General features: G+C 30.7%; 2 protein-coding genes across 2 annotated transcripts; both read right to left on the bottom strand.

Annotated features, from left to right (window-relative positions):
• Positions 1-18,618: 18,618 nt before the first annotated feature.
• Positions 18,619-42,511, bottom strand: LOC142330757 (uncharacterized). The gene is made up of 11 exons (XM_075376202.1): positions 42,461-42,511; positions 42,159-42,320; positions 40,276-40,393; positions 37,193-37,438; positions 35,377-35,576; positions 34,295-34,394; positions 33,698-33,792; positions 31,238-31,379; positions 28,893-29,067; positions 22,144-22,274; positions 18,619-18,950 (listed from the first exon to the last, which is right to left on the bottom strand). Exons 1-11 carry the CDS (start codon positions 42,509-42,511, stop codon positions 18,829-18,831), a joined length of 1,542 nt encoding a protein of 513 aa, XP_075232317.1. The 3' UTR covers positions 18,619-18,828.
• On the bottom strand, positions 42,164-57,140 carry LOC142330160 (RNA-binding protein lark-like). The gene is made up of 4 exons (XM_075375267.1): positions 56,984-57,140; positions 49,323-49,493; positions 44,204-44,311; positions 42,164-42,320 (listed from the first exon to the last, which is right to left on the bottom strand). Exons 1-3 carry the CDS (start codon positions 57,089-57,091, stop codon positions 44,240-44,242), a joined length of 351 nt encoding a protein of 116 aa, XP_075231382.1. The 5' UTR covers positions 57,092-57,140; the 3' UTR covers positions 42,164-42,320; positions 44,204-44,239.
• Between the last annotated feature and the right edge of the window lie 14,949 nt (positions 57,141-72,089).

Genomic DNA, 72,089 nt, shown 5'->3' with positions numbered 1-72,089 from the left:
TTATGTACCGTCTAATTTGAAAGTATATTCTACAACAAGTTTTGACAATGAGGTGCGAGCACGGTTTCATTCAATTTTCAAACCGCTGCCAGGCAAGAGATTCATCGCCAAAGCAAGCAAAACAATAAAGGACTAAACAAAATTTCTATGTCAAAAAAGAAAAAAAACTTGTGAAACCACTTCTAAATTTTCACACAGTATATCTTCTATTAAAATAATATGTTAAATGAAGATATCGCTTTGTTTCATCTATCAAAACCCCGTTCTCTATCTGTAAACGTACATAAAATTCATTTTTATTATAATTAAAAGTTTGGGGGTATCCAAGTGAAAAGATGACTGTCACGACAATAGTTTGATAATTATTTCATTCATTTTACACGATGAAATCTCTCAATATCAATCGTTTTTCATGACTATTCTTTACATTAGAAACAAATAATTGTTGTCAACAAAAAGAATAATTTAGTTAAATTATATATTGCATTTCAATTTTATTAACAACGATGAAAAAATCAAGTGATTTACTGCTAACCGATAAATACTCAAAATATTATTAGGAAGGTTAAAAATATGAATAACAGTCCCTTGAAATATAAGCCAACAAATGTACAAGATAATCTTATGAAGTTTCATTGCAGTAACTAACAAAATTCATAAAAATTTGTGTATATGTATATATATATATATATATATATAAAATTTTAACATTATATGAAATATAAACCACCTAAACACAGTAATTACATTACTTATACACTTACCTTATTTATTTCCAATAACTAGTTTGTGCAGTCAGTACCTTAAACCTTCAGTTTGTATTAAATTGTAACTTATTCTTTTTAATTGATTTGTATTTTTTTTTCATTATAAATATTTCCACAGCTACATTTATGTTCATAATATAATTTAAAATTTCACAACAAGTAACATTATAATTTATGTTAAAAAAGAGAACTCATTAAAAAGAATAAGTTTTAATGCGATAAAAACAGAATTTAATACAGACTGAAGATGCAGGGGTACTGCGAAAAACAGTCAGTGCAAACTTATATGGCAAGTTTATTTTACCTAATTACTGTGTTTTGGTGGTTTATATTTCAAATAAAATATATATGAGAGACAAATTAGGATTTGACCGGATACTGGCACTTCTCTATATGTAATGCTACTAAGTTTCGTCTCTTTATTATTCTGATGTTTCCTTTATTGCATTTATATTGTAATTTGCCACACAAAATTTCTGTGTCCCAAATGACATTGAATATCAGATCTACCTAAAATTTTTTAAAAAAGTTAGAAATAAAAATAACTGCAGTATCACTAATGTCCTGACCTTCTCTTTTTCTGTTTAGCCTCTGGAACCACCGTAAGATATTACTTCAGAGGATGATATGTATGAAAATTTAAATGAAGTGCAGTCTTGTTCAGTCTCAGGTCAACCATTCCTGAAATGTATGGTTAATTGTAACCCTACCGTGAAAGAACACAGATATCCACAATCTAGTATTCAAATCCATTTAAAATCTTTACTAGGATTTGAACCTTACAACTCTCGACTTTGAAATCATTTGACTTGCAATGACGAGTTAACGACTAGACTAGACCGGTCGGGTAATGTCCTAACCCTGGCCCCTAGTACAAGTTAAGTGATAATGGCTGGTTGAAGCCACAGAGAAGCTCCATTACTTGGTCGTTCTAACTGAAGCTAAACATTACATAAACGGATGGAATCTTTTAATAAATACTAATATTATTGTGAAATATATATAATGTAGTAAAGAATTAATAGTACCTTAATATTATACCATTTGACTACACAGCTTTACATTCATCACCACGGCTAATCCAAGGATCAAATCCATCGAGCAGCTGAAAGAATCGATCGATCTGGTACTCTGAAGATGTAGGACGCAGGATGAAGTGAAATGAAGGATGAAGTGACGAAATGTTGAATATAACCCGGTAATCTGTATTATTTCAAGTCTCATTTTTATTTATAGTTTGTAAATTTTTATAGTGAGGAAGATAACGTTCACACTTTGATCTTGATCGCACTTTAATTTCACACTTTATTTACACCAATCACTTTATTTACCCCACAATTTCAGAATATGAAAAAGATAAAATAATTACATACTAAAAACCGGGGTCAGTTCACGCCTTTTTAATGTGCAAGGCAAATATATTACATATAAAAATTATTAAATTTTGAAGTAATTTGGATTACTGTTATGCTAGATGGATTTTTTCAAATAATCATTCTCCTTAGGTGTTTACCACAAAAAAATGGTAAATGTTGCAACTAAGTTAATTTTTTTAATAAAAAAATAAGCAAATAAAGTTAAATAATTTATTATGGCACCTCTAAAATCGGCTGACCCTGGTTTGAAAAAATTAAACTAACATGCAAGCATGCATCTTCTTTGAAGCAGGTGGCTGGCTGAACGCTGATTGGGAAAAGCAAAGGGGTATTCAAAATTTAAAATACTTCAAATAAGATAAAAAATTCTTAAAATTGTAATTAGATATAAATATGCTCTAACCTTCAATTTGATTAACACCTACCAAAAAAATTTAAGAAAAAGCTTATGTAATATAATAAATATAAAATATATATATATATATATAAATAAATATATATTATATCCTACGTGAACCAGATTTAAAAGCTACAGTTAATTAAGAAATTGCTTCTATATCTTTACTTATTTTTTAAATTTCTTGAACTAAATGATTAATTTTGTCAATGAAATGAATAAAATTTAAATAATTTATAAAAAGGGTAATTTTAAAAACCTACTAATTAATATTTCAAATAAAATTTTATAAAGCAATTAAAACTACAAAAGGAATTTTTACGTGATATAATACTAAAAAAAAATGTAAATTGATTTATAGGGAGGACTTCAGCCACTGGTCTGGTAGTGAAGTGATGAGCTGAAAAGACAAAGAAACATAATAAACATAGAGTAAATATAAATAAACTATATCACCCCCCAATATATAGACACATTTATATACACAGCACCCCCCAACCGAAACCCGATGAACGATATCGGGATGATGAAATACGGTAGCGACGCGGTTGACACGGTACGAATATTTTATGTACCCAGCACTCGCGAGAGCTATTCATTGCATACAACATAGATATTTAAAATGTCAATATGTAATCAAGAATAATAATTAAAAATAATTCTGTATCATATTAGGTACCTGATAAGCTAAGATGCGAATAATACACCCGGAACTGTGCAAGAGCACATCGAATCTCCTACCCGTTAAGGAAAAAGTTGAAATAATACACCCCGAACTGTGTCAGAGCATATCAGATTTGCTAGTGTTGATCAAAAATCTAAAATAATACACCCTGAACTTTGTCAGAGCATATCAGGTTTGCTGTATGTATAACACACTCTAATCTGTGTGTTTTTACAATTTCATAATTTGAAACTATTTCTAAAAATGAAACCGAATTAGAAGATTGAACTAGGGAAATATATGAGTTAACCAGAAGATTTTAGTTTTATAATTTCAACAAGAAAATATTATTGATTTGAAGAAATATAACTTAAGGGATTTTTGTATTATTTTCAATATTAAAAATAGAAGATTTTTCAAAGAAATCAATTACTCAGAGAGTTTTCAATCAATGAATTTACTTGTATTTTCCATATTTCTTTTTTCCCCTTTTGTACTTGTGTAGATGTTGCATTACTATCCAGACCTCTTAATTACCCCTTTTAAGATTCTCTTAAGAATGCATTTTCACAGCATAATATGGCCAATCCCGGTTGTAATTAAAAAAAAGTCGATTTATATTATTGAAAAAAAGGTGAAGTTGCTAATGAATAGCAAATGGAATCAAATTGTGATCGATGACAATCCAAGTGAAAAGGGGTATTAAATAATGCAAATACTAAATGTAATATTGAAGTTACCTTTATCTGTAGGATTATAGAAAAAAATTAAAACTTATTATTAAGTAATCCATAAGGAGGTCTTTTTTCATCAACGATGTAATATAAGTACAAAGGAATTCTATATGTGAACACCGGGTGGTGCAGAATGATTAATAGCAGGTGACAGGTACCGATTAAATCACAAATTCTAATCTTGTATAAGAAAAGAGAAGGTGCTCGATTTCAGTTTTACACGGTTTGGAAAAATGGTTTATAAAAAATATACATTTATAGAAATAAACGAATAATTTCAGTGGATAACCATCGGGCAAGATATGGCATATACTCTAGAAGACTAAAACCAGCGGGTTTATATATTTAGTTTGCTCATACAAAAGGTTTAATGTAGTGTATTTTTAGGTTTAATATTCCCGTAAAATTATCAAAGGTAATAATGATGGGTCTTTTAAATAGAACTAAAATGATTCCTGACCGATATACTGTAATAGTTCCTTGATGTTTCTGGGCCGAAGACTAGTATATGTTCAAATACTGTGTGACGGTGTCAAAAATAGATTTATGTAATGTTAGATGCTTTTAGAATAGTTAGGGCTTTTAGAATACTTAGAAGATGTTTTTAAATGAAAGCTAAAAAAATCTGATGTGTTGTATCCTTAAATTTATTTATATATAGATAATCAAAGGGACATTTTGGATTTAATTTTGTTGTTAAATATGATTATTTATTTAAGAAATTACTTCATATAATTATAAAAATAAAGGCGAATCCAGAAAGAAAAATAAAATGAGAGACTGTTTTACATAAACAGATCTAATACGATTGAAAAAAGCCAATACTATGAATTAACAAATCATAAATTTCTATTTATTTTTAAAAAAATGGTAAAGTTGTATAAACAGTCTTAAGTGGTTTATATATACCCTCTTACTTAAGATCAATCATATTATAATTTAACCTCTTTGAAGACACATTTCTAATTTAATACTTGAAAATCAAATTATATTACTTTTAAACTTAGATATTCGACTCAAATACAGCAGAATGAATGATATACATAAAATACCCATCATCTAAACTTAAATTAGTGTAATTAATGTTAGTAAGTTAGTCGATGTTACCAAAACAATTTTTTATGATAAAACAGTTATATTTGTAAGCTACATAAAAAGAACATGCAATTACAAGCTACATAAAGAAACATGAAATTACTAGCTACATAACAAGTACATGCAATTACAAGCTACCTAATTATTTTATGTATATTATTAAAATTACTGTATTTGGCCAACAAAACCTGTAAACATAATTTGTATATGAAATAGTAAAAACATTTATCTCTCTCCAAAGAGGTTAAAGTTAAATATTTAATTAAAAGGTTAGGAAAATAATGCTTATTGACATTTTTGAAAAATTGTACTATTTGCATTACATTAAAAAACAGAGAATTCACATAAAGAACAAAATTACAGTGTACTACTTGTTATTTTGAAAATAAATAAAACCTTTGCAGTATATGATCATTTGACTACTTGCTTAAAGGCACGAATATAAACCGGGATTGTATTTTTCTTCCTGTATGAAGTTTTTCAAACAGCTATACATAATTAAATAAATTGAGTAAAACAATTGTAACCGAAAAGAAAAAGCAGAATAAAAAATTGTAAATGATTTCAACGAAGAAATTATTTGAAATAATCGGCTAACGTTTTGATATAAATGTAGCGACAAGGGAGGTACCATCAGTATCTTAACCACCAAAGTACCTAACCTAAGAGAGTTAAGAATTACATAAAAAATATATTAAAGCGTAGACAAAAATTCATTTAGAAGAATAAGTAATTAAAAAAATTATGCCCTTATTTTTTCTTTCTACCTAGTCACCTGTATAAACAGAAAAATAAAAAATTTGCACCTGCTTGAAAATAATTAAAGAATACGATTAAACTTTTTTGATTGTATTACATACAGTATTCAGAAATTTGCGTGCCTGTTGGCAATTCACTAAACACGGTAATAAATCAAATGAAAATGGACGGGGAAAATATTGAAAATGGATTAGAGCAAGTTTTGTTTGGATTAGTGTATTCTGTTGGTATTTATTTGTGAACTGAAGGAATTAGAATAAATTTTGGCAAAAAATCTGAAACAGTATTGGTTGATTACACTGTGAAACAGCTTTACAAAAGATTTATCAGGTTACAATCAAGAGACCCAGAAATGAATGCGGTTAACTACAACTGACGTCCAGGAAAAATGTAGAAATATAGGAAACAAAAATAAATTTAAAACTATGTTTAATTAACATAAAAGATAATTTCTTATTAATATGAATTCTTGAGAAAAAATGAAGAATATATCTTCAATAGTGGAAAATATTTCTAGAAGAGATAATTGGCTTTTATTTCTAGAATTTTTTACAGAATTACAGAAAAAAGAAATTGAATTACATAGATGTGAAAATGTGTGGATGTCCAATAAGATTTGGTTCAATGATTTTGTATGAAAGAAGATCCAGATTGTTCTAGCGGGGAGATAACACAATTATTATGATCTAAAAAACTAAAAAAGAATAAGTGTATTTTAAATATGCACAATATTGTTTTTCTAATTCAAAATACAAACTGTTCCTTAATACAGTTTCTAAAAAATATTTTCCGTTTCATCAGTAATAATTAACGTGTTCGATACATCAAACAATAAAATTTGATAGTTCCTCCGAGATATTCATTGTACTAAGGTATTTGTACTTATTTTCAGTAGACATTAAAGGTAGCAAAGCGCAAGAAAAAACATGTCTATTCAACACATATAAATTACATTTACTATTTATACAAATAATGTATCCAGATGTAATATAAAAATTAGGCATTTCCTGTAAAATTATTGAAACATTTTATAGCATTTTCTTAATAAAATTCATTTTAGTTCCTACATAAAATTCATCGGTAATTAATTTTATAAAAATTTTGCCACGTTGATGTATCCATTTCAAAAAAAGGTTACATCACCCCTGTTTTTTTTTAATAAAACAAATTTTGTAAAATGGAAGATAATTATTAATCTAGAATAGATTTTAAATTAAAAAACAAAATTTCATGTAAATAAGATCATCATATAAACTGTAGCAACGTGCTTTAAAAAATCTACGTTAAATTTGAAAAAATGTTTAATTTAAAACAGATATATTAAAAAAAAATAATAAATCTATGTTGCATACAATAAAATAAATGTCCCTCACTTTAAAATAATGTCCTAAATTGTATGGTTTTTCTTTCTAGAAGATTGTTCATAATTACCATACAGACGAGATGTTCACTTTTAGACGGTAACGACGCAACTAAAATATGTCTTACTTTGTATAAGGTTACAAGATTGAAAAACAAGTTTCTGCGTCTCTGATTGGTCAATGATATCGGAGTGTTTCGTCATAGACCCGAGCGACTACCTCGTGACATCTCTTAATCCGTTCAACGTTAAAAGAATAGACCCACTCTGTGATAAGAATTGAAAAACAAGTTAATTACTTTTCTGCGTCTCTGATTGGTCAATGATATCGGAGTGTTTCGTTACAGACCCGAGCGACGTCTCTTAATCCGTTCAACGTTAAAAGAATAGACCAACTCTGTTATAAGAATTGAAAAACAAGTTAATTACTTTTCTGCGTCTCTGATTGGTGAATAGTATTAAAAATTGTTTAATCGTTCTAATGAATCCATCCTGTCGTAACTTGTAATCTTCAACACATAATAGCATTAAAATATATATTTGAATTTAAAATAAGAAGAAGGAACTAATTTCAAATTGTTTTTTTACTTTAACCTGTATTAATATATTTATTAATAAAAACAAATTACGTCATAAAAATTACCGATCTAATTGAAAATTAAACAGACATTTTTTTGAATAGTAATTTACAGAACTGAACTTTTGTTTTTTGCATCGGTATTTATTTTTTCAGTTAAGAAAAAAAAATTGGTTATGTTATATTCTCTAAGACAGTAAAAGGTATTAATTTGTTAATTAATACCGATGAAATTTGATAAATAAAAAATGAATTTGGTTATAAATTAATTTCCAGACATAATATTTTTTTATTAAAAGGGATGTATTAGGTTTGCGCCTTTCCTAACACTGAAGTTTCACATAAAATTCTCCCTATATCTAACTTCAATTAGACTATGCGCCAAATCGTTTTTGATTACGTCTTTAAACGCCAAAAATACTATGCTAAGAAAGCAAGTGTTGATTCCAACAACGACAGTTTTGTTGTACAATTCAATTTACTCAGAGTCCTCTTGGTTTACTTAAAAATCAACAAACAGATTTATAAATTTAATAAGCCTGTAATAAAAACATACCCTTCTCTCTTTGCTTTGATCCGCTTTCGGGAGCGAGGTCAACACCTCATCATAGTTACTCGAGGCCTCCTTTTACGTTTCTGAAGCACTTTGACCTCCAGCCTTTTACTAACGACAGATTCTGAAATGACTCTGTCTCTTTATCATCCGCTAAGACAACCAGACCTTTCCTACTGTGTTTTATGTTCCTAATTTTCAAATTTCCTTGAAATTTCCTTTTATTCCTTTCTAATTTCCTTAATAGTTTTGTGGAGCTTTCCTTCCTGTTTATGAATGTGACTTCTGGTTGCTTGTGGGTTAAGCTGGCCTCTCGCTTGCCTTTAAGCACCTAGGCGTAGAGTTTCCGCTTCGCCAAAGCACAGTTCCCTAAACTCATGTTTAGGAAACATTTATGTTTAGAGAACATTTCCCTAAACTCATTATGCCTAGGGATCACTCGTCTTCAAGAAATCCAACAACTGCTCACATAGTTATTCAAATTGTGTACCAGAGATACAGAACTACCAGCCTTAACTAAATCACTATTCAGACTAATTTTTGGTATCCCTAATTAGTCTCTGTCATCTACTACTTTGTCGGGCAAGCCGACATATTTGAAATACGAGCAGCCGGTGGCCTGATTCCCTCACGTCACTTTTTGCACGTCTTAACCCCGCTGCTGAATAGTTTAAGCGAGTGCAAGCAATTACGAAAATACTGATTTCGGCGCCTGCTCTGAAAAGAGCGTATACAGGAGTAATCGCCTTAATTCGCCCAGGTAGACTGTCCGCCCTACCTGGGCGAACCTTTGCTCGTTACAGGGTATTTATACCAAAACCCACCGGGTCGGTCTAGTGGTTAACGCGTCTTCCCAAATCAGCTGATTTGGAAGTCGAGAGTTACAGCGTTCAAGTCCTAGTAAAGCCGGTTATTTTTACACGGATTTGAATACTAGATCGTGGATACCGGTGTTCTTTGGCGGTTGGGTTTCAATTAACCACACATCTCAGGAACGGTCGAACTGAGAATGTACAAGACTACACTTCATTTACACTCATACCCTCCTCATTCATCCTCTGAAGAATTATCTAAACGGTAGTTACCGGAGGCTAAACAGGAAAAAGAAAGACATAAAAAGGGTATTTACACCAGCAGTCGTTGCCACAAAAAGCCGATCGCTTTACAAGGCTCTTGAGGCAGATGCATGTCTAAATCAAACACCAGATACCAAAAAGGAACTCTGTGAAAACGGTCAAATCATGAACGAATCCACCCTTTTTATGCAGATGCTGTTAAAACATTAGTCAGTAAGAATTAAAAACCCGGGGAACGTAACCGCTTGACACCGGTTTAAAAAAACACCAAAGCTAACCTAAGTCACGGTAACAACTTTGATTATACGCATCAGAAGGACCAATGTATAGGATAAGGTTGCGACAATATTTTAAAGGTGATTGCAGAACAACAATTTTTTCATTAAAAAAATTCAGGTTATGTTACCCCTTACTATTCCAGCTATTAACCATTTTTTACATTACGTAGTATTTTACAGCTGTTTAGTATTTTTTACCACTAGTTTCAAAGATTGTCACAGGACTTCTGAAGTAGTTCTGTACTGTCATATAAAATAAATGTTGTTTTTCGGTGTTTAATGATAGAAAAATTATTTAACATTCCCCGTACTTTATTAACATTTTTTCTGATGTCTTTCATTTAAAACCAAATGAAAGATATGCAGCTTAAAAATAATTTTACTGCACTTTAATTAAGAAAGTAAACTATTTTCATTGCCTACTAATTTAATTTATAATATTGCCGTGATTGGTTAGGTTGATATTGTTTTTTTTTTTTTTGTCTTCAGTCATTTGACTGGTTTGATGCAGCTCTCCAAGATTCCCTATCTAGTGCTAGTCGTTTCATTTCAGTATACCCTCTACATCCTACATCCCCAACAATTTGTTTTACATACTCCAAGCGTGGCCTGCCTACACAATTTTTCCCTTCTACCTGTCCTTCCAATATTAAAGCGACTATTCCAGGATGCCTTAGTATAAGTCTGTCTCTTCTTTTAACTATATTTTTCCAAACGCTTCTTTCTTCATCTATTTGCCGCAATACCTCTTCATTTGTCACTTTATCCACCCGTCTGATTTTTAACATTCTCCTATAGCACCGCATTTCAAAAGCTTCTAATCTTTTCTTCTCAGATACTCCGATTGTCCAAATTTCACTTCCATATAAAGCGACACTCCAGACATATACTTTCAAAAATCTTTTCCTGATATTTAAATTAATTTTTGATGTAAACAAATTATATTTCTTACTGAAGGCTCGTTTAGCTTGTGCTATTCGGCATTTTATATCGCTCCTGCTTCGTCCATCTTTAGTAATTTTACTTCCCAAATAACAAAATTCTTCTACCTCCATAATCTTTTCTCCTCCTATTTTCACATTCAGTGGTCCATCTTTGTTATTTCTACTACATTTCATTACTTTTGTTTTGTTCTTGTTTATTTTCACGCGATAGTTCTTGCGTAGGACTTCATCTATGCCGTTCATTGTTTCTTCTAAATCCTTTTTATTCTCGGCTAGAATTACTATATCATCAGCAAATCGTAGCATCTTTATCTTTTCACCTTGTACTGTTACTCCGAATCTAAATTGTTCTTTAACATCATTAACTGCTAGTTCCATGTAAATATTAAAAAGTAACGGGGACAGGGAACTTCCTTGTCGTAGTCCCTTTCTTATTACGGCTTCTTTCTTATGTTCTTCGATTATTACTGTTGCTGTTTGGTTCCTGTAAATGTCAGCAATTATTCTTCTATCTCTATTCTTGAACCGTAAACTTTTTAAAATGCTGAACATAGCAATTATACCTGGCGATAATGTTCAGTACTCTTTCGTTATATGTTACCCAAAAATTCTTGCCCAAATCACTCAAAAATAATTATCATGTTAAAAAACCAATTTTAAATCGACAAAAAATGGGAAAAATGTTTTTCAATTTTTACAAAAATTTTTTTCGATTTTTTCTATATATTTTTTTTTAAATTATCGGAACGTAAAATTATAATTTTACATTTAGACCGTATATTGTAAAAATCGGTGGGGCTCCGCCCCCCCCCAAATCCCCTTCAACAATCATTATACAGAGTGATTCAGGAGGATAGGGCAATACTTTGACAACTCATTCTAGAGGCTAAAAATAAGAAAAAAGTTCATATAAACATAGGTCCGAAAACGCTTCGTTGGCGAGTTATACAGGGTGAAAGATTTCACCCGACTTTCAGTTGCTCCGGTAAATTAAGGCTTTCTGAAAAACTGGGAAGGTCAATTAAGGGGAAAATTGTTTCTTACGGTTTTTGAGCTGGGAAATCGAAAAAAATAGGTCCCAGAACTGTATCTCTCTTAGTTTCCAAGATATCCCGTGTAAAACGCCAAAAATAGGGTCAAAAAACACATTTTTTGCGTTTGACGAACAATAACGTTTTTAAATTGGCGATAAATCATACATTTTTAAAACGTAAATTGTAGAGAATTTAATTATAAGAAGATTGAGATGTAAATAATGTCGACAGAAAATAAATAAAAATGTTAAACACGTCGACTCTTATTAACAACAAAACTGATTAATTTTTAACAGATTAAAAAACTTTTTCGTTATATACAGTAAAAAATAACTGGAGGAAGAAAGAATACTTACTGTTTTTTTTATGATAATGATAAAATGCTGCTTACAAGTAGTATTTCATGCGGTTTAATAACTTTCAAAAATGCCACCGTTGTGTTCAATGCATTTTTCAACGCGTTGTACTAGATTTTGTGTTGCCGGTCTAACGGTATCTTTGCGTTCTTTGATAATAGTTGCAGCGTTGAGAACGGGAGCGATCAGTTCATCGCGTGCGTCTGCTTTTTGCTTGTAAACTTCATTTTTCAACTGTCCCCACAAACAATAATCCAACGGACTTTACGATTTGGTACAACACGACCAGGATACCTATTTCGATATTCCGTAACCACTGCCGCAGCACTTCCATTGCAAAATCCATAGATGAAAAATCACGTCGGAATATTCGGCATTAGTGAAGATAGGCAGCATTTTTCAAAACAAAAATTAACAGAATTTCCCTTTTTTTAACAGACTGGATTTTTATGCGCTGTAAAACGAATACAATATTACACTTCTTAACAGTTTTCTGAAAATTTTACGATACGAATTAAATATTTTTTGGCGTTTTACACGGGATATCATAGAAACTAAGATAGATACAGTTCTGGGAGTTACTTTTTTCGATTTCCCAGCTCAAAAACCATAAGAAACAATTGAATTTGTCCCTTAATTGATCTTCCCAAAATTTCAGAAAGTCTTAATTTACCCGGAGGAACTGAAACTCGGGCGTAATCTTTCATCCTGTATAACTCGCTAACGAAGCATTTTCGGACCTATGTTTACGTGAACTTTTTTCTTATTTTTAGCCTTAAGAATGAGTTGTCAAAGTTTGCCCTGTATTTCCTTGATTTTGGGCATAAAAATAATTTTAAAATGAAAAAAAACATATTTTTCCTCGCTAATCAAGTATGAACATATTAGGAATTCACTCTATATAACCATTTATAGTTATTTATTTTATTAATATAATTTAATCAAACTTAACCTACGCTCGCTAACGTTCCCTAATTAACACGGTAATGGTTTGAGTATTTAAATAATAAATTAAGTAATTGTAACAATTATTTATTATTTAAATAATGAAAACATTATTGTTAATTTGTCGATGTCAACGAGCGTAGGTAAAAAAATATTTTTTTTCCTTAATTCTCGCCTAAAAATTGTTATTTGTAACAAAAAAAAAAAAACAAAAGGGTGCTTAGGACCGCACGGCCGAAGTGAAAACTTGTTGTATGGGATCGCAATCGTTTCGAATTAATATATATATTACAAGTAGCGTATAACGATTACATTCAATAGCCGCTTTAACCTTTCACCCCTAGAACCAATTTAAACGTGTTTTTTTCCACGATTATCCCGTGTTTGTAGTAAAATTTTCCCGCTGGAAGACTGGATTTGCTGCAAAATACATAATAAAACACTGGTTTTAGACGCCCAGAAAATAGTATATTACTATACTTACAGTGGATTAATATACGTTTAATTTTTCTTCTGCGCAACTTATATACAACATTTTTCACCCAACGTTTCAGGTTGCCGTTGTAGCCGATTGGTCTAACCCGTCTTTCCGCTGCGTTGCTCGTAGCACAGTTCGAGTCTTAGGGGGCTAGATTTTTTTTTTTTCACTTTAAATATTATTTATTTATTTAATTTAAACCAACTTTATAATTAATTATTATAAATAATATTTAAAACGAAAATATTAACCAAATTGACGCCCCTGCGTAATTTCAAACATCCCGCTGGGATTAAGGGAATAGGGAATTTCCCACCGGGACTTCCTATTAAATTACATATATACATTTTTAAAAGTACATAAAATTTTGTTTCATTATTAACTTGACTTATTATTTAGTATTTACAATCAGAGGTTAATAATTATTAATAAATCAATATATTTAAATTGAAAAAAAAAAGGAGATGAAGTCTGATTCGAACCGATATCCCTTCCTCTTGTAAGATCCAAATATTTCATTAATTAAAATTTTATTGAGCTATAAAATAAGCTATATTTTATTGGGCTATAAAAGCCCACCGTAATGCCGATTTTTTAACTTTCCTGAACCCCATTTCTTTCTGCGCCCGTACCCGCTTTTTTCGAATTACAATATATTTACACGTTTTTTTTTTTTTATGAAGGATTCGGCGATTATATTTCTTCTTAGCTTCCGTCGCCCTATTTAGCGCATATACTAACTGCAGAGGCGTGCCTGTAGCACGCCCTCCGCAGCTAAACCCTGTAGACCGGTAATCGCTAGCGCACAGATTTCAGCGTATTTAGCGAAAGATCAGATCTGTAGGTATTACGTCGGGTGAGTGCGATCAAAACAGAGGGCTAAATGAATTAATTTCCGGATAACCGAGATCCGGTCGATCGAGAGTGTACCAGATGAGTTAAACGATTAGCGCTCGACCTGCCGATACTTACGCCGTTTGAATAGTAAAAATCCGACGAGCGGTTGCCGAGATATCACGGCGGCACCCCCTCCCCAATTTCCGAATGGCACCCCGGGGGCGCTTGAAAACATTATCGTCTGTCGGGAAACGCTGGGAGGGGATGGGGTTGCGTCGAGGTGAGTTGAGAAAATTTTTCAGAGCGCTAGGACCGACCGTTTTCGAGATATTTGCGATTTTCTTTCAAAAATTCGGATCCTATTAAAAAGTACTACATTTTTCCCAAGCCACGATATATATATATATATATGTGTGTGTGTGTGTGTGTGTGTGTGTGCGGTATATAGATATATAATAATAATATAACAATAAATGTTTATAATAATAAAAGCAATTGTAAAAATTAAAAAAAAAGGAAAAATTAAAAATATCTTTTTAAAAGAATTAAATTTGACTGAAGAAAATAATAAATTTAAAAAAAAAGAAATCAAAGTAATTAAATGAAGGATTAAACATAGTTACGAGGGATTTAAATATTAAATCAACTTTGAGAGAGATTTAATTTTTAAATGGATTATGACGTTGTAGAAATAGCAGAGGTATTTAAAAATTAAAAGTCCTCACCTGTCTTATATCGATTTATCCTCCAACGAAAATATTTAAAATTAAAAGAGTTCTTTAATTCGATTAATCGAAAAAATCGATTTTCAGAGAGGTTTAATTTTTAAATGAATTATGTCGTTGTAGAAATCGTAGACATTTAAATATTAAAGTCCTCACTAGGTGTTACATGGATAAGAAAACGTTTAAAAGCAGTAATTTAAAATTTAAAGAGATCTTTAATACGATTAATCCAAACATTCAATTTTCATAGATATTCAATTTTTAAATAGGCACGATTACGTATGTGTATACAGAGTGTTTCTAAAGTACTGGGCTGGCAATATTTTTTCGAATTCTACTTTTAAAACTAAACGAAAAATATCCCAAACCAATAAACCATAGAGCTTTAATTTTTAAATGTATTTTTAATAGGGACGATTACGTATGTGTATACAGGGTGTTTCTAAAGTACTGGGCTGGCAATATTTTTTCGAATTCTACTTGTAAAACTAAACGAAAAATATCCCAAACCAATAAACCATAGAGCTTAATTTTTAAATGTATTTTTAATAGGGACGATTACGTATGTGTATACAGAGTGTTTCTAAAGTACTGGGCTGGCAATATTTTTTTGAATTCTACTGGTAAAACTAAACAAAAAATATCCCAAACCAATAAACCATAGAGCTTTCATTTTTAAATGGCACGATTACGTATGTGTATACAGAGTGTTTCTAAAATACTGGGCTGGCAATACTTTTTCGGATTCTACTGGTAAAACTAAACGAAAAATATCCTTAGTTACAGCAATTACTCCTTTGTTCTCCCCCTGTCCGCCATTTTCTTATTTTTATATAAAACTTTATATCTCGAGTTCGGATAGAGGAATAAGATTAATATTTGGTATAAGATTAATATTTGGTAAGCGTCTCGGTAATAAAGTTTTAAAAGTAGAAAAAAATCAGAAATTAAATACCTTCCTAAATTACAAAACGGCAGCGATGTTTATTTTTCAATCCGTTATATCTCCGTAAACGTTGGTTTTATCTTTTCTAAAATATTACGCCTTTAATTTTGAACAAATGTCATTTTATTTTTTAAATCGGGTAACAAATAGTCGAGTTACAGGAAAAAGTTGACGTTGTAATTTTATGATGTAATTACTACGCGAGTAAATTATTACTTAATTTGATACATACTACAATCGACTGTAAATAAAAACAGTTAATTGAACTGAATGTAAAGTGGAGGATATAAAAATTAGATATCCGTGTTTTAATTACATGTGCTGATGAAACACAGTCGTGCTGTCCCAGATTAAAATGACGGTGATTCTCTATGCGCTCCCTCCACACTGTCATTGATTTTGTAAAACGCTTTGATAGCAAATGCATGTTGCACACCACTCCAAGGACCCATGACAACTAAATGGCAGGTTAGGTTAGAGAGACTCACCGGGTTGGTCTAGTGGTCTTCCCAAATCAGATGATTTGGAAGCCGAGAGTTCCAGCATTGAAGTCCTAGTAAATCCAGTTATTTTTACACGGATTTGAATACTAGGTCATGGATATCGGTGTTCTTTGGTGGTTGGGTTTCAATTAACCTCACATCTCAGGAATAGTCGAACTGAGAATGTACAAGACTACACTTCATTTACACTCATACATATCATTCTCTGAAGTATTATCTATTATCTAAACGATAGTTTCCGGAGGCTAAACAGGAAAAGAGAGGTTAGGTTAGAGAGGCTGGTGCCACTTATCAAGTGGTAATCGCCCACGGCTACCAACACAACTTTCAAAATTTCCCGTTTCTTTGAATCACCTGTATATATACAAATATATATATTTGTGTTGAGAGAGAGAGAGTGAGGGGGGAGAGAGATAGAGAGATAGATAGATAGACAGACAGATAGATAGAGAGAGAGAGAGAGGGGGGGATAATACGTGAGTAAGCAAGCTCTGTAATATAAATGATTTATTATAAATAATGAACAAATCTGTTCATCTTTTATCTCACTTTTGGTTTTTTGTCTAAGCGATCTAAGTGTGCGTCCATTATGTTTCAATAAACATGCACGCAATGATATTTGGAATGATTCAAATCCCATAAGGGGGGGCAGTAAAATCCATTTTCCTTTTTATTGTTTCTGTATTGAAACTCCAATACATTCTTGTACTAATTAGATGACTCCACTACGTCACCATAGTTAAGTATTTGGGCAATTTCATGCAGGGAAGAAAGATAATAAGCCTAAATTTTCTTCTTTTTTTTTGTCAATTATCATTTTAATTTATATATTCAGAATGGATTAACCTTTTCCCATCACGATGATCCGCGGTTGATTAGCGCTCCATGAAAATATGTTGGTATTTAATTGCCTCCCTTCATAGTCTTATGCTGCTACCCTCTTGTGAAAAAAATTTCTAAAAATTAAGTATATTAAAGAGATTTAACAGATTCTGACAAAAAAAACCGTTACGATTGGATATTTTTTATGCCTGTAACAACAAAAAAATTGTAACGGTACAAAAATTACGATAATTTAATTGCAGAATTTTTTTTGCGCATTTCTACCGTGTTTTTTATTAGCAAAATTTTTTTTTGCTTTGCGTTTGTGAAACATAGTTTGCAGATTTAAAAAATAATACTTTCAAGCAAATCGGTTGAAAACTGGACAAAATATGATGAAAAACCCGTGTCGTAAATCACAGATTAGTAACATATGTTAGTATAAATAAAAGTAGATTTTGAAGTAGGTTTTATAAACCCACCACTCAAAAGGCTATTCAGATTGACAAAAACCATTTTTACTATACACTGTTATTCATTACGAATCGATATGTGTTACACGTTTACCGATATCATTTGTCAGAAAAGATATTTATAGACCTCAAGTAAAAGTGACGTATTTATGATCACAAGTCCTTCTTTTTTTTGTGTGCCGTATAACATAATTTATTATGTGTTTCAATACATCGATATATTGCTAATATAATAAGCTATTTTTGTAAATAATAAATAAATCAGTAATCCTCATAGCAATTATAATACACAAGTCACAGACACACACACAAGCACATTTCTGAGAAAAAAATGGTCATATTCTTTCTAGTCTAAATAAAACATTTTACATCGTATAAAAGTCGTTCAAATTGTGTAATAAAACAGATTCCTTTGTGAAAAAAAAAACCGACTTAGATGCCATATAAAATGATTTTGTAACAGCGTTTTAAAACTGACGCCGTGCGTAACCAGTTCCAAGGCTACATGATCGAAAAAGGTTAATAATAGATTATGAAATTTTGTAAAATTATTTCAGATTATAATTCACCGATGCTAAAAATACTGCTTATAATTCATCAAGAAGGTAGTAAGAAAACGGTCACCGTGGATGCTGTATCTGAAATTTTTACTCGAAGACTACAATAATTTTTTTAACATAATACTTTATTTGAATACTTTAAAATTCTCTTTCTAAGTAGTAGTCTGTTGAGGGCAAAGAAACCTAAAACCACAACGTAACTTTCCTGGCTTTGATGGAAAAAATTATATAAACCATTTTTTTTTCAGAAGTCAATGTGACATTTCAGAATGTTAAATTGCTCCATTGGGTTTCAAAATTTAGTAAAATAACAATTTTTTTTATCAACTGTTTTAATGGATTTTCAATAAACCACATAATACACTATCCAAAATGTAAACACAATATTCCACTTACTGAATCCAGATACATAATCAGGATCGCATCAAAACTAAAAAAAAATATTAACAAAGCAAAAAAAAAATAAATTTCACAAAAAAGAAACATATATATAAAACTCCACAATAATGATCATAATAATAAAAAATAATAACAATGTAACAAAACAGAACAATACTGTACACATTTATTTAATAATCAGTTCCACGGCTAATAACCTCTTTGCATGTAGGTCGTAACACGATTGTATGTTCAAACTGAGCAGTATAACAACCCTTTATGTCGCACAATGGCGGATACGCTTCAACAATATCTGAAAAAATAAATAAAATTTATAAACAACACAATAACACACTTACAAAGAAATATTCAACAGGGGAGAGATCAATTTAAAATCTTTCTATTTTTTAATTCCACGGTCAAACCAGGTCTCAGTTTACATCATCCTCTGAAAAGATTTTTGACACGCTTTCTTATGAAGGGTGTCTGATTACTTCCATGCACACTACATTACTGAAGTTGTTCTTTGTTCTTAGTTTACCGCATCTCCACTAGAGCATACACAGACTTTCTGGCAGGTACAGGTATAAATCTGTTGCTGGCAATCATTTGAGTCGATCGAGTATTTTAATTTGTAAAAAACGAATGAAAGAGAATTATGTGTGGTGATCAATCATTACTTTTTGAAAGTGAAAACCACAAAGAAATTAAAACCGGGGGAGATAATTATTGCGAGTTAGCTTTAAAATTCATATGATGACTGAGAATAGAAACCGATCACAAAGACTAATGACATCTTAAATGATTAAGTACATCATATTTTGGATAAATATCCAAAATAGTTTTCAAGATGGATGCCATAATTATATCACAATCTATCAAAAGTGTGAGCGAGTAAACATTTTTTAAACACAGTTTAGAGCTGTTTCAACATATTCAAGAGGAAATTTTGTGCAATTTCATATTGGGAAACACTCGTATATTGCTACTGACCTGCTGAAAACAAACAGTCAAAAACAGCAGTCAAAGTACAGGAATTCATTCCACAGAAGAGAAAAACCATTGACATCAACAGCAAAGATAATCGATGGCCACTATCTTTTGGAATGCTCACGTATCTTAATTGACTTTCTGAAAAAACTAGGCGATCGTGTCATCTTTTCTGTATAGTGTAAATGCGAAAGTAAAGGAAAAAATCTGCTGTGCACACCAGATGACTTCCTCATTGTACGCCTATTAAATTACATATACATTTTAAATAGTAAAATAATGTTTAAAGTAATGTTTCTTTCTGTCACACTTCATTTCCTTTTTTTACCCTATATATTTTCAGACATAAATTCTCTCCTAGGAAAAATTCATGACATCTAGTATTTCTTCTAATTTATCTTTGATTTTCTTTTGAAAAGATAACATCACAGGATAATTTTTACATTTTAAGTTTTTCCTTGAATAGTTGTTACTTCAATGTCAAATTTCAATGTATTACTTCTTCTGGACCAGATTTTGAATGATGGACATAGATTGCCTGTACTTTATAAATATTATCTCCTGGTACAAATATCACAGTATTATGATATATTACTGAACTGATATATCACAGAACTGTGATATATTGTCATAATATGGCTGTAGTGTAGAATGCTATTTCTATCGATAAACAAAAAGGAATGATTCATCAGAATGCTAATTAGCAGGAAAGTTATTGTCCAACCCAAATAAAAACAGATCATTTTACACGCTTCAAATTACTTCTCTGATACTTTTAATTTCAATCAAAACTTTAAAGTTATAAATATGTATACTGCATAAATAAATTTTTGAAAATTCAAATAATTCATTAACATATTGACCACTCCATAATAAAATTTAATATTATACAAAATATAAATCACCAAAACACAGTATCAGAAAAATTATACTTACCATATTAATTCCAATAATTGATTTTCACAGGATCCCGCATCTTCAGTCGGTATTGAATTCTATTCCACAAAAATTAATTCTTGGAATTAATATTCTAAGTATAACTTATCTAATTATTGTGTTTTGGTTGTTTATATTTCATATATTAAATAATATATAATAAAGGACAAACATATAACTTAGCTTTCTACCAAGAGTACAAAATCCAACGATGTTGCTTACCTTATCTTATTGCTCTTTCAATTTTTATCATAAAAGCGCTGTCGAGAGTTTTCCTCATCATCAGTTAATAAAAATGTTTTTGAAAATTACACGTTAAAATTAAAACATTAAAAATTGTTGCATATTGTAAAATATGTAGTCAAGAAATAAAGACAAACGTCAGTTCTTGTATTGTTGTTGCGGTGAGTTTAGCGAGTTACTACGTTCTCAGATAAAGACAAAGCAAAGTGTGTTTTATTGATGGCCGAATTAAAATCTGTAATTTTAGTTCAACGTGTGTTTTGACGTGATTTCGGAAGAGATCCACCACACAAAAATAACATAACGCGTCGGTTCAAACGATTTGAAGAAACCGGATCGGTTAAGAAACAGAAATCAACCGGCAGACCGAGTGTACCGGACGAAACGGGTGAATAATTAGATGATCGGCAATTAGAAGTGCTGGGAAGTCCATCCCCTGTTGAAGCGTCAAATTAGGTATTCCAAAATCAACAATTCACAAAGTTTTACGTAAAAAACCAAATTTACATGCTTATAAAATCCAGATACTGCAGGAATTGAAACCCGAAATGGTGTAAAACGTTCCAATTTCGCTGTTCAAATGTCGTACAAGAATGATTGAAAACGAACCATTTTTAGACGATATAATTTTTACAGACGAAGCTACATTCCACGTGAATGGATGTGTTAACAGACACAATCCACAAATACGAAGCTCTGAAAACCCACACGCAATTATCGAGAAACAACGCGATTTGCCTAAAGTTAATGTTTGGTGTGGTGTGATGAAAATCATGTAATAGGGCCTTGCTTCTTTGCCGAAAAAACAGTTAATGGAGTCGTGTACCTTGACATGTTAACAGATTATTGCTTTCCTCAGCCGGGTGAACTCGAAAACATTCATCGACTTCATTTCCAACAAGATGGTGCTTCCCCCGCACTTCAATGCACCGGTTATGGACACTTTGAACGAAAGAGATCGATGGATAGGCTGGCAAGGACCCGTACTTTGGCTTCCAGACCTGACACCTTGCGATTTTCTCTTGCGGGGGTACATCTTGCGTTGTTTATACACAAAAAAATTTGCGACCTAAACCGCTTAAAAAACAGGATTAATGAAGCGATGACAACCGTTAACGAAGAAATGTTAACTAATGTTTGGAGAGAAGTCGAGTATAGTTTGGACATTTGTCAAGCGACTAAGGGTGCACATATTGAAATTTATTAATTATGTAAAAAAATGTTTGAGACGACAAATTTGAAAAATAAAAAACAAACTGTAATTTAGTTTTAATTTAAACCATGTTCAAAACTGCACCATTCTTTTATGATAACTCTGTATAAAAAAAAAGAAATACCTTTTTCGCAAAGATATTTAAGTGCCATCTGATATTTAGTACATCCGACTCTGTCCAACCATCTTTTACAAAATGCTAAAGTACCAAAATGAGTATTGATGGTATTCAGTAAACTTCTTGATGATCCCAATCTAGAACAAATAAAAAAAAAGTAACGATAAATAAATTAAGTCCCTAAATACAAAAAAAGGAAAAATCAACAAAGTCAATAAACTTAAATATCTTGGGGAAATAATCTAAATCATGGTTTAGAGAAAGAAGCTGATCAAAGAAGAATGAGAAAAAAGAATTTGGCCTACCAACAAAAGATATTTACATAAAAAAGGCATCTCAATAAAAACCGATATCAGGCATTGCAATATAATAACCAAGCTGGAAGGCCTAAATGCATAAGAACATACCTTTAGTTTGAAATCAGGTGAAATAAATCCAATATTAATAAAGAAAGGAAAATCTTGGGACCAATAAAAATAGATGAAAACAAATATTTAGAAGTAATAAATATGAGTATTTACACGTATTTATGCATTTACAAATACAATCAAACTGAGAAAACATCAGATTCCATCAGAAAAAAAGAACCAAATTCTTTGGCCACTTAATAAGAACGAATAGCAGGTTCACAAAACAAATCTTCAATCATATTTACAACAAAAAGAACAGATTTCAATAAACTTCAGTGCAAAAAGGCCTAAAAGAAATGAAAAAACCTGAAGAAATAGTATAAGATTACGATCAGAAAACTGTTACAATATTTCGAGGATTTCCAAGAGGAAAAAAGAAAACGTCTGATCAGAAAAAAGAATGCAAAATGTTGCTTCATGTGGTTGTCGGCCAAATTCATTAAAAAAAAGAAGTTAAATAAATAAATAAAAATATGCAAAACTATAAAATGAAATAAAGAATAACATAAATTTTCTTAATTTATTGGAACAACAGAATTAAGTTGTTTTTAACAGAATTTAAATTCTGATAAAAGACATATACAAACAATGAAATTAATTTCACAAGAACTACCGGTGAAATATACAAATAGATATTTTATTCTGATGTTTACATAATAATATATTATTTAGCTCACATTAGGAATGAGTATACGAGATCCGTTCAGAAAATAACCAACCATTTTAATTATGCGCCAACAGATATTTAGTGACTGTGGTTGGCAGCATTGTTATTCTGCATAACCTCCTCTGCAACCACATGTTCTTGGATTATTGGTGTCTCATTTAATTTTCACGTTATTATTATTTGAGTGCAACGTGTTTAAGTGTTAGTAAAACGATTTTTGTAATGTGCAATTTTTGGGAGCAATGGATACAATATAAAATTTTGCATGAAACTGGGGAAAACTTTTACAGAAAAGTTTCAACTTTCGAAACAAGCTTACAGAGATGACACTTTGGGTGTACACAATGTTACGAACAGTTTTCACGATTAAAAATGGTCATCAGTCAATTGAAGGTGGTCATCGACCAAGAAGGCCTTGGACTTCAACTGATGATGACACCTGCATTCAGAAAATCAACTACCTGGTGCGTGCAAATCGCCGATTGACTGTCAGAGAACTTGCACAAGAGGTTAAAGCATCTTGATTGGATAATGCCATGACATTATGAGTGAAAAATTTAATACGCATCGAGTTGCAGTACAGTTTGTTCATTTGATGACAACAAAAAAGGACATCGAGTAGATGTTTGGCAGCAACTTCTTGAACAAGCAGATGACGATGAAATATTCATGCAATGGATCATAACAGGAGATGAAAGCTGGGTTTACAGCTACGATATTGAGACCAAAAGTTCAATCATCACAATGGATTGACAAAGAATCTCCACGCCCTAAGAAAGCATGTCAATTTCGATCCAATGTCAAAGTAATGCTCTCTTTTTTTTGATTTTAACGGAACTGTGCATTTTGAATTCTTGCCTCAAGGTGAAACAGTGAACCGGGCATGGGCATACTATCAAAGTGTTTTACAATGGTTACGTGAAAAAAATCCGCAGAAAGGGACCAGAGCTATGGTAAGACAACTCATGGTTCCTTCAACACAATGCGCGCCCGCACACTCAGTTTTGTGCCAAAAATCAGACAACTGTCCTCCATCTGCCTCCCTGCTGGTCAAATTATTTTTCTCTTATTTCTGAAATTAAAATCGGCGAAAGGTTTAAGACTATTGATGACATTACAGCAAATTCGTCATGGACCTTAAAGGCCAATTAAAATGAAGCTATCCAGAACTGCTTGGCGAAGTGGAAACACCGCTGGAAAAAGTGTATTAGTAAGAGAGATGAATACTTTGAAGAAGACAAAAACCAATCATCTGTAAAATTAATAATAAAGATTAAAAACATTAAATTGGGTTACTTTCTGAACAGACCTCGTAGAAATACTACTCCACAGATAAAAAAAGAAACCTTGATTTATTCGGCATTTGCTTGATATATATATATATATATATCTTTATATGTATAAAAATGTTAAGTTCATTTGTGTACGCTTCAAAAACTCAAAATGTTCTGCACCGATTGAGCTCAAATTTTATCACAATATATAACCCACATCAAAGATTGTTTTCATCTATTTTTAATTTGGAAATGTAAACAAAGGAAAACCAATCAGATCAATGCAAGATGGCCGATGTCAAACACAACGACCAATCACAAAGAGCCCGCATGGTCGTTGCCAATGTAAACAAAATCACAACTGATTAAGTATCAAATTTCTTTGAATTATTGTTTTAGCTGTTAAATAACAGCTAAAACATCAGTATTTTATTAAAAAAAAAAAAACACCAAAACAAAAAGAAAAAGCCACCAAGAAGGATGACTTACAGTAAATAAATTAAAACACCCAACTTTCTTATAGCCCAGATAGACTTATGACTATGCAAACAAAAAAAGTCAAAATAACCAAATACACAGAAAATAATATCCCTACATAATGACCAAAAAATCCTTTGTTAGGTTAAATATTCACTTTTGTCTGAATTTACAGAAGGCACTTACAACAAAGCATTGATAAATATTGAAGACAAGTGCTTAGCTAATGCAAATAAAGTTCTTAGTCAATGGGAATGCCAGCACCCACCCGAGCTGAGATTGCTTCATTTGATGTGGATTTACGCCGTGAACAGAGTTACAACATCGGTGATCTTCAGTCATATGTCCGATCAAACATTCCCAAATTAACGCGTGAACAGATAGGCATTTACGATCGCATAATGCAAATGATAAATGACGGAGCTGGGGGGGACCTTCTTCTTGGATGCGCCAGGAGGAACTGAGAAATCATTCCTCATTAGATTGATTCTAGCAATGGTTCGATCAAAAAATGGCATAGCCTTAGCTCTTGCTTCGTCTGGAATAGCTGCAACATTGTTACCAGGTGGAAGGACTGCGCATTCAGCTCTGAAGTTGCCATTAAACATGCAAATCATCGAGACTCCTGCATGCAATATTTCCAAAGCATCCTGTATGGGGAAAAGTATTACAAAAATGTAAACTCACTGTTTGGGATGAATGCACGATGGCACATAAAAAATCGCTTAAAGCTCTTGATCGTTACGAGATTTGCGTGGAATCGTTCAACCGTTCGGGAATGCTTTGATATTGCTCACAGGAGATTTTAGGCAAAGATTGCCTGTAATTTCTCGATCGACACCAGTAGACGAAATAAATGCTTGCCTGAAATATTCAACTCTGTGGCGACACGTATGTACATTGCAGTCGACAACGAATATGCGTGTCCAGTTGCAGAACGATCCATCAGCTGAGGTATTCTCACGACAGTTACTGGGCATTGGAAACGGACAACTGCCAGTCGATGAGACGTCTAGACGAATATCATTTCCTGATAATTTTTGTAATTTAGTAACATCGAAAGAAGAACTGATCGAAAAAGTATTTCCTGATATTCAAACTAATCATAGAAATCACGATCGGCTCAGTGAACGAGCTATCCTTGCCGCAAAGAATAAAGATGTCTATCAACTTAATAATGTTTTTCAATCCAGCATTCAAAGTGAGGAAATTGCATATAAGTCGATAGACATCGTTGTGGAAGCAGATGAAGTAGTTAATTATCCAACGGAATTTTTAAACTCACTTGATCTGCCAGGGATGCCACCACACATATTAAAATTGAAAATAGGTGTGCCAATTATCCTGTTGCGGAATATTAATCAGCCAAAACTCTGCAACGGCACGCGACTTGCAGTTAAGAAATTGATGAATAATGTAGTGGAAGCAACGATTTTAACGGGGGCCTTCAAAGGTGAAGATGTCCTCATTCCTCGAATACCCATGATCCTGACCGATACACCATTTCAATTTAAAAGATTGCAATTCCCAATTCGATTGGCATTTGCAATCACAATCAATAAAGCTCAAGGTCAATCTTTAGAATTGTGTGGTTTAAATTTAGATGCGGATTGCTTCTCACATGGACAACTGTATGTGCGTGTTCTCGAGTCGGCAAACCAGATAACCTTTATATCTACGCAGACAGTGGAAAAACAAAAAAATATTGTATATCCACAAGTATTGCAAAATTTAACTTCTAGGAAACGTATGCTTTTTTTGTTTCTCATTTCTCATCCATGCAACCACAATGTGCCACAGCGAAGCGTGGCGGGTACAGCTAGTATATATATAAAAGATGGCAAAGTGTTGCATGACTTTCCCAGCTACGACTATTCTTTTTAGCAAAGATTGCACATTCATGAACGTAAAAAAACAGATAAATTAACATTTTACAAAATAAATTCTACATAATTCAAAGATTTATGGGCACCAAACAGCCAATTTTTGTATTTTGAAAACTTGTTCTACCTTTTGAGAAAGACTCAAGGGATGATACACTTAAGAAGGAAATGTACATAAGCATAATAATGTTATGTATTTAAAAATGGTGACAAGCTTAGAATTTTATTAAAGCATTTCACACCGAAAAAACAGAACTGTTGTGAAGATTATTTACAGATTATACCCGAATAAGAAAGTAATAAGAGTAAAGGATGCTCAAACCGAGTGGTTTGACAAAGGAAAAAAGCAGCTCAAACTGAATGGTTTAACAAATGAAAAAGAGTAAGAAATAGTACTGCCTGTAACAGATTTTATTTGATACACACATTGTTAAAGATATGATCAAAAATATTCAAACACATGATTTTAAAATTACAAGATTTATAATATAATACGGAATAAAAATAAATATCGAGAAAAGAAAATTAATGAAAAATAAAAGGCAATAATAAGACGATGAATCTCAGGACAAAAAGTGGTAAATTGAATAAATAAAACATACATATACTGTTAATAGAAAATTACAACAGTGAAAAAAGGAAAAAAGAGAGAACGAAACAAAGAATAGTAGTGCCTAAAGCGTTTGATAGAAAGAAATGGTTATCACACCATAAAATGGAGTTAACATTTCAAAATAAGAAGAAATGTACTTCTAAATGGATGTGAAATATGGACACTAAGAAAAAAAATTGAACGATTTCAATATGGGCCAGGAAGAGGTGAAAAGAAAACTAACAAATGGGCAGACAAAATGAAAAGGTAACATGAAGAATTAACAAGAGTAGAAACTCATTCAAAGCAATTCAGAAAAAACTGGCTGAGACAAATTATGAGAGGAAGATTGATTAAAATAAAATCGGTAGTGTAAAAAAAAGTAAAAATTATATTGATGATCTAAAATGAAAATTGGAGATATGAGAATCTTTAAAAAAAGCTAGCGGAGCTTCATAACTTTCCTGAGAAAATTAAATAGAACATTAGAGAATGCAAGCATGCAAGTAAAGAATTATGGAATGACCCATGGCAGTTGTAAACCCATACATTGTAACCAAAATTAATAAACATCAATGATATGTAATCAGAATCAAGCAAAAAAATCAGATATTTATAATAGATATTTTATACTGGCCCTCAGAACTAAATGAAATTGCCCAAATGCACAATTGACGAGAAATAGTAATGTAATGAAATCAACTAATCAGTTTGAGAATGTGACTTGAGTTGAAAAATGATAAGTATTTTTTGCGTATTCAATACGGACGCAGATCTTTTGTGTTCCTTGTTATTAACAGAAACCAGTCTCTCTAAATTTTGCAACTGACCTTAATACTAATGCTTTCTTAGAAGCCGGTTTATCCGGCTAGTTATGGCGAAATAAATCTTGCACTGCGACCGCTGATTTCGTACTGAAATACGACTCGACAATGAAAACCCATTCATCTAGCAAAAACACCATCTTGTCTCTAGCAATACACTGATCGTTATGATTGCATTGTTGTTACTATCGGTAGTGTTCTACTGTGTCACCACGAAGTTCAGATGTTGGACGAGTCCATTTCAGTAACGAGTAGGGGAGTAAGCTTGACTTTTGAAATTTCATGGATGATGGATTGCGTTTTATATGGGACACTCTGTATTTCTAAGATGTGCAGTATAAAGCTGTTTCCATAGTTAAATATCACTCAGTATATGTATATATTTATATAAAGTGTAAAAAATTTATACACAGTGAAATTTTGAGATACAGCAACCAGATTTTTACTCCCTTGCTTCCTCCTTCACTGACTGTGATCAAAATTAAACAGCATCGATTTCCCTTATACAAAAATAATTGCTGAATATCTTCTAAATCAGTCCATACAAAACAATATATCTACACAGCCAGAAAAATAAAAATGTTAACAATTAATCAAATTTATACAAAAAAATTTTTAAGAGTATTACCTTAAAGGTATGTAACCAGCATCAAAGTTTTTCATATAATGTGAAACATCCATATCGTTATGTACTTGACCACGTCCAGTCGAGCCAAAAGTTTCTATCGCGTAAAACTCATTTTCCTCCATTACTGTGGCTTCACCACCCTTCACAATGGGAACAGTCTTACCGGCATGGATACCTAAATAAAAAAGAAAAGAAAAATAATTTATTTGGCCAATACAGCATTTATCTCAACCACTCCTAACACTTTCTTTCCTCTCTCATTTATGATTCTCTGATTCTGTCATTTTATAAAAATTCTACTTCTCTTCATTACAAATAAAAATTTCATTATGTAACTTAAATTGAATGGTTTATAAAACTGAGTATATTCATCTAATCAGAAATCCATCTAAACCATTCAGTTAATACAAAAATTAATAATTTTGTGACTGGTTTAATTAAGCAACACTGGGTAAAAGGTAGTAAAAATTAAGATAACAGTTAAATTGTTCCTCTCTTACCGTCGCTCATTACTCTTATCGTTGAACAATTCTTCCTCATATCAGTTCTGTGAACACAATCCTGACAAACCCCCCACTATGTTCTCTAAGTTGATAATACCAAAACTTGAAGAAATAATACATTCCTTTGTATTATTAAGGGGGAGATTGACCATTGACTGCCTCTGGGACTCCTCTTTTTTCGGATTCATGATTGTACATCAGCCACATCAAGTATTAATTCATTAAAGTATATATGCCTCTCCTAGTTTTTATTAAAACATTTTCAAAAAAAAAATTAACCGTAATGAAAAAATCATTCATTCATATTCTTCCCTTCAGATAAAAATCCTGCCAATTTTTAGAAAATATTTTTTTAATCGTACATAAAATCAGTATTTAAGTGAATGTAATAAAATCAAAAATCATGACTGAAAAGTTTTAAAATTAACATAAAAAAAAATTTTGAGCATTTAACAACAAACTGAATAATTTTTTAAATAAAAAGATGTATGGCTGAAAAAATTTAGTAAAAACCAATAAAATACTAAATTTATTCAGGGTTTGTTCGTCATCCAGGCAAAAAAAAATTAATGATTGATTTTTCACTACAGTACCTGTAATGAATCTGTTTCATTATTCCCTGAACAGGGTACTAAATTAGTTATTATCATCATTCTTGCATTGGTTTCAACAGTTAGTAATTAAAGCCAATCGGTTGTCATCTCGATGAAGTGATAGTAGACACTCTGATCTGAATCTCTGCTGAAAGGGAGTTGGTAAAAAATTCCTCGTTTGGTTCTACATGAGTAAAACCTTATTTTTTACTTGTGAAACAGCGTCATGCTTTGACATAAAGAAAAGTAACTCTTTAGCGAGCATCCTCAAGCTATTTTAGGCATTCCACCAAGAACTTCTGACAGTTACATTCTACAATATAAAAATTTTAATCTTATCAGCAAAAATTCTTTCCAATCCAAAAACATTATAAATCATCATTTTGCAATTCAATTGGCCTTCTTTTTTAAGAATTTTATGACAGTCAATCCAAATATCCAACACTAATCTATCTCTCACAGTTTTCCCATGCATAACATTATTATTATAAATATTACATCATAATCATAAATGATCACAACAATCTGTTGCCCTTCTACTTATAAATAAACTATTTCTGGCAACCTCTATGGTGAAGCAGTAGCATCTCGGTCATTCATTCCAGAAGATTATAGGTTTAAATCCTGGTCACACGTAGCTGTAATTGGGACTTATACAGTCAAGCGAATGAATAAATTCCAGCAACAAGCACAATGAAAGCCGGGCGTGTAATGACATTACAGTTTGTAAATGATTGATGAATATGTATTTTTGCTAAAACATTTGGTTTTTTCCTTCAAAAAATTAAAAAAAAAGTGAATTTTTTTACCATTACAAGTTACAAAAATTTTGTTAAGTTATTTAAAATAATTTTTCCCATGAAATATCTTTTACAACTGGCTATACTATTATATTTGATAATTACATTTAATTTTATTAATATTTTCTTTACAGATACAATAAAACAATTCTAACCAACAACAAAAAAAATGCAATCTCCAATAAAAATTTAACACCCAGCTCATCTCCAAATAACATTTGCTGGAAACATTAAATGTGCAAAAAACCACAAGAAAGTTTTGCTGCACGGTCAGTAAACTTTCAAAGGTGTAATTTTTAGCAATGTAAAAAACTATCACCGCTAACATTTACTATGACCATCAATGACATAGAATTAAAAAGTATAAACTGTACTAATAACGAATGGCATTTAATAAATAATAAAAAATAAAAAAAAAAATAAAATAAAACTATAATGTAAATACTAACGATATGGTGAAATGGAGTGGCCATTGAGATTACGAATCGATTTGACACGATATGTTTTGCCATCCAATTCGACTTCATATGACTCCATAACTTCCTGTACAGCAGCACCCACTTCACATAACTGAACATCAATTCCAGCAGCCTAAAATAAAACAGAAAATAATGTAATTAATCATGGAAACTGGATTACTTTAAATTTTAAAGGAATAAATTACAACTTATAAAGACTGCTACTATTATACCAGCAGTTTGAAAAAATAACATAACTGTGATGAAGATGCTGTCTACTTCCATTGCTTTGAAACTTTAATGATAACGAAACAAAAAGAAAAATCTGAAAAAATACTATAATTTAAGGAAAAAATATATATATTAACAAATTTGCTGCTAAGTGAGTATACAAGGATAGTTTAATAATTATCCACAATTTCAGTACATAGCAGGAGTATAATAACTAATATGAAGAACATGTAGGGAGTGCAAATTAATGGAAACAATGCTCTGTAGAGGAAAATTTTGAGATTGACACTGAAACTCCAGTTAAAACTTCACCGGTAAATATCAACCCGCCAACAATTCAAGAAGTTCTCGCAGCCTTAAATGAAATAAAAAACTACAAAGCAAGCGGAGAAGACCAGCTTTTCGCAGAACTCTGGAAACACTCATCAGTTTATTCAGTCAAAACTTCCCTACATCTATGTCTCGTGAAAATGTGGAACGAAGGAAAACTTCCAGAACACTGGACCACAGCCCTCATTCATCCATTACATAAAAAAGGGGATAAAACTAATCCGGAAAACTAGAGGCATATCTCTCCTGGATTACACATACAAAATCCTGTCGAGAATCATATACAACCGATGCAAAGACCAACTTGAACTGGAACTTGGGGAATACCAAGGGGGATTTAGGCCATGGAGAGGTTGCCCGGAGCAAATAATATCCCTAAAACTTATGATGGGACTTATATAAAAGACGGAAAAAACAACTAATAATCACCTTCGTCGACTTTAAAAGGGCCTATGATTGTATACACCGACCATCCATGCTGAATATTCTGAGAAACCTGGGCCTTCACCCTAAACTCGTAAACATGATAAAATTAACTTTAACCAATACCCAGTCCAGAGTGAAATTCAGAGGTGAACTCTCTCAACCCTTCTACATAAAAACTGGATTGAGGCAAGGAGATGGCCTCTCACCACTCCTTTTTAACTGCGCCCTCGAATTTGTCATGGGAAAATGGTATGAAATAAATCCCAAAAATATAAAAATGGGTACTAAGAAAAACTCCATCACACTAAATTGCCTAGGATTTGCAGATGACCTCGCTCTTTTAGCAAATAATATTCAAGAAGCCAAAACACAAATCAAAACGTAGCACAAAAGATAGGGCTTCATATCTCTTTCGAAAAAACTGAACTAATGGCCATAGATCCTCTGGTAATAGAGCACATTACAGTAAACAATCAGAAAAATAAAATAGTAAAACAATTTAAATATCTAGGGGAAATAATAACTTATAATTTAAATGAAAAAGTGACATGGCAAAACAGGACAAATAAAATGATTAAATCCCAAAAATTAACTTGGTCAATATATAACAAAAAATCCCTTTTTTCTAAAACAAAACTTAAACATTATAAAACTGCAGTACAGCCAGAAGTCACCTACGGAAGCGAGAGCCTTTTCAAAATCACGAAAAACCGAATTGAAAAAATTCTGAAAATAGAGAGGAGAATTGTCAGAACGTGTATCAATAAAAAACACCAAAAAGAAGGCCGACGGTGGATTGTGCCAAATGAGGTGGTGTATCGAGAAATAGAGCCTGTTACTGATACTATGCGGGGAAAAAAAAAATCTCTTTCTTTGGTCATCTCATAAGGACACCGGAAACAAGACTGTCAAGAAATATCATTGAAAAGCTCTGGTTCCAAACGCTAGAAGTAGGATGGATCAAAGAAATTAGTAAGATATGAAAGAATTGGGAATTTCCCTGACTGACCAACAGAATAAAATTGGAAAAATTACAAAGCTAAAAGACAAAAACATTAGATTTAAACAAAAGACAGACAAACGACAAAATACAACGAAGAGGGTGTTTACGGATGAAGAAAAGAAAGCAAGATCTGAACGGATGAAGAAATACTGGGCAGCTCGGAAGAGTAAAATAACACGCTTTCTCAGAAAAGATCCAACTAAAATTGACTTAAGTGGTCCCATGTTGGCCGTAAAAGCATAATAATAATAATAATATATATATAACCCTCCAGAATCTTTCAATACTAAAATTGTTTTTTTATTAGAGGACATAAAATATTAAAGTTTGCAAATATCCTGATGTAAAAAATTTGACCCAATTAGAGAAAATTTTCTCAATTACATAGTATAAAGAATCAATAATTATAAAATACAAGTATACTCCTGGGAAAGTAAAAATTAAAAAGAAATAAATATTACCTTGATGCCAGTATTAGTCGCATCTCTAACGGCTTCAATCAATTTATCATATTTCGGGTTGAATGACAAAGTCCAAGCACAATCGATAATACGACCTTAAAAAAAAAAAATAAACAAAAAAGCTTGTAGGAATTAAGACTATGGACTGATAAATTTCCCAACTGACTATCTGCAGTATAACGTAAGAATTCACAGTTTGGATGACAATTTCTACATGTACAAACAAAAAAAATCTTTAATAAAATATTTAAAAAAATACATGTAGACAATTTTATATAAAACACCAACTAACAGCTAAGGCATCTACTTTGGAAAAAATCCAGTTCTTTTACTTCTCATAAAATCTAATTATATTATACAAATTTACTTCTTACTAATCTTCAACAAGTTATTTTACTGGAACTTTCCACTTTAATTTAATTAAATTTGGTGAATATAGTAAAGTTTTTCTGTAAATACTTTAGACTAAAAAAAATTTTTTAATTCTTAAGAAAAAAACTGTTACAACAAACTCCATTTGCATGATAAATTGCTCTCAAATTATCACGTTAATATAGATAGACATGATAACTTGTATTTTAATTTTATAGCAATTACCTGGATTCATATCACAAAACCATTTCTCTGGCACATCACTTGGATCTTTTATACTATGAACATATCGCCATTTTTTACACTCTGAATTGGAGCACATTATCTGTAAAAAAAATAAAATAAAAAGTATAAATATTGTTCTATATTTTTATATATACCAGATGATTCATAAATAAAGTAACACACCTTGACATCTTCTACTGGTGAAAATAAAGAAGAAAGTTCATACAAACACAGGTTCAGAAATACTTTATTAGAAAAGTCTACTGGTGAAATATTTCACCCTGATTTCTGTGCCTTTGGTAAAATTAAGCCATTCTGTAACTGTTGGAACCAAAACAATGAGGTAAATTTTATGGTTTACATGAAATCTAACTTAAAAATTGAAAAAAAAAAAAATAGGTCCTGGAACTGTATTTTTAGTAGTTTTTGAGAAATCTGGGGTAAAAACACACTATTTTATGAATTTTTACACTATTTTATATCTGGTGTAAAAATAACTTTGTTGAATGTTTTAAAAAGTTTGTTAAGTTTTAAACCTAATCTATGGAGAATTTGATTCCAAGTAAAATGATATGACTAAAATCATCAAAAACTAAAAACTAATCATCACAAACATATGGTTGCCAGCTGACATTCGCATCTTGCTACATTTTTTTAATAAAAAAAAAATACAGAAAAATGACAAAAAAAAATTTTGTACTGTGTGTAATGGGAGTTTGAACTTTCAATCAGTATCAGTGTGCTGGTCCTTCAAGTTTAAAATTTAATATTGACCTGGTTTCCACAATGTTTTAAACCATAAGTTAACTGCATGAACAGACAGTAGCTGCTCATGACACAAAATATTGAACAGATTTCAAAATAACCTTTGTAAAGTTGTCGCAGAATTACAATTTTTATACAACGATTTAACAAAGAATATTAAATGCATTAAATGACTGACAATATACCATCAAGTTTAGCTCCCCGCAACCAAAATGAATAACCAAAATTTTCTACTTTGCTGATGTACCTTTTATACATACGTATATAAAGTAGCTTCCTTAATAGTAAATTCTTAGTAATATAAAATTACAACTTACCCAAGTCCCAACGTCTCGCTGTTTCATTAACCACATTAAAGATTCTTTATGATTTTTAAATTTTGACGGAAGTGGCTGATAGAACCTTTTCTTAACTTCTGACCATGAGTATTTATCGCTTGATGACGATGACGCAACTGATTCATTTTGAACATTATTATTATTATTTGAGTTATATTTTTTTTTTAATGAACATTGAACTTTTGGAATATCATTAATATTTTTATGCGATAAAGTTTCTTTTTCAAAGTTGAATCTTTTGGATTTTTCATAACTTCATTATTCTTCACTGACAAACTCTTATTTTTATCATTTTTAACACTAGTAGTACCTTTTTTTGAATCCTTTATCTGATTATTTTCTTCAGAAACAATATCATTATTATTGTTGTTATTATTCTCATATAATACCATAGTTGGTTTGATTATTTGATTAGAATTATTTGATTTAATCTGTCGTTCAGATAATTTTTCATTTGAAAGAGTTGTTGATACTTTTTTGTTCAAATTTTCTGAAATGATTTCCTCAGAATCTTGAAATGACTAGAATAAAAAATTGATAGCACTAATAAAAAAATGTATTATTCAATAGAAATATTAAAAAATAAATATCATTATTTTGAAAACGTTATATGTATAAATACTTTAAGTTATATTAAAAATATGAAGATGGCTTTCCAAACAGCTACAATGCTGATGTTACTGTTAGTAAATTGAGAGATTGTTTTAAGGTTGCTTATATGTCATGTATTTTTTGTGAAAGAAATATATTTAAAAAATAATAAGAATACAATATCACTGAGGGTAATTAATTTTACAAACAATTTTTCTGTGCTACGAAAAAATCTATAGGGATGAAAATGCAGAATAAGGATTCAAGCTTGGACGAGCGATTGCAGAGATATTATGGAGGTCCCCCATCATACCCCTTCCCCAATTTCTGAATGGTACCCCAGGGACACTTGAAAATATTATCATCCAACGGGTACCACTGTGAACAGATGGGGTACTCGTCCAGGGGGTCAAGAAATTTTTTCAGAACGCAAGGACTTGCCGTTTTCGAGATATTTGTGATTTTCGTCTGAAAATTCAAATCTGCTTAAAAAATACTAAATTTTCCCAAAACTTCAATACATATTTCGCATATATACAGATATATATATATACGGTATATCATTATATAATAATATAACAAGTATACACCGGACCAACACGAGACATGTACTAATAAATGGTGATTTTCCACTAGTGATCAGTACATTCTGATGCTAAGCTAATGTACACACAGAATGCTGTTTAGTAAGGTAGGACACCCTATATGAGGTGCATTCAGGAACTCCCAGGAATTCAAACATATATCACTGAAGAATAGCTAATAATATAAGAGCTGATCAATTAGTTATAACCACTAAAAAAAAATCTTTGACTCAAGAAATGGATCTTTAAGCCTTGCTCAGTAATGATTTTACAGATATACCATTGAAAACAACCATTTATCTTTCAATTTGGTGGATTCAAACACGATTGGACAAGCACAAAACAGGAATCGCACAAAGATCATCCAAATAAGATAAAAACATCAGTAATCATTGAGAAAATTCATGATACCATTTTGGAAGATTGTTGAAAAAAAGATTTACAAGGTCATTTACATTCTGAACATCTCAAGTGAACGTACATGCCTAGATTACATGAAAATTTGGTGTTAATACATTTTCACCCATCTTAGATGTGTAGTTAAAATTTGGCAGCTGAGTAATTATGGCAAACTCAATAACAGATGTTAACATTTCTAAAACAACAAATACTTTATAAACTTACAGAATCAATCTGAGTACTAAGTGAAGAACTTTGACTATGTGATTTACTAGCATGACTTCCCCACGGACTCATCATTTCACAAATCATCCTTAATTTTTCACCATGTGACAATTTTGATGTCTTCTTTTTCTTTTTCTTCTCAAAAATATCTACTGTCTTATCAAATGTAGTATCTAAATGAGAATTAGATACTATATCTTCACTGCTATCTTCCATTATTACACTTTCGTTGTGAGATTCCACTGTAAAATATGATAAAAATTATTTGTGAAAACAAGTAAATAAAAATAAACCTTAAGCAATTCAAATTTTCTAACATTTTAAAATGCTTACTAAAATGTACATGTTTTAGGTTAGGTTCAGTAAACATAATAGTTTATACAATTTGACATGTGAACAGTCACTATAAAAATGGCAGAGCCATTTCCAAGATTAACACTGTTTATTAAAGAAAGTGAGAAATGAAGCAATTTCCCATTTTTTCCCCATCAAGCTGAAATGTCACATTATTATATTAAACTACTGAGATACAACTAATGTTCAATCCTACAAGTTATTCATGGTGAATGCTCCATTTACCATAGAAATTGTATAATGAACATCATTACTTTTAGAAAAATCAATCCTAACACCATTTGTATCTCACATGCTTTACAAGCATCACAGTCGCATAACAGAAATTTAAAAGCAGTGTAAAGCAATGAATTAATCAATTTCTTCCTATGTGAAACAATTCATTTTAAGCCCTTTCTGTTTATAAATTGTATATTTTGCATTTAACTGTAATGATACGATACTACAGACTTTTGGAAAGTTGTAGGCCTGACACAGAGACTGTGCAAATATGACCAAATTAGTATAATGTTTGTCAAGTATGATCAAACAGTATACATTTAGATGTTTTCTATAGATCTATATAGATTTTCATAATCATTAAAGATCTTTTGCACGATTTGCATGCTGCAAATTTTCAGATGTGTAGGTGGTGTTTAGCTGCTTCTTTTTTAAAACAAATAAAGCAAACATTTTCTGACATATGGATAAAATTAAAGTTCAACCTGTTATAAGGTACTTTGTTTTAAAAGATTAACCCCAAGGACAAAAAAAAAAGGAATGGACCACTTTAAACGATTTTTCCTTTGTTTTCAATAATAAAAAGTGAGCTGCAAATTTAAATGTGGCCTCATACATCCATTCAAGATAAACACTCGGGTTAACCAAAACTGCTACGGCCAATGAAATCATCACCAACGCTATATTAAATGTTTGCTGACTGAAGGTGTATGAACTTGATGACATTACAAACAACTCAACATCCACATCTGGCCAAAAATAAAGTTCTCTTTCACCATGATAAAAAAATACAAACGTTTCAAGTTATTGCTGTAGAACTCCATGATCTACACTTCAAAGTTTTTTTACATGTGTGTATTTACCAGATTTGGCTCCCACTGATTACTTCTTCCCAAACATGAAGAAAAGGGTCGCTGGATGAATATTCAATTCAAATGATAAAGTCAAAGCTGAGAAAACCACTTATTTAGAACAGTTGAACAAATTTGTTTTTACGAACATTGCAGGAGTGACTTCATTGAAAAATAAAAAAATATTCTGAACCTTGTTTTCTTTGTCGGGCAGAGAACTTTTCAAAACAACCCTCACCAACGTTGAATTTTTAAAATACTTGTATTTTTTCACTACTTATACCTTTTCCTTTAAAAGTTAAGGGCTTAATATGAAACTAAAAAAGTTAACTTGAAACTTTAAACATTGAAACTACAAAATATTTCATGTTGCCTAAGATTTCTGTTTTGGGAGTGGGGATGAATTATGATGAATTTTATTGTAATATTATTACTAAAAGTTTATTATTTAAACTTTTAATAACATTAAAGTTTAAATAATCCAAAAAAGCTTTGAAAAAAAATCAATATTTTTAAATTTTGATTAGTTCCCCACCATCAATATTGCTACCAAAGTATTTCTTTGGGGTCACTTGCACTACTACTATGCCGAAGAAGACATTAAAAAAAAAATTGATATAAAATATGGAATAAACAAAAGGACAGCTTTTCTCAATTTTTGGGGGAAAGGGGAAAATATGTGGCAATTTTTTTTTTTTTAAATGGTAAGATAAGCATGCACACACATACTAAGCTTAAAATAAAGTGGGGTTATGTTTGCAAGTTTTTGAGAAAATGACCTCCAAAAAACCTCCCTGGAAATATTGACTCCAAAATTTTACCAAAAAATTGCCCCCTATACACAAGTCTGCAAAAAAATTTCAAGATCAGTCAATCCAATCAAAAGTTATTAGCTTCAAATATGTTAACACACATGCACACCACCTCTCTCTCTTTTCCTGTTTAGCCTCCGGTAACTACCATTTAGATAATACTTCAGAGAATAATATGTATGAGTGTAAATGAAGTGTAGTCTTGTACATTCTCAGTTCGACCATTTCTGAGATGTGTGGTTAATTGAAACCCAACCACCAAAGAACACGGTATCCACGATCTAGTATTCAAATCCGTGTAAAAATTTTACTAGGACTTGATTTTTACTAGGCTTTACTAGGACTTGAACGCTGGAACTCTCGACTTCCAAATCAGCTGATTTAGGAAGACGCGTTCACCACTAGACCAACCCGATGGGTACATACACACCACCTAAGTACATATGAACATTACCCCCACCATTTTATTTTTGGTTTTTGAGGTTTCTGGTCATCAACTTTGAAAAACATAAAAAAACCATACTCGATTCTTTGATTGATTTACACTTTTCTTCTTGAGCTGTGATGCCAGGAAAGTAAAACAAATAATATAAACGCACAATCATAAAAGAAAAAAAATAGAGAATATTTTTTGTTTAGGCACGATTTACTAGAGAGAAGATATTACATTTTTACACAAACATTAAAAGACTGTATTACTGTAAAGTTAGTTGTAAGGGTACATAACAATTTTCTAAGTCTTACAAACTGTTTTACATTATAATCTTGTGTACATTACCAGAGTAAATTATACAAACTTATGATTTGTTAAAAAACAATTATTAAACATAGCACACCACGTACCTGTATCATTTTTATGACCTTCATTTTCCTCATATAAAGGTTTCTTGTTACTTTCAACCATTTTAATACTGCCCTTTGGTTCTATAATATTCTTCTTCTTTCCTTTACTGCCTGGAGCCTAAAAAAAATATACACATAAAAATATTTTAAAAAAATAAATAGCATATCATCATCTTTCAAGACAGAAAGAATATAACAAGAAAGACCTACGATAGGTTCTTAGCTGTCTCTAACAGTTTTACTCTTTATTAGAGCAAGACTAAATAATTTAAAATTGTTTTACTTGACCTAAATGGCTCTAAAATTTGTTTAAATAAAACTCTTTTAAACATTAAGCTAAGTTTTTAAGCTACTACATCAAGTAAAACAACTTTTAAAAAAAAAATTTAGTTCACTCTTTTAAAGAGTAAAACTTTATAGCGACAACAAAAACCATATGATCTTATCATAGATCCTTTTTTGTTAGATTTTTTTACACAAGATCTATCACATCATATATAATTTCTGAAAGTTGGTGTTAAATTTGAGATCATTATAAAATATACCTTCAATCCCTGTTTTATGATATAGCAGCTGTTGTGGGTTGTTGTTGCAGAAACAATAACCCGAGAGAATACAGCATTTAAGCAGTTAGAACCGACTGTCAATAGAAGGGAAAAAAATATCAGTGAATAGGGTACATATTTTATTTCCTCACATAAAATTTATCACTAAGATGTAGAACACTTCATACTCTCCCAGACTGACATTGATAATTTTGACACATTTCTTATTTCAGATTGATTTTAAAAGAAAATTGATACCAACCAGGTTAACAATGACTATCTTCACAAAACACAAATGAAGAACCTAAAAACTTGTTTTCTGATGAAAAAATTGGGACTAGTGATCATCACAGATCTCTTCTGAAGCCAAATTTATATTATTTAAGACAGTTCTATAGAGACCAAAATAAATGGTGGTCTGACAGTACAAGAATAGGACTATATGATGAATGCATCAGAAATTCCTAGCCAAGCTTCTTTCACTATTTTCAATGGATCACCAAAGATGTCTGGCACTGGTGTGATGGAAGAAGACACTTTTCCAGTCAATCAATTTTGGCTGCTTTATCTTAACTGCTTGGTATAATCTTTTCAGTCGTTGATAGCACCGGTCAATCATTTGACCAGTGAACAACGGCTTTTCAATCTAATCATATACACATTCCTGGCAAAAATTGTGATACCACAATTTTTTGGCATCAGTTCTTGCTTTTCTACCATTTGCAGAGTTTTAACATGCTTCAACCATGAATTTTTCCATATGTTATTGACATTTCGATCCATTCATTTTCATCATCTGTAATGAGCAGTTTCAAAAATGTTTCGATTTCATTCCATGTTCATATCACATTATGTCCAAAAATAACAACAATTTTTTTAGCAGCCTGGGTTTCATCAATTCTTCTCATTTTTGTAATAAAATTTCAAAATGTATTGTAATTCGTTTAATTATTATTTTCACTCCTTTCGACACAATAATTGTTAAATATACTAATATAATCATAATCTTTTTAAAAGTACTCAGTGATATGCTGCTATCTTTTAAAAAACACCAAATTAAAATGTTACCAGATTTCATTAATATTACCAGAAATATGTGATCTTAAAGTCATCTGCTGGGAGAATACGAAGAAACTTTTTCCCTAACCGCAATATAATAAAAAATCATTAATACAGTTTTCGTAAAATAAAATAAAAATATTTCAACAACCTTTTTAAACTACGTTTTATAAATAGATATGACATTAAATCATTGTTAAAACACAGTTACTCATAACTACATCTACAGGGGTAACTAAAAAACAAGAAAAGAAATAACATAAATTTAATAATAATTACAGTTGTTGAAGAAGAGTCTGGTCCATCAAAAAATGTAGAGTTTTCTCTACTGTTATCATTAGATAGAAATTTCTCATCACTACTATATGTAAACGACCTCTGAATAGCAGCAGTAAATATTTCATCATATTCTGGATCGGTCAACGATCTCGCAGATAAAACCTAAAAATAAGCACAAAAAAGTGAAAACATAATTATTTATAAATAATTCAATAAAGGCGCATAAATAAAAATGATCAACTTTATTCATCAAATTCATTTACTACAAGATCTCTTCAGCACTCAGATTCTAGTAATAATACCAGACTTATTTTTAAAGTAAGATGTGTTTTGAACTGGCTGTCTACATACATGATGTAAACAGATGGCGTTTGTGTAACTCAGTTATTTCAATCAGTAGTCAGCTGTTAGCAATAATAAATTAGTCATTTTGTTATTAGTTGTTTATATTCATCTATTAATAATGAGTGCTGCAATTTGTGATCTCTCACAAGTGTGAAATATGAGAGTAATCCAATTTTTGATGACAAAATACAATTCTGTAGCTAAAATTTAAAGACAAATTTGTGAAATTTATGGACCAAATATTATGAACCGATTCTAAAGTAAGACAGTGGTGGCAATCATTTAAAAAAAAAAATGGCAAACGACATTCATGATGATGACCATAGAAGCCGGCTGCCAGTAAGAATTTGATTGAAAAAGTAGATGAAAAATTTGAGAAAACCAGTTTGGTAAAGCCAGGAACACTGAGAAAATCAGTGCATTTTTATTGTGATCTAAGAGCTGACTACAGATCAACCCAACACAGAGTGTTTTGTCTGGTGGCTGCATGATAATCCTTTCAGATTAAGCCGGACTACATTAAGGTCCTATATTCTTGTTGAATTAAACTGGACTCTTAGCCTCGACATTAAATACTAAACCATTTTTTTTTTTTTTTTTGTCTTCAGTCATTTGACTGGTTTGATGCAGCTCTCCAAGATTCCCTATCTAGTGCTAGTCGTTTCATTTCAGTATACCCTCTACATCCTACATCTCCAACAATTTGTTTTACATACTCCAAACGTGGCCTGCCTACACAATTTTTCCCTTCTACCTGTCCTTCCAATATTAAAGCGACTATTCCAGGATGCCTTAGTATGTGGCCTATAAGTCTGTCTCTTCTTTTAACTATATTTTTCCAAATGCTACTTTCTTCATCTATTTTCCGCAATACCTCTTCATTTGTCACTTTATCCACCCATCTGATTTTTAACATTCTCCTATAGCACCACATTTCAAAAGCTTCTAATCTTTTCTTCTCAGATACTCCGATAGTCCAAGTTTCACTTCCATATAAAGCGACACTCCAAACATACACTTTCAAAAATCTTTTCCTGACATTTAAATTCATTTTTGATGTAAACAAATTATATTTCTTACTGAAGGCTCGTTTAGCTTGTGCTATTCAGCATTTTATATCGCTCCTGCTTCGTCCATCTTTAGTAATTTTACTTCCCAAATAACAAAATTCTTCTACCTCCATAATCTTTTCTCCTCCTATTTTCACATTCAGTGGTCCATCTTTGTTATTTCTACTACATTTCATTACTTTTGTTTTGTTCTTGTTTATTTTCATGCGATAGTTTTTGCGTAGGATCTATGCCGTTCATTGTTTCTTCTAAATCCTTTTTACTCTCGGCTAGAATTATTATATCATCAGCAAATCGTAGCATCTTTATCTTTTCACCTTGTACTGTTACTCCGAATCTAAATTGTTCTTTAACATCATTAACTGCTAGTTCCATGTAAAGATTAAAAAGTAACGGGGATAGGGAACTAAACGATAAAATATTAAATAGACTTTACTATTAAAATATTCTGAGAATTATTGTATTTAGAATAAAATGCCACCACTCAATAAATGATTAAATTTAATTTATTTATTCTGATTCGCTTAAAGCAGTCTAATTAATACTGATTAAAATGAAGCAGTATTAAATGTGCATAATCATTAGAACACATGAACAAAAACACTTTAATTGAAATAAAATAAAAAATACCTTTTTAAGTTTTCCCCCTTTTTTGCAGACCTATCTTCACTTCCCAACAATATTTTCTTTACCTTTTGATACAAATGTCTGGAAATCAGGACGTTTTGTTGTTTTCTCCTAGAGAAAAAAAAACATAAATATAAATATATATATAATTAATACTTTTAAGATATTATAACCATTTTATACATCTATAACAGTACACAATGCATACATGTACCATTTTGTATCATGATCAGATGTGTCAATCCACTATACTTATTGACTTTTCTCACTTACACCCATTCATTGATTTAATTCATATAACTAATAGTAAAGGAATTAAATTATAATCATCAAAATAAATGAGGTTAGATCTTTCTGACTGTAAGTTAATTTTGGAACACCACACTCTTATTGCAATACCACAATATACGATCTATTTGATACAATACCAAGTCATGATATATGATATTTTCAAGTGTATAGGTTAGGATTTTACAGTCTTATAAGAACAATTGTGTCCTTTTAATTAATAAAATGATTTTAAATATTAAAGTTATATTAATTAAATATGACTACAGATCTGCTGATCAACTCTGACAGAAGAATGAACATTAATCTTATCACTGCAAGCAAGGCAATAGGTTAATGATTAAAATTAGCCAAACAGTTATTTACGCTTCTAAATATTAGGACCATACAGAAAATGAACATTTTTGCGCAGCACTCATGGCAAGTGAAAAATTCATGCCGTTATTTTCTCGACCTCAAGAGAATTTATTATCATAAATTTTTTAGATATAAAAATTAATAAAAACTATAATACTAACAAACTGGATATTGATATAAATAGGAAACCCACTAAACAGGGCACCATAATTCGTTTCAAACTTGGAATCAAAAAATATTGATGTTTAATTCTTAATATAGCTATGAAATATTTAAAACATAACAATATAAAATTAAACATTGGATTATATCAAACATATAGTTATAATTAATGGATACAATGAAAACTTAATATAACAATAAATCTAATTAAGATAAACAGGGAGTATATAGTTTACAATGTGCAAGTTGTGATTTGGAATATATCAGGATTACAAACCAATCTTTTTCGATCAGAATTAATGAACACATTAATTGTATAAATAAGGGAAATATGGAACAATCCAATTTTGCTAGAAATATCTTAGAAAATAATCATAATTATAATCCAGATAATTTTATTTATATTCTTGAATATTCCAGTAACTTTCATAAAACAAATATGATTGAAACAAATTACATATACTTAAATAATACAAATTTGATAATGATGTATTATTTAAACAAATGTTAAATAATAATATTGATTCTTAGATTGGTTATACTGATTCATACTAGCAAACACAACAATTGAGAGCTTCATACTGACATGATGGACAACGTCGACAGTAGACCTTTTGACGATCAATTGTATTTATAATTTTTGTTTTTAAAAAATTCAAAATTCATTAAATATATTAATTTGTGAAGGAAATAATTATTCCATAACACATAAATGTCCCTGATGATGGATTAATTTCCGAAAGCACTCGGACATAATAATAAAAATAGTTAGTAAGTGGAAATTATTCTATAATTAAAAATAAAATCAGTATATTGAAAAAAAAAATTTTAATGTTATTCGGCTATCTCTGGAACCAATGAAAGTACCACTTATGATATATCGTTGAAAAGCTCTCAATGAGGGGGGTTATTACTGCAATTAAGAAAGGTCCAAAATCCAATTTTTTTTTGGATTTTGGGCTTTTTTGGACACTTTTGGTTCAGTCGATTGGAATCAAAAGGGGAGGTGCACAGCACTAGGTGTTAAAATAGTCCTAAACCAAAATTTCAACATCCTACACCTAATTGTTTTTGAGTTATGCGAGAAACATACATATGAATGTACGTACGTATAGACGTCATACTGAAACTAGTCAAAATGGATTGAGGGATATTGAAAAACATAATATAAAACTGAAAATGTTTATTTTTAATGAAATATAATTATCTAAAATAATATTATCAATAAGAATAAGGTTAGTGAGCAAAGTAAGCATTAGGTTATGTCAATATTGTGTTAGGTGGGATGCTAACCGAAAAGTACTATATTTATTCTGACTGTTATAAGTAATCTATCAAACAAAATAAATAATAATGAAAACTATTACTTTTTTTAATTAACAAAAATCATTAATTTTTATAAATTTATATACCATGTAAACCGAAGATGTTAAAGACAATGACAGATAAGGTCAAAAAATTATATACTTTGTATGTATAGACCTGTACAGTTCAGCTTGTAAAACTATATCCTGTTGAAAGCTTGACATAGCATAAATAAAATACTGAATGTGACTGTAATGCAGATAGATGGGTAAATTATACAGTTTCAATATTTGTTTATTAATTCTATATTACTTTTTGCATTTCATGTATTTATTTCTAATTTTTATGCATATTACATTACTTTCATATTATTTTCAATGATTTTAATGTGTATTATACTAAAGCTTGGAAATGTAGGTACAATCTAATCCAAGAATATCAATTTTTTAATAATATTACAGTAAATGTTTATTTTTTATTTATGAATATTTTAATTTAGTTATGATCTTGTTTTATGGCATTGTTGTAATGCAAACAAGCCTGGCAATGTGGATATAATAGTATTACAAATATATTTATTAAACATTAATTTCATTTAACTTTATAAGTAATACTGGGTTTAAGTATGTGTAGTAAAGATGCCTGGCATTGTAGGCACAGTAGTTTCAATATTTTTCAATTTTCAATATTATTGAAATTTTATTTAATATTATTTTTTATACGTTGAACATATAAATTTAATTGTTCCAGTAGTCTATTAATATGAATACAGTAAAATTCAATAATGTAATTAACTGATTAATTTTACACCATTATTGTAATAAATTTTAAATCTTATTTACGTATTGATTCATTTTCTTTTAAATATTTGCATGTTAAATTATTTTTATATTTTCAAATTGGTAAATTGGGTTGTTTTAAAGATTTACTTTAATAAAAGTTTATTTCTTATTTATATGTTTACCTTTTTGTTTTTGTAAGTCAAAATACTATTTCTTTTTGTATTTTAATGGATGGTTTATATTGCCTGAAAAGAAGCCTATTATCATAGGTAAAAATAAAAAACAATTTATTCGGTTTAATATCATTGAAATGATTTTATTGCATGTATTTAATTTTATTTACCTTTGTTTTTTAGAATTTAATTGTTTTAATACTGTCAGATGGTGACCATAAGTATTGAGTCCAAAGTTCAAATCTACTTTATTGCACTCTATGTAATTTGAATTTAATACACATTTTTATCTTCTTAGAAGTATAGTTTAATTATGTTAGAATGGCAACAAACCACACCAGACAATTAAATTTGGTTTATAAAAAGGTCGCTGATGAATCTCTTTAGAATTTCTAAATACAAGGCAACAATAATTCTGCTTATTAACTAAACTCCACAAAGATGAAAATACGCTTTTATCAGAACAAAACAAAATTATCCATTACTTCTGAGTGATTTCGAAACAGATTCAGTACAACTGTATAGTTTTCAACTCTTTTGTGTTTATGTTTGCCCATCACCTGAATTTTATAAGAATGAAAATGTAAATATTACACTAAAATTTTGAAAATTAGATGGCTGATAAAATTGAAACCTAAAAATTCTTAATTACAGTAAAGGTGAGATAAATCACTTGATATGAAAGACAAGAAATTGAGAATATTTTTTAAAAGTAAAAGATATGATATACTGTTAGGCCATGCATTAAAATATCACATTAAGGTAATTTGGGAATGGGGGATGCATGTAGAAGGTAAAAAAATAGATGATAAAAACTGAAAAGTTTTAAAAATTGAAAGAAAGATAATTACGAACGTAGGATGTCGCAATTATGAGGTTAAAAGATTTGCAAAAGCACAAAAACCTATAACTTATTATAGAAATATTTTAAGCTCTGGGTATTTCTAAAGCTTAACAGTACAAAACCGTTATAAATAATAGCACAACAATCATTTTATGAAAAACTTCATAAATTCTTTGTTTAACTTAAGATTACTCCTTTTAATCATGAAATCTATCACACAAGCTTTACATATCACAGTGAAATTAAATGATTAGATTTACTTGAATTCATACTATTCTACAACTTACAAAACTGTATTTCAATTAGCCTACAAAATGAAACCAGTATTATTAAGAATAAGAACAATCTGCACTCCACTTAAAAAAAAATAAGCCTAATAGGCAATAGAATGATTAGTATGCCTACTTATGCCAGTATATATTATGTCTAATTTGACCTTGTAAGCTTAATACACATAAGTTAAAACTTATTTACATTTCCCCCTAAAATTAGCCCAAAGCGTATTAAATGCAATTGATACTGGTAGAAATCTTTTTCTAGATATCAGATTTATAAATTTCCTGTTTTGCAAATGATTAATTCAATAATTTACAAACAGTAATTAAAAATTGATGATAACCTGAACAAAATAATTACAAAAATTTATGCTAATAAATTAATTTTAACCACATACATACAATTAAGTATTTGAAATGCTCCCCATAAACAACTGAAATTACACTTTTTTACATTGCTAAACAACAAGAGGTTGTTTAATGAAAGCATCATTAAACTTAAAAATGCTATTTAAAACAAAGAATATTTTGACCCATGGGTAACCCAAAATATCTCCCTTAGAAGCAATTGCATGATTACTAATGTGCATAACACAGAAAGAAAAAAAACCTGGATAGATATAGTATGGTGCTTTATTTGTCTAATGAATAGCAAATGGACTGTTCTACTGCAATGAAATGAAATACTGATTTGCTGTCATCTAGGTTAAGTATGACAAAGTCTGCAATCAAGGCGCTCAGATAAACCGGGTACTTGACACAATGTAAGAGATGGATAACATTCCTGTGGTTGATGCAGTAGGATATCACCCAAGGAAATGTACACACAGAATGAGATTTATAGTGGTCCAGGAAGTCCACTTGGCAGGAGTCAAAGCTCAGGAAATACGATACTTAATTTAAGCTCAAAATTAAAATAAATATATATTTACTTACCACAAAACCATAGTTGTGCAATATATCACATTCAACCACAATGCCATATTTAGCAAACAAAGCTGTCACTTGTGGTGCTTTAGTTTTATCAGCTAGAATAGCAGTTCCCTTTATTAGATACACTTTCAGATTTTGAATGGCATCATAACCAAATTCCTGATTTTCCATATGCTGTAACACAATCACAGTATAACATATAATTCTTTATAATCAAATATGAACTGAGCAGCTTTTTATTTTTATTTTTTTTATTATATTATTATTTTTCCAAAAAATGTAACTCTGCATTTTCATTTAACAAAGATGGAGGCACCTTCCTTGGTAAAATATTCCAGAGGTAAACTAGTCTCCTGTTTGGATCTCCAGATAGGGGACTACTAGGAAAGGGGTCACCAGAAAATTAAAAAATTAACATTCGAGTCGGAGCGTGGAATGTTAGAAGTCAAAATTTAAAGAGGAAATGTGTAGGATAAATGTAGATATAGTAGGAATTACTGAAGTTCAGTTGGAAGAAGAAAACGACTTTTGGTCAGGTGATTTTAAGTTATCTCAGCTTGGGCAGGCAGGCAGTAGGTTAATGAACAAGAAGGTAGGGAGAAGAGGGTAGGGCATTTCAAAATGCCTAGTGATAGAATCATTGTAATAGATAAAATAAAAAACCTAAACCGACATTATTAATTTCTATATGCCTACAAGCACCCATGATGATGAGGTAAGAGTGTGCAGACAAAGAAATTGATGAAGCAATTGAAAGGGGATGAAAATTTAATAATAGTTGGAGATTGGAATGCAAGCATTGGGAAAGGCAAGGAAGGAAATAGTGGGTGAATACGGGCTGGGCAAAAGGAATGAAAGAGGGGACCTCTTTGCTAACATTTACAGGAACCAAACAGCAACAGTAATAATTATTATTATTAACATAAAAAACATAAAAAAGAAGCCGTAATAAAAAAAAAGTGTCAAGGATGTTCCCTATCCCCCATTACTTTTTAAGAACAATTTAGATCCAGAGTAACAGTACAAGGTGAAAAGATAAAGATGCTATGATTTGCTCATATAGTAATTCTAGCTGAGAGCAAAAAAGATTTAGAAGAACAATGAACGGCATGGAAGAAGTCCTACTCAAGAACAACTGCATGAATACAAACAACAAAACAAAATAATGAAATGTAGTAGAAATAACGAAGATGTATTACTGAATGTAAAAATAGGAAGAGAAGAATTTTGTTATTTGGCAAGTAGAATTACTAAAGATGGATGAAGCAGGAGCAATATAAAATGCCGAATAGCACAGGCAAAACAAGCCTTCAGTCAGAAATATAATTTGTTTACATCAAAAATTAATTTAAACGTCAAGAAAAGATTTTTGAAAGTATATTGAGTGTAGCTTTATATGGAAGTGAAACTTGGAACAACCTGGGTACCTGAGAAGAAAGATTAAAAGCTTTTGAAATGCGGTGTTACAGGAGAATGTTAAAAATCAGATGGGAGGATAAAGTGACAAATGAAAAGGTGTGGCAAATTGATGAAGAAAGAAGAATTAGGAAAAATATAGTTAAAAGAAAAGCCAGACTTATAGGCCACATATTAAGGCATCCTGGAATAGTCGCTTTAATATTGGAAGGACAGGTAGAAGGGAAAAATTGTGTAGGCAGGCCACGTTTGAAATATGTAAAACAAATCGTTAGGGGTGTAGGATGTAGACTGTATACTGAAATGAAACGACTAGCACTAGATAGGGAATCTTGGAGAGCTGCATCAAACCTGTCAAATGACTGAAGACAAAAAAAAAATTTTATTCCGATCGCTATAAAACATATAGATGACATCAGGAACGGGTTGATATCGTATTCCATGAATAAAAAGAGTAACTCCCTCAAAATTTGCTTTTTCCTTTCTTTTTCCTGTTTAGCCTCCGGTAACTACCGTTTAGATAATTCTTCAGGGGATGAATGAGGATGATATGTATGAGTGTAAATGAAGTGTAGTCTTGTACATTCTCAGTTCGACCGTTTCTAAGATGTGTGGTTAATTGTAACCCACCCACCAAAGAACACAGGTTTCCGCGATCTACTATTCAAATCCGTATAAAAGTAACTGCCTTTACTAGGATTTGAACCTGAGAACTCTCGACTAACAAATCAGCTGATTTGGGAAGACGAGTTCCCTAGAATAACCCGGTAGGTTGGACCTGCAATGCAGAAAAGTGTATTTTGAAAGTTTTATTTAGTTTTCACCTTTAAACTACTGACCTCTCAATAGTCTGGAGTGGTTCTAGCAACTAGTCTGGGCTGTACTGCAATTTTTTGTTTGATTGCTGCAGCAGTGTATGATTAAGCATTGCTGTATAACAGGGACATGTTATAAATGGTACACCAAGCTACCTTGATCTCAGTTAAAATTTCACTACAGCATGCAACATATATATCACTTCATAAACAGAATCATCGTACATAAACAATTTATAGTTATAAAATAGAAGGTAAATAGATTATAAAATGGAGTGATAAGTTAAGAAATAAAAAGCCAAAATACAATAGCAAGGATAGCTTAACCAACATCTTATCTCCTGATACGCCTAATTGATATTGTAATATAAAAAACAAGAATATTCCTATTAAAAAACATGCCATGGCTGGGAAACATCAAAATTAACAGATTAGAAAATATCTAAATTAACAGAAAATATGAAAATGCCTTAAAAAATCAACAGCTCCACTTGTCAACAGTCAATACACAAAGAAAATTTTGTTAATGTCAAATCACAATAGTCATAAGTAAGTTGCAACTTAGAAAAGATTGCAACTTATAAATTGCAAAAGATTGCCAGATTAAACTTTTTTATCATTAGTGGAGGTAGATGCAAACTTTGCTTTTTTTTTAATTTCTGCATCAAATTACTCATTAAAACATCAGTGTTGTGTACATTTTACAATTAAAATCTTATCTGTAGTTTTATGATTTACTATAGCTCTGAACTTGGTTCTTATCTTATTGACCTTGTAAGGAACTCTCATACTCAATGTTCAAAATTGAAAAAGCTGATATTTTAATGTATTTTAAACTATTCGCTGGTATCATCTTTTTTCCCACTCAAGCCCATTGCATGTAGATCCTTTGCAATTTTTCCAGAATCTTCTTTCTGGCTGAACGTTTCAGAAATAGAATACCAAAATATTGATAGTTACATAAATATTTTCCTGGTTAAAATAACAGGTGTTTAAAAAAGGATGCAACCACTTTGACATGTATTGATTACAAAAATATTAATGTTAATAAAAGGCATACAACAATATTCAAAATTACCTATAATAAATTTGCAGTAGATGTTCAAAATGGTTTCCTGTGATTGCAATGCAGGTTCATACACATTTCATAACATTTGCAACCACTTTTCAGAATGTTTGCTTAGTAATGTTTGAAATCTCGCTTTCAAGTTGTCAAATGTATGAGGATTATTTTTAAAAACTAAGGCCTGCTGGGAGGCCACAACACTTTTGATATCAAACTATGGCCAAAAAATTATCAAGCGTTAAAAAATATCCGTCATTTCATTAGCAGTATGACACGTTGCGTTACCCTGCTACAACCAATATTCTCATTCATGTAAATCTGATGGCAATTAAGTAGCAATAAACCATACCGTCTACAGATTGTCAAAAAATAAAGGGTTATAACACGATGCCACAAGATCGCACACCAAACACCAATTTTACATACGTGTAACATGTATGTTATGGTAACCCATGAAACGAGTGAAGATTTTCAGCGCTACATATCCGGAGGTTTTGGCTTTAATGTAGCTATCTGAGGGAAACCATGCCTCATTACTGAAATAAACACGATCCAAAATTTCAATACAGTTGTCATCAACAAAAGAACAAAACTGTAAACAATTTCCACGGTCTACTTTCTTTCAGTTCTTGAACAACACAGATACAATAAGCCTTTGTCACGAGTTTTTTAGTAGCCCTGAAAGCAGTAGATAGTGAAAGCACAGCCTGAAGATAACTTTCTGAGCGACATAGTGGGCAAGCAAGTCACACAACCTCTTTCACATCCTCCAGAACTTCTACCTTAACAGTAACAGTCGTCCTGTGCTTTGCCAATTGTGTACACTTCCCAGTCTCACAAAATTTATTAATTGAACGCAATACCTTATTAAGAACTGAGAATTGGAAAATTCTATCCGAAACTCGCCTTTTACTCGTCTATAAGATTTATATGTGCAATAAGTCTCAATATTAAACACGATAAGTCTTTAACACAATAGATGAATTTATACGGTAAAGCACTTGTGCATAATAAGGATGTTACAACAGTTTTACAAGCTGTTAACTTGAGTACATAGTTGCCAACTGACAAGTAGGGAGAAATAAAATTTACCAAAGTGTGACTTCTATCTTAATCTAAGGGTTGTATCCTTTTTGAAAAACCTGTTATATTAAGAGGTAAATTTTTAATAAAAAAAATAGTCGGGAAAACAAAGCTTCTACAGAAAACAAAGGTAGTCCTAGAGAAGGGTTGTGGGTGCAGGAGCTGATCTCCAGCAAAGCCAGCTCGTTCATTGGAATCAGACCGAGCTTCCCCTCAGTGGCAGTTGGCAATCATTATGTTCAGTTCATCATCATTTAAAGCACTAATAGACATCAATGAACCGACAACCTGCTTGTTCTTCATACTGTAATTTCTAACAAACAAATATAATATGGCATCAACTTTGTTACTATCATCCATATGCAAACAATGGAACACTTTTAATTAGATTGAGATATTTCTGGGTAGAAGGGTGGTTTTTTCATATCTGACAACCATTTTCTCTTATCTCACTCTATGGAAACATCTAATAAATGAATGAATCCATTTCATCATAACTACTGATCTAATGAATAATATGTTCTAAAAGAACTAAAATAAACTAAGCCTTTGTACTATTATCTTCCTTTAAATACTAAAATTGATTTGCTTTTTTTATATGTATAAATACTGTATGTTTTCAACCAACTACCTCTTTAATAATTTCTCTTTTCCAACAAGGGAAACCAAAAAATCAAAAACAGTACAAAAACATAAGACCTCCCTACTCTAGATTCAATATAAATAAAAGATTTGAACACACAACCACATTCAAATGAATGAACTGTATAAAATTAACTCTCTACTTGGTACTCCTCAAAATTAACTGGTACTCCTTGAAAAGATTAGGGAAAAGTTTGTATAATGCACCATCAACAGTAAATCAATAATTTTTTTTTTTAAATGCATTAGTCATAATATTTTACTCTAATGATGAACACAATTTCATCTGCAAATTAAGCACAAAAGAATTTGCATTTACAAAGTTAAAATGAGAATTTATCAATAATGTAAAAAATTATAAAAAACAACTAATTTTTAAAAATTGCAGGAACACACTTGCTAGTTGGAGAACTAGGATTCTTCTGGTACACATGCCCAGGTTACGTTCAATGTGTTGAATTAAGATTTCTTCTTCACTAACAGAATATGGTTCTTGCTATGCAGCAGTATATGAAGTAATATCAAGGCAGTGATGAAGTGGTATATAAGCACAAAAACATTCAAGCAAATTTTCTGTGGCTGGAAATCCTTCCAATCCAAAATCTTTGATGATATTCTCTCTGTGCAACTCATGCATGTATTACCGCTGCACAACACAGAAATAAAGTGATGTATGTGTATTTGTTCAGTGGTGTTAACTGCGTTCATCATAATTGTCATATTTGGGGTAGCAAGAACCCTTATGCCATTTTACAAACACAATTTGATAGCCTGAAAACTAATAAAAAATATTTTTTGGCCACTACAAGGTAGGTTAGTTATATACCAAATATAATCAAAAATAGTGATGCATTGATCATTTGTTGAATTAAAATGGAATGCACCAGCAATATATATTATTTACAGAGTAAGTAACTTGGTTTAAGTGAAATTCAACTGAGTTTAGTTAGGTTTAGGTCAAGGTTGAGTTAGTAACATTAAATTTGTACAAAATACATTATTTTCGATTAAATAATGTTTGTGATATATAATTATGAACTCGACGTAAGAATTGGTCAATTTAATATTTAAGGTTAATTAGATGAAGTTGATGAGCAATGCAAGCATTAGGGTTATGTTTATATTGTACAAAGTTCAGTACACAGAATCACCTAACCTAACCTATCAATTGAATTTTCAAGTTATTTACTTTGTAAAACAATGTATTTTACAGTTATGCACTGTTAAATTACAAAATATTTGGAGGGTACTGTGTAATTTAGAGGGATGTAACTTGTGAGAAAGGAGTTGATGAAAAATCTCAATTGTAACGAATAACTTGGTTCTAAATAATATATATTCCAAAATTCGTCAAAACTGGAGGTGAAACTGTAATTGTAAACAATTACCCTATGACTAATTACACATTATTATTGATAAAGCATATTTCACAATTGTTTATTTGCATACATTTTTTAACTAGTTTCTAACAAATTTTATAATAGTTTCAAATAAATGTAGAGCTACAGTCAACTGATCTGGTTTTCAGTATTTATGAGCAAATTCTACTTTATATATTTCTTTCAGTTCGACCATGTATCCTTTACTGAATTTACAGCACCTTATAAAGCCCACTCTTTTGACTAACTTTAATTTCATCTTTGGCACTTCTAGTGACAGAAACCAATTTCCTAAATCTAGCCAAAGTAACATTAAAAATCTTATTGTGAAAGTTTACAATCGTGATATACAAAATAATATCCCATCCTTTACATTTTATGATAGGAATATTTCTTTAGTTTAAGGTTCTTTTTTTTATCTACTCGAGTGGTATGCATTAGATAATGGCAGGCAATCTGATTTGCAAGTTTCAATGGTTTAATGATTTTAAGCTAAATTTTTTTTATGATTAAAATATAATTATAAATTTTTCCCTCTACTTATTCCTTAATTAACTGAAGACTTAACAACTGAAACAGTTTTCAGTTTTAAATTCTATGAAATATTTTTAATCCTTTCTGAGATTATAATGATAATTTCAATTCATTTTTAACTGTTTAGCATCCAGCTCTTTGCTTGTAATATGTGTAATGCTTCAATTCGACATGATATTAAGTGAATTAATTTGTTAAAAAATGAGTGGAAACAATATATTAAATGTGTTATGTTAGTTATACTGTTCTCATTAAGTTGAGAATATATGTTTCGTGAATTTATCTGAACACTTTGGGTTTGCTAACATTTCACTTGAATTATTAGCTGAACCAGCTTTATAAAACATTATCCCCACAAACAATCAACAAAATAAATTTAATAAAACAAAGTTTGAAATGAAACAAAACCATTGTAAATTAATCGAATAAGTACAATAATAAGAAGCACAACGCATAATACATTAATGTTAACCACTGAAAAAAAACCATAGTTGGGTTAGATTTACAAAAATATTTCCAAGTAAAATTATTTTCATCAGCCTACTATTATTTTTTTAACAATACGAGGCTTTCAAAAATCATCTTTGGTCAATAGTTCTGAACTCACTAACTTGAAAATTTGATGACCGACAGTCGTTTACAAAATGTTTTAAGGTGAAAAATTAACTAATCAAAGTCTAATGATACAAAACACATCAACTTACTCTGCGAAAATTTGTTAAAACTCACTTTATAACAACTTAACAAAGTACCCTCTGACAACTGCCTAAAGTCACAACAGATACCAGCAACGCACGGGAAGAAACGACACAATGCTTTCTTATCCATTATCAACATTATTTCTATAAATGTTTCATAACAAAATGGTATAAATCTCTGAAAAATGTTTTCTTAATATTCAAAAAAATATTTAAAATTTCAAACCTTCAAAGAAAAAAATACATTTTTCAGGAAAAAAACAAGGAAATACTAGTTGAGGTTATAATAATATATAGACTTACTATCCTAAAATAAATATAACTGTAATAAGAACTAATCTGAAATTAAATATCTCAACAAAAAAATTGTCTTCGATAGTATTACAGCTTTGTCATGTTGGTAATGATAATAAATAAATATCAGCTGATATCCAATGTAATTAGTACAACTTGGGACTAAGCCGTTCATTTTCTTTGTTCTTGAATAGTAAAATTCGTAAGAATTTTGGCATTATATTATTAATCGAGAAGTCATTATTACTTTTTTTTAATTATGACGAAACGAAAAATTTGATTAAGATTATATTTTTAACATCTTTTAATTCAACGTTCCGTTCCATCATGACTACCATTTCATTAAAAAATATGTTTCTTTTAAATTACTGAAAATTGTTACGTTCTCGCTTCTACTTTTAGAACCACATAGTATTCCAAACTGATTCATATAATTTCATTGTTGAGAATTTAGTCACTAAATCTGTTATAATTTTCTTCATATAATAACGATTTAGTTTGACCCTACAAATAATAGGTCATTGGTGATATATCCATTGGTTTGTAAATTCCATATTCAAATAATTCCTGACTAATCTATGTTTATATGAACATGGAGTAATTATTTATTTCCATTCGTAAAACATGCCCTGGTATTCTTTATTTTTTAATGATATATATATATATATGTATATCTACCTCTATTAATAAAAAGCCAAACCAATCGTCCCAGAAAGCTCTGAAATGAATGGTTGACTTAGATGTACTCTTTCTACTTTTACTCCCTACTCAGGCTAGTCATGCTTACTAGTGTTAAATAAAATATAATCTCAATAAAGTGAGGTAACAAAAATTTAACTACATTACACATATTAATTATGTTAAAATTTAAACAAAAAGGTGTTTATTTTTCTTTCTCAATTAATATTTTTCTGAATATATTTAAAATTGAAATCCTGAGGTTACTGAAGTTTCCTGATTGAGCCTATTCTTCAATGACATTTAACTAAAATTTGTATCTAATTAATCTATTTTAGAACCAAATTATCTAGCAATATTGGTCTCCCTTACTTAAAATTGTCAAATTCCCCTTAATTCTATCTTCTTTCTTTCTTTTACACAGTTCTTGTATCCTAAATTTTAGTCTTTGTCTTCATAAATTAATATTAAAGTGTCTGCTGTTTTGAAAGATTTATTTTTATCCTTACTGCTATTTAGGAAAGAGGCCAATTTTCTATACATAGTTACTAAAAGAGATATAATATGAGATAATATAGAGATATATTTATGTTAAAAACATAAATATATCTCTCTCAAAATAATTTTAAGCAAAGATATATTCATAAATATAAAAACCTGGAAATTTTACATAATTTTTTTACAATTCTTTGCTTAAAAAACATAAATTTTAGTACGTACTTTGCTTCTAACGGTTTGGTCAGCGCGTTTGACCTTTCTTCTTGCAACGTTATCCAAATCTTTCTATCCTGATTGAACAAGCTCCGTTATAGCTGCTGTACTGTAATGAAGAGACTCCAAAATTGCTTTAATTTTTTTATATTTAAATTACTCTTTTATCAGTTTAACATATTAACAACAGATATTCAAGCAACATTAATCATATCAGAATAACTGAATAGCACCGCAAGTTCTCAGTGCAATCCTGCATTTAGAATTTTACTGTATTCTCTGTTATTTGTCATTACCGAATTAAATCATGCACTTGAACTAATAATGCTTTCATGAAATCTATTCTCCATTTAACTATACATCAGTACGTTAGATAACAATACATACAGTTTTATTGGAAGTACATTTTACCAAAGCTTTTTCTAAGATAAATATTAAGCTAATTATTTTACGTTTTTTGTTAATATTATTTTAAAAATAATATTTATTATATGATAAATTTTTAAATAATTAGCTTAATATTCGATGTATACTTAAAATGGAGTTCTAATTTTAATGAAAACTTAGTTATGTGCATGATTAAATTCAGTGGTGAGAGATAATGGAGAAGATCAAATGCTTATATTTGGAATTTCCCTTTCAGGAAATCTCTCCTAATATTCATGTTGAGCAGCTTCTAATTTCCATTAGAAAATCCATAAACAAAACTTACATTGGCATATTCCTTGTTAGAAAATTGAAATGGCCATCGTAGTGGTTTTACACTATGATAGGATAAAACTACACTTCTTTAATCTGTATGATAATTTATGACAACAGATTCAAACAAAGTACACAATTTGCATTGTTTACCAGCTTTCCCATGCATTCCAGTACACATTCCCGTACATTCCAACTTAGTTTTTATGTATTTATTTCATTTTACCTCTGTAAATTATTGATTATACATAGATAAAATATTGTTTTATAAAGTTTGAGTTTCTTTTAAAATTATTTTCAGTAATTAACTTTTTTGGTTTTTAAAATAAATGGTTTTTAAGTACAGAAAGAATAATATGATGTTCTGTCTATTTTACATCAATAAAAAATAAATTTTTAAAAGTTTTTATTGGGTGTATTTATATTAATTTTCTCAGAATTAAATTTTCTGGTTTGTTACTAAATATTCCGCATTTATTAGTCATTTAACAAAGCTATTGTTCTACAAACCTAAAAAAAAACCTTGTTTTTTGACACCGAATTTTGAGTTTTACATTGAATATCTTAAAAACTATTGTGTGAATTAAAATAACTTTCAAATTCTTAAGTCATCATGTAGCTGATTTTGATTCAGGTAGCTCTGTCTCCTTACAGACTTCTGTTTTTCTGAAGCAATTACCAACAATACTTTTTGTGATGACCTACATGCTTTGTCAATCCATTCTCTTTTCTGAAGAATATTTTTTTTCACAAAATCTTATGCTGCAAGATGTTTTTGTATTTTTTGAAAAATATTTTTGTTAAAACCTTTTATGACAATAAAACTTATTTTCTATACTGCACTGTTTTGTTTAATATAAGTTAAACTTTTTGAATGCAATAATGCTTTTTTCCAATAAAAGCATTTGTTTTGTCTGCATTAAAAACATTTCCAGAAAAGTATTCTGACAATTTTGGTGTGTAATTAACCCATTAATTTACATTTTTACTGCAGTTGCTTCTCTTTGACATTGTTTTAAAAGAAATAAAATGCCTATTTCAGTATTTTTCTTTGAAGTCACTTTTCCTTAAAAACATCAAGGGCCCTTTTTTTAAGAAATGGCTTAGAAAAGGAATTTTCTGTCTTACATATTACACCTACAATTTATATCATGAATATTTAAAAAAAATTTCTTTTGTAATAATTCAACCATGTTTTACCAGTCATAAAATATTATGCTACTTTCCAAACACTACTTTTTTTTTCAATTACTAATTTTTCATTGCAATTTAAAAATGTTCACTTACTTTTTTCAGAGCAAAAAGTATTTCTTCTACAACGAAACTGAAATTCTTCTCAGATGCCACTTTGAGTCAGAAAAAGAATTCAACTGTTACAGATTTTTTACTTGATTATATCAACAAAATGTAGCTTTTAATTAAATTTAATAAATTTTCCCTTTATGTGGATAAAGTTTTATACTACCTATGTATTTGGCAGAATAGAAAGATTTTACGTCACATAAGAGAATATTCTAACACCAAATTATGACAACATTCTTAAAGAACATGGAACATTTAAATTATTAGGAAAATACTGGAGGAGTTTTAAGTTAAAAAAAAAGAATGTAGTCTATGCTGACGATGAAGCTCCCAAATTTTTAATGTGGAAGCAGCAAGTTTCATTAATAAAAAAAGGAATAAAAATTTTTTTGACATGAATTCTTACCAGCTGACTTAAATAAGTAAGAAATAAAAAAAGACTTGTGTGAAATTGAAAGAACTGCTACAGACTGGTGAACTACATATAATAATATCAGTACAAAGAGTAAAAAGGATGACAAAGAATTTCTAAATTTTGTATCAAGTTGAAAGGCACAATTTTTCTACACGAAGCCTTTTAGTAACATCATAGTAATGACAAGGAGTTACTCCTTGTCATATGATGACTCACCATCCAGCAAGACTACGAAGATAATTTTTTTTTACGTAAAAAGACAAACTTAGGACCACACAAGTATCACTTATATACATTTCTCATTTTTTTTGGCTTGGATTTGTTTTTGCTCATCTGTCCATTTTCTTCCTGTTTTTCTTTCTTCTGCCACAAGAACTTTTATACTGTAAATTATTCTTCAGATATTATCTCAATCACAACAGTCCTCTTCTTTCAAGCCTATCCTTTGAAAGTCACCTTCAATCTGTTTCAGGTAATTTGATTTGTAATTTACGTTCCATAGCTCATTACTTATTTAATCTATTTGGATTGATCCCAATTGTATGCTCCAAGAAATTTAACCTTCTTTTCTTCATCCCTGTTTCTTGATATCAGTAATATTCTTGTTAGATTTCAGTCTGTACCTTTTTTCAGTTCTTATGGACCATCGATTTTGCTCAGTAATCCTCTTTTGATCTTGAACAATTATTCAAGGTCAGTTAGGTGCAATGTTTCAGTGCCATATACGATTACTGGTATTGGTACAGTTGCATACATCTTAATTTTGTGATCTTAGAGAGATTTTTCTTATTTTAGATTTTTTTTGGTGATAAATCTAGACTTCTTCAGTTTTAATATTCTATTTTCAATTGATGATTTATCTATTCTGCTTATAATCTCTCCTGGTTACTAAAATTAGTTTGTGACATTTATCATTCTGTATTTAATCTCTATTGTCGTTATTGTTAATGAGTTGATGTTCAACTTGATTTTCAACTTGGAAAAGTATACCTGTAGGCCTGTTTTTTTGGGTTATCTTTATTAACTGTATGTTTCTTTGTTTCAAGTAAAACAGCCGGGTTATCAAAAGGACTAGGCATCTTATTTTGACATTTCAGTTTTTGGATTCGATTCCTGAACCCATATCATTCATCTACCAAAACCAAATTAAAGAGGATCAATGACAGTGCATCATATTGTTTCAACTTTGTTGTGGCTAGAAAAGATTTGCTTATTTTTTCCATAAATTTAAATTTAGACTATGATTGTGAGTTTAATGTGATTTAAAGTTTTCCAGTCAACCCTGTATTCTCTCAAAAGTTTGAAAAGGAGTCGTCACTCTGTTTTCTGAAACTTGATAAAAGATAGGTTTGTTCCTGGATATATAGTATTTTAGATCAGCATTCAAGTCCTAGTAAAGTCAGTTATTTTTATATGGATTTGAATACTAGATTGTGGATACAGGTGTTCTTTGAAGGTTGGGTTTCAATTAACCACACATCTCAGGAATGGTCGAACTGAGACAGTAAAAAACTACACTCATATATATTATCCTGATTCATCTTCTGAAGTTATACTTGAACAGTAATTCCCGGAGGCTAAACAGGAAAAAAAGAAGTATTTTACATCAACTAGAAACTTTGTATCTGTTCCAGAAATGATTGTCCCTTTCAAAAACGTCCTTGATACTTCCTATTTTGTGATCTATTTGGGGTTCTAACCTATTCAATAGCATTTTGAAACCGCAAAATAGAGTAATTCATATTTATGTGTTTGTCATTAATTTTCATTTAGAACATGTTTTTTTCTTTTTAAGAAGAAGACAAGTTATTATTAAATGGCTTTTATTTGTTACCAACTGTCAGAGTTGTTCTAGAAGATTTTCAAGTACATTAATATATAATTTATATAGACTGTAGAAGTGCGAATATATATATACACAAACACACACAGAAAAACACCGATTACCTGGGTTGACTTTTTGCAAGAGTAAATTCGGAAAATCAGAAATAAAGATAATTATAAAATTAAAAAAGGTTTATCATAGAAATTAATTAAAAGGTCATATCATTATAGTGTTAAATGAGTATTTAATAAAAAAATAAATATTTTCATAAAATCAAAAACATTCTCAGAACATTACATACAATGTAATATGATGTACAAACAAAAATTTATGTTCCCATGACTTTATGAACACACATCACATTATGTATTAACAACAATGGCTACTTCATAATCTAATGCAGAACTCTTTTTTTGGGTGGGGGGGGGGCGAAAAACGCTATTCCGTTATCATCACCTGAGTCAAAATAATAACACGAGGCTCCTTCTTGGACATTAAAATATTAGTGAAATAGCATTAAAACTAAGATTTATTTGTAAAACTAAGATACAATTCATTGTAAGAAACTGGACTTCAGGTTGTCACATCATGACAATGCTTCTCTCCATTCCTAGTGTCCAATTCATGATTTCTTTGCCAAGCAAAAATTTCTTTCGGTTTTGTGGGCTCCTTACTTTTCAAATATGATTTCTGATTCTTTCCCAAGGTAAAGAACCCTATGAAAGTGTTCCAATTTGAGGGCTGAGAGGACAAAAGTAAACGTGACAGCACAATTAACAACGTTACCAAAGGAGAACTTCCAGCAATGGAAGACTGGGTTAAGGAAATTATTTTTTCCTTGGCCTACAGCTAGTTTTTGAACAGAATTTGTATGTATTAGAGTAGAAATAAATTTAATAAATAACTCGTAGAAACAAGATGAATGACTTATATATAAATAAAACACTAATTTCATACGAAAATTTATTTAAAATAAAAAAATATAACTAATTTTAAATCATGCATCATATCTTAATCTTGGGTGAATTATATGTATACAATCTTATGAAAACAATTTTACACAATTCGTTTCTTCATTATGAAAATCAATATGTTTTAAAAATCTATCTTTTCTATTAAAAGACTTATCACAAAAATCACATGTAAATCTTTTCTGACCAGTATGAACAGAAAGATGTATTTTTAATCGATAATTTTCAAAAAATGACATTTGACAAAAATTACATGAGAATTTTTTCTCACCAGTGTGAATAGAGAGGTGTCTTTTCAAAGTATCACAGCGACTAAAAGGTTTCAGGCAAATACTACATGAAAAACTTTTCTCATTGTCATGAGTAGATAAATGTACACCTCTGACCAAAAGATTTCAGGCAAATATTACACGAGTACTTTTTCTCACGAGTATGAGTGGAAAGATGTATCTTTAATAATCCATTCTGATTAAAAGATTTAAAGCAAATATTACATGAATGTTTTTTATCACTATTATGAATTGCAAGGTGTTTCTTTAAAGTACTACTCCTATTAAAAGACTGTAAACAAATATTACATGTAACTTTTTTCTTCCCTATATGAATTAGAAGGTGTCTCTGCAAATTACGATTATTATTAAAAGATTTTCCACAAGTGTTACATTTAAATCTTTTTTCACCCATATGAGAAGAAAAATGTCTGTTAAAATCACCTCTCCGATAAAATGATTTTTGACATATTGTACAATGGTAACTTTTTTTTTCGATATGAATATTATTATGATACTTAAGATTATATTTTGACTTGGAATGTTTTTTCACAATGATTACAAGTATATCTCTTAGCGTCATTAATATTTTGTTTATTACACTCCACTAATCTATCACTTACATCATTATTATTAATTTTTATATCATGTTCAAATACTAATGATTTGTCATTACTGAATCCATCACTACTAGCACTGTCAATTTCATTGAATATTTTATGTTGACGATTATCTAAAACGTTATCTTTACACTTGTCGAGTATCATATATTTTGCATTCTGAATATTATCCTCAATATTTTCTAAAACTGAATCGTCAATAGTCTCATCAGCAAGATCCATGGGGGAGTCCCATGTTGTCATGGGACTCCCTTTCTTATTACGGTTTCTTTCTTATGTTCTTCAATTGCTACTGTTGCTGTTTGGTTCCTGTACATGTTAGCAATTGTTCTTCTATCTCTGTATTTGAACCCTATATTTTTTTAAATGCTGAACATTTTATTCCAGTCTACGTTATCTTTTTAGCCTTTTCTAGGTCTATAAACGCCAAGTATGTCGGTTTGTTTTTCTTTAATCTTCCTTCTACTATTAATCTGAGGCTTCCCTTGTCCCTATACTTTTCCTGAAACCAAATTGGTCTTCTCGTAACACTTCCTCCACTCTGCTCTCAATTCTTCTGTATAGAATTCTAGTTAAGATTTTTGATGCACGACTAGTTAAACTAATTGTTCTGTATTCTTCACATTTATCTGCCCCTGCTTTCTTTGGTATCATTACTATAACACTTTTTTGGAAGTCTGACGGAAATTCCCCTTTTTCATAAATATTACACACCAGTTTGTATAATCTATCAATCGCTTCCTCACCTGCACTGCGCAGTAATTCTATAGGTATTCCGTCTATTCCAGGAGCCTATCTGCCATTCAAATCTCTCTTAAATTCAGATCTCAGTATTGTTTCTCCCATTTCATCCTCCTCAACTTCCTCTTTAAAACCATTTTCTAATTCATTTCCTCCGTATAACTCTTCAATATATTCCACCCATCTATAGACTTTACCTTTCGTATTATATATAGGTGTACCATCTTTGTTTAACACATTATTAGATTTTAATTTATGTACCCCAAAATTTTCCTTAACTTTCCTGTATGCTCCGTCTATTTTAGCAATGTTCATTTCTCTTTCCACTTCTGAACACTTTTCTTTAATCCACTCTTCTTTCGCCAGTTTGCACTTCCTGTTTATAGCATTTCTTAATTGCCGATAGTTCCTTTTACTTTCTTCATCACTAGCATGCTTATATTTTCTACGTTCAAACATCAGCTGCAATATATCGTCTGAAACCCAAGGTTTTCTACCGGTTCTCTTTATTCCGCCCAAGTTTGCTTCTGCTGATTTAAGAATTTCCTTTTTAACATTCTCCCATTCTTCTTATACATTTTCTACCTTATCTTTTTTACTCAGACCTCTTGCGATGTCCTCCTCAAAAATCTTCTTTACCTCCTCTTCCTCAAGCTTCTCTAAATTCCACCGATTCATCTGACATCTTTTCTTCAGGTTTTTAAACCCCAATCTACATTTCATTATCACCAAATTATGGTCGCTATCAATGTCTGCTCCAGGGTAAGTTTTGCAGTCCACGAGTTGATTTCTAAATCTTTGCTTAACCATGATATAATCTATCTTATCAGATAGATTATATCTGATTGCAGTATCGCCTGGCTTTTTCCAAGTGTATATTCTTCTATTATGATTTTTAAATCGGGTGTTGGCAATTACTAAATTATACTTCATGCAAAACTCTATAAGTCGGTCCCCTCTTTCATTCCTTTTGCCCAGCCCGTATTCACCCACTATATTTCCTTCCTTGCCTTTTCCAATGCTTGTTTTCGGTCAAGGTCGCAGAAACAACGTTGTTTGAGAACCAACAGTTTAGTCGATGTCGCAATACGGCTAGAATAATTCAACAAACCCCGTTGTTATCAAAAACATACCACGAATTACATCATCGACGTAACGCAATATTATTTATTACTATATCAATACTGTTCAGAGTGGGGAGTGACGATGGAGCTCTCGGTGTGCAGTCAGATTACTTATCGGTAAATCGTTTCGGGTGTGTTTCATAATAATTCTGTTTCGTTTTTAAGACGTGCTCGCATAACTGTTAACAAAATTAAGCCTGCAGTACAGAAAATATTTTCTCAGATGTTTCTTTAATTATATTTTTCTGACCCGATACATATTATTCGGCAACTTGACTTTATTTAATCGGGTCGAGCGATACGGCGGCTATCTTAATATGTTGTGATCGCAATCCTGTATTTTGTTGAATTTGTACTTTTCATAGCGGTTCTTATTTAATCGCAGTAGGAAAAAAGAAGAAAACCCCTTTTCTACCGATATTTGAAGGTTACTTGATTTTTCGTGTGAAATACGCAAAAAATATTCTAAAAATACGCCCTATTAACTAATCTTTCTCGTTTTCCTAGCCAAATTTAGGCGCTTTTAGACCTAACATTTTCCGAACATCGGCTATTTTAGTCAGAAATGGCTATTTAAAAAAAAAATTAAAAGACTTTTTTCTTATTTTTTATAAGTCGAGGAAGCGTTTTATAAGCTAATTGATATTTATAAAAATCCATTAACCGATAACGCTAAGCGTTAAAAAGTATCGGTTATTTTAAAGGTAGCGTATTTGATTCTGGCTTGGACCGGTTAAATTTAAACCACGTATAATTTCTTTCCCCGATCAAATGTATCAAAAGTAACCTAATATAATACACAAGTAAGGGAAGCAAAGGAGGTCGTATATGGTGTTAATCGCGTCTCCATCGTGTAACTTTTCAAACGAGGTCCTTTTTTACCTTACTCGTTTTCGTACTTCCGCAGAAGAGTGAAATTTTATATTTCAAGATAAAACTAAAACCGTCTTTTTACAGTATATATTAAATCTAGCGACTTGCAAACTTTATGTGAATTTAGGTGCACACTTAAATCGACCCACCGGGTCGGTCTAGTGGCGAACGCGTCTTCCCAAATCAGCAGATTTGGAAGTCGAGAGTTCCAGCGTTCAAGTCCTAGTAAAGCCGGCTATTTTTACACGGACTTGAATACTAGATCGTGGATACCGGTGTTCTTTGGCGGTCGGGTTTAAATTAACCACACATCTCGGGTACGGTCGAACTGAGAATGTTCAAGACTACACTTCATTCACACTCGTACATATCCTCATTCATCCTCTGAAGAATTATCTAAACGGTAGTTACCGGAGGCTAAACAGCAAAAAAAAGAAAGAAAGGTGCACACTTAAAAGTTTAACCGAGGTAATATGCACACACGCGCGCGCACACACACAAATTCTTACACGAAACTGAAGTAACATATTAAGAAAGCGTAGTAGTAGCAAGTTGTTATTACGATCAACAAATTTTAAGGAGTATCAAACTGACAGAATAATAGCGATCACAGTGACTTAGTAAACTGCTAAATTGCTAACTCTACTTAAAAACTCTACTCTAAAAATAGCTGAAAGATTACTTTGAAAGTTATAAAAATAGTGTAGTACACTGTTCTTAACTAAAACTCGATATTGATTATTAGTTAAAAACAAAATTCTGATAATAAGAATAGCTAATATATATTTTAAAAGTTAAATTCTCAATCCCGTATGTATTTTTCAATAAACTTTCAAGCCTTCTCTTCATTAAACTTAATTTTTTTATTCTGTAAAGGAAATTCCCGATTATAGTTTTCTCCTTTTAGTGGAAAAATGTCTAATCGGTAAATTACATTTTTTAGATAGATGATGTGGAGATATTATTTTTTTTTTTTATAACCGTATTTTCTTACGATTATCATCAAATTGTTTCAGAGTAACGATAAAAAACCCGATGTCATTATGATATAAATGGCGCGAAAACTCGAGAAACTTTATAGGAGGCGTTAGGGTAAACACGTTCCACAAAATTGTAGCTGACGCTTGTTAGAATTTTATCATTAATTTCTTTGTATTTGTTATTTCTATTAAGACGCCGGTTTAGGTAAGAGTAGGTGTTGCGATATATACGCGTGAGGTAGAGTAGAACGTGAAAAAATTTACTTTCGTAAAACGTTTGTGTTATTAATGTACAAAATACCGTAAAAATTAAAAACCGTAATTAATTAAAAGCGGAGTTTGAATTTGTTATTTGCCGCGATGCGGAAAATTTAACGTGAAAAAGATCTACTTATGCCGCATAACACAGAGTTTGTCATAGAACAAGATATTAAGTCTATACTGTACTCTCCTACCGTCATCTTTTTCACATACGTAGTACATATTTTTTTGCGTTATTATAATATTCGTGTAATTTTCACCGCGTTATTATAATATACCTTCACTTTGTATTCTTTTCTTTTCAAAATGTCGATCAGATATCCCGAGCATTAAAAAATCGCAAAACGATACGTTATTTAGAAATTCATGAACATTAATCCAGTCGATACGAGCGAATAGTAAATTTTTTTTGTGATCGAGGAATAAATGATATTAATGAAGTTTACAGCGTACACAACTCGACTTGGACTTGCAAAACAGGAAGGCTGCAAAATGTTCTGTTTTATATGTATAAATTAAAAAAATATCTTATATTTATTTCAAGTACATAAAATAATTATACATCGTAGTTAGTAAATGCTATTAGGAATAAAAAAAATATATTTAGGAAATAGTACAAAAACCCAAAAACGTAACGCGAACGAAAAACTATTAAAGTAATAATTATAATGTAAATCTAAAATCGCAGCTTTTAAGTGTAATTTGGTTTTAGGACGATTCGAGTCGAAAGCGAAATCAGCTAAAAACAGTCTAAAGCTTTAATATTGGAAGGACAGGTAGAAGGAAAAAATTGTGTAGGCAGGCCACGTTTATGAATATGTAAAACAAATTGTTAGGGATGTAGGATGTAGAGGGTATACTGAAATGAAACGACTAGCAATAGATAGGGAATCTTGGAGAGCTGCATCAAACCAGTCAAATGACTGAAGACAAAAAAAAAGTCTAAGGATTAAACATTTATCTCGTAAGATAGAATCGAGGTCGGGATTACTTCACCCTTTAAGTTTATTAAAATCATTTCCTTTATTCGAGTGATAGGAAACGTTTTTCCATTTTCATTAACGGTACAATTTTTTATTAATCGATACGTAATACAGCCGTTTGTTTAAAAATGTTTCCGTTTAATTGCCGACTAAAGAGAAAACCGTGTATTGTGACCGCTACTTAATAGAAAAGTATAATTTGTTTAAATAGACTTCGATAAATAATAACATTATTAGTTATTAATTTTGTCGTTGTTTTATATTAGTAATTAATTATCGTTTATTATAATTTTACATTTTGTAACAGTCGAGTGTCGCCGTACATATTTTCCAATGTTTTTAAAGCTTAAAAACTCGCTCCATAATGATGATAAAATAACAAGGTTGTTATGTTTTATTTTCTGGTTGTTTTTCTGCTTACCTATGCGGTTTCATTACATTATTGAATCGCGTAAAAATTAAAGGAAAACTAAACAAAGAAAAATAATTACGTTTTAGTGTTCTTTTTAACCCGATTCGACTTTACGCCTTTGTAAAACTTGGACGGATTTTAAAATGTTAATAATATAATTAAAATTTTCTCATCACCCGATTTTTATGTTTCGGGTCGTTGACCTTTTGGCTACCGACGGTTATTATAGTGATAGCTGTTTCTGTCGGTTATATTTACTTCTAATAAGAAAAAAAACATCTTTATAAGCCGAGTAAGAAAATCTTTTTCATTATTATGATCGCAACAGCAACTTGACTCTTAAGTCAATACTTGGTAACTGAGATTCTACCTTTCCTAAACAGTAAGTACAGCTATTATTTTAAAAGAATTTAAAAAAATAGTTTCATTGTTTCCGTAATAACAGATATTACGAAAAGAATGAAACTATATATAAAAAAAAAAATACAGTAGGCAACTAATATTTATTTCCCGAAGTCATTTTCTGATTCTGTTTATCTAAAAGAACGTATTTTTTTTAAATTTAAAAATAATTCTGATCGAAAGTTATCGCTCGATAAAAGGCCTGATTCTTGATCGCCGTTCCTCTGAACAAACAGGAATAAAATTAGTTGTTAGACGGTTAATAAAACATATTTTGGAATTCTTTTGCGCGTTTCAGACGTACCTAAAGTTCAACACCGATCGACAAACATTCCAAGAGTTATTATTGTTTCGTTTTCACTGCGCGAGTTGATTTTTCTGGAGGTTACTACGGAGTAATACGTCGTCGGAGAACAGCAGACTCTGTCCCTACATAATATTATGTCATTGTTAAAAAAAACCGCCAAAATTACTACGAGTAATTACGTTGTTTTGTTCCGAGATGAGGTGAGCGTTTTATAATTACGATAATAGCGCTTTGTATGTCACGCCGCTTCCTCATCTATTCCACCGATTCTGCTTATTCCCCTATTTACTTTATTGTAATCATTGATATATACCGTATATATATGGATTGCTGGCCGAGAATTGTAAATCTGGTCCTGTACATAGTTTCCCCCGTTCTCTTACGTCTAATCAGACAACAACCGATCAGGTTTTATTAGAATCCCGTTATTTACGAGTATTAATTTTCGTACGGTTTCTAAACTTCCGTTTGTGTAATATATTTACGTTTTAAATATTTAGTAAAACCGGTAATTAAATTCATTTATCCGTCGACCTCACATCGAATTAGTTATTCGTATAAATAAGCGCTTAAATAATTTATTAAATTCTTACCGTAGTTTACCGTGTAAATAACTTCACAAATCTTTTTCGTGTAGTTTATCGAATACCGATGAATACTACGTAAAGATAGTACAGATGAATAATTAAATACAGATAAAGCTTTCAGACTTTATATAACAGCAGTAATAATCTTTTCTTAAGCTAAATGATTGTATTCGATTAAAAAAATTATATTATCGATTACCTTGAAAAGTATGAATTTATAAGTTGCCTATTTTTTCAGGTAGTCGTTGAGTTACACGCTCGAGTTCACTCGCATCGGTTGCTGTTCTAGACGGTGTAACTGAAATCTCTTATACGTAAACTTAACTGTCTTCTGTAGGCCTTCATGAGCCTAATCGATCTACCTTTAGCGATAAAGTCTACCAAACTAGTGAACGAACTAAGATTTTTGTTGTCCGGTACAAATTGAGAACTACAATTCTCGCATCGCAACTCGTCTTGCTGTAAATCCGCAGATATAACGTAGAATGTTATCTTGATAGTAAGAATGTTCGTAATTTTTTTTCAAGAAACGGCCTCAAAATCATCTTCATCTTTATTACCAAAGTAAAATGTAACGCACGCAATCGTAAAATAACTTTAACAATGTGTGTTTTGTGTGCTTACAGATGAAATGATATTCCGTTCCCGTTCTGTTTTTCAGATAATAACCAAGATAAGAAGTT

The sequence above is a fragment of the Lycorma delicatula genome, chromosome 9 (genome assembly GCF_047948215.1).
Source record: "Lycorma delicatula isolate Av1 chromosome 9, ASM4794821v1, whole genome shotgun sequence".
Classification (NCBI taxonomy): domain Eukaryota; kingdom Metazoa; phylum Arthropoda; class Insecta; order Hemiptera; family Fulgoridae; genus Lycorma; species Lycorma delicatula.
Note: the sequence above shows the minus strand (reverse complement) of the source record. Positions and strands in the feature narration are given on the sequence as shown.

What these genes read in the sequence shown, in the direction of transcription:
- LOC142330757 (XM_075376202.1), bottom strand. Translation starts at nt 42,511, where the DNA reads ATGTATGTAGACAGCCAGTTCAAAACACATCTTACTTTAAAAATAAGT. An exon ending in CCACTCCATTTCACCATATC is followed by an intron (nt 29,068 to 31,237) that starts GTTAGTATTTAC and finishes TTTTTTATTTAG; the next exon opens with GTATCCATGCCGGTAAGACT. An exon ending in GCTGGTTACATACCTTTAAG is followed by an intron (nt 22,275 to 28,892) that starts GTAATACTCTTA and finishes TATTTGTTCTAG; the next exon opens with ATTGGGATCATCAAGAAGTT.
- LOC142330160 (XM_075375267.1), bottom strand. Translation starts at nt 57,091, where the DNA reads ATGTTGATAATGGATAAGAAAGCATTGTGTCGTTTCTTCCCGTGCGTT. An exon ending in CTTTGTTAAGTTGTTATAAA is followed by an intron (nt 49,494 to 56,983) that starts GTGAGTTTTAAC and finishes ATTGTGTTACAG; the next exon opens with CATATGGAAAATCAGGAATT. An exon ending in TGCACAACTATGGTTTTGTG is followed by an intron (nt 44,312 to 49,322) that starts GTAAGTAAATAT and finishes TTTTTTCTCTAG; the next exon opens with GAGAAAACAACAAAACGTCC.